The sequence below is a fragment of the Hyla sarda genome, chromosome 9 (assembly GCF_029499605.1).
Source record: "Hyla sarda isolate aHylSar1 chromosome 9, aHylSar1.hap1, whole genome shotgun sequence".
NCBI lineage: Eukaryota > Metazoa > Chordata > Amphibia > Anura > Hylidae > Hyla > Hyla sarda.
The window spans coordinates 92,182,300-92,254,388 of NC_079197.1; the positions used below are offsets into that span (position 1 = coordinate 92,182,300).

Genomic DNA, 72,089 nt, shown 5'->3' on the forward strand with positions numbered 1-72,089 from the left:
TTTTTTTTTTTTTTTTTAACTAGGGCCATATGCAGCATGAGGCCCCAAAAGTTCCTCATTTTGGCTGCATTGATGGTGTACCATCCATTAGGTCTAGCTAAAAATGAGCTCGGGTTTGCAGCGACAAACTGTTGGGCTTCGTCTAGTCAGCTGAAAAAAATAAAAAATAGTCCATTTCAGTGAACCCGATGATGTCAATCTTGATTCCTGAGACGCCAACAAACTCAGGGCTTGTGGTCCGCTGGCTGAGTCCAGACAAGTTCACCGGTACAGGGCACCAGTAAACTTGGCTGGGGGGCTTGACTAATATGAACGCCAGGGGGACTCATACTAGCATGGGGCACAGGGTCAGGAGCAGAGGAGGTTGGCGACCTCACATGGCGGTGTCTCCGCCACCTTGGTGGCTCATCATCAGAAGATGATGAGGAGGAAGAGGAAATAAGGAAGGTGGGGTCTTCCTCGTCCTCTATGGTGCTTTCAGTGTCGGAGGCAAGTAAGGCATAAGCCTCCTCCGCTTAAAACACCCTGTGGGCCATTTCACTACTCTAATGGGGGGGTGAAGTGTACGTGTGGGGGGAAAACTTTATTGGTGTATGTGCTGCGTGTGGTGTGTGCTTTTACTTCCTGCCCTACCCTAACACGCTCTAACCCTCCCTAACCCACCACCTAACAGAAAAAATATAAGAGACAAAACTAAACTAAAAAAAGAAACCTTTTTATTTTTTTAAAGCGCAAAAAGCCATGGACAAAAAAAGTGTTTACCTAATCAGTGGTGTGCGCACTGATTAGCGCTTGATGGCGGCAGGGGGCGCAGAAGTCAGTGGGGGTCCTGCCACTCAGCCTAGAACAGTGGCTGGTGGCACATACACAGACCCCCACACAAGGTCTGCGCCAAAAAAAACAGACCCTGGGGGCAGACAGCAACGACCCTGTAGGGCCGGGTCACACTGCTAAAGGTGCTGCGGACACCTACAGATGGTACAATGGGAAAAAAAAGGGTCTGCACCCAAAAAAAACGCTTGTGGCAGACCGCAGCGAGCATATAGGGCCGAGGTCACGCAGCTAAAGGTGCTACATACCCGAGGACACCTACAGTATGGTACGCAGCAATAAAATAAAAAAAATTTGACCACCTGAAAACTCTCCCTAATCTAAAGTTGTTCCTAATTGCTAAAAGTGCCGAATGGCTCCGCCCTGCTCACCAGCTCACAGATCCTGCCGGGATTGGTGCGGTCATTATGATTGCCCAATCAAAGCTGTCCTGGGGGGGTGGCAATACTGCCACGTCTCAGTACAGTACGGAGAGTGATTGGTGGTGTATATTACACCACAGGTCACTCTCCTCTACCAGGAATCGCTGAAGGTCTCCGCTTTGTATTTACCGGCAATCTGATTTCAGCAGGCATCCCGGTCCAATCCCCATCCGGTGAGCGGCAGGGAACGGAGAAACAGAGGGTGTACCTGTACACCCTAAGTCCTCAAGGACTCAGGAACGGGGGTGTACGGGTATGTCCTGCATCCTTAAGGGGTTAAAGGAGCCGATGGATAGGAAAACTGACATTTTGCTAAAAAGATCTTATTCTAATCTATCAGCTTTAACCCCTTAAGGACCAAGGACGTACCGGTACGTCCTTGGTCCTGCTCTTCTGATATAACGCGGGGTTACACAGTAACCCCGCGTCATATCACGGCGGGCCCGGCGTCATAGTGAAGCCGGGACCCGCCTCTAATAGCGCGCAGCGCCGATCGCGGCACCGCGCGCTATTAACCCTTTAGCCGCGCGCTCAGAGCTGAGCCGCGCGGCTAAAAGTGAAAGTGAAAATTCCCGACTAGCTCAGTCGAGCTGTTCGGGATAGCCGCGGCTAATCGCGGCATCCCGAACAGCTGACAGGACAGCGGGAGGGCCCCTTCCTGCCTCCTCGCTGTCCGATCGCCGAATGACTGCTCAGTGCCTGAGATCCAGGCATGAGCAGTCATGCGGCAGAATCGTTGATCACTGGTTTCTTATGAGAAACCAGTGATCAACATAGAAGATCAGTGTGTGCAGTGTTATAGGTCCCTATGGGACCTATAACACTGCAAAAAAAAAGTTTAAAAAAAAAGTGAATAAAGATCATTTAACTCCTCCCCTATTAAAAGTTTGAATCACCCCCCTTTTCCAATAAAAAAAAAAACACAGTGTAAATAAAAATAAAAATAAACATATGTGGTATCACCGCGTGCGGAAATGTCCGAATTATAAAAATATATCATTAATTAAACCGCTTGGTCAATGGCGTGCGCGCAAAAAAATTCCAAAGTCCAAAATAGTGCATTTTTGGTCACTTTTTATATCATTTAAAAATGAATAAAAATGATCAATAAGTCCTATCAATGCAAAAATGGTACCGTTAAAAACTTCAGATCACGGCGCAAAAAATGAGCCCCCATACCGCCCCATACACTGAAAATTAAAAAAGTTATAGGGGTCAGAAGATGACAATTTTAAACGTATTAATTTTCCTGCATGTAGTTATGATTTTTTCCAGAAGTCCGACAAAATCAAACCTATATAAGTAGGGTATCATTTTAATCGTATGGACCTACAGAATACAAATCAGGTGTCGTTTTTACCGAAAAATGTACTACGTAGAAACGGAAGCCCCCAAAAGTTACAAAACAGCGTTTTTTTTTCAATTTTGTCGCACAATGATTTTTTTTCCCGCTTCACCATAGATTTTTGGGCAAAATGAATGACGTCATTACAAAGTAGAATTGGTGGCGCAAAAAATAAGCCATCATATGGATTTTTAGGTGTAAATTTGAAAGAGTTATGATTTTTTAAAGGCAAGGAGCAAAAAACGAAAATGCAAAAACGGAAAACCCCCCGGTCCTTAAGAGGTTAAACAGGGCAGCCCCATTTACAGTGCCAGTCACCAAGGCATTAAGAGTATGGCTAAGCCAGTTTGGCATAGACATTGAGGAGGGCATATCCAGAGGTTATATGCTAGACCAAGTGTATACCCTTAAGTTAGCTGCAGATTTTACTTGTGATTTCTCTCTGATTGTACTTGGTGTACCCTCAGAGAATGTGGCAGTTTCGAGAGGGAAAGGATGGGCTATGGGTTTAGTTCCCTGGAGCTCCCCTGTATCTGGCTGCCAAGAGCAAAATGAGATGTGTATGCACCCTTAGGGCTCGTTCACACGAGAATATTTAGTTTCAAACTCCCAGCGGGTTTCCCACTGCGAGTTTGAAAGGGGCGGCTCTCCGGTGGCTGTCCGCAGCTGATTTTCAGCTACAGAATCTCTGCTGCAAAAAATCAGCCGTAGACACCATTGACTTCAATTCGGTTTTCGGCGGATTTTCCTCAGCCAAGATTCCGTTGCTGAAAATCAGCTGCGGGCAGCCCACTGCGAGTAAGAAACAAAATATGCTTGTGTGAACGAGCCCTTAGGGTAGGGTCACACATGCTGTATTTTCATACCTCCCAACTTTTGCTAAGAGCAAAGCAGAACAAGCCACACCCCCTAACCACGCTTGTAGCTGCAGAATGGGAATACCTCTTTAAGGTACATTCAGACGAGCGGATTTACAGCGCATTTTACGCTGCGTATCCGCCACTGAAGGACCTCTGTATGCTGCCTTTATATGTGCCTGCTCGGAGTGGCAATACACCACTATGTGCAGACACACTGAAGCGATTTACACCGCGCATGCGCGGTGACTCGTACATCACTTCAGTGTGTCTGCACCTAGTGGCTGTTACGCCGAGCGCTCCGGGTCCCCGCTCCTCCCCGGAGCGCTCGCTTCACTCCCTCCGCTGCAGCGCTCCGGTCACGTCCTCTGACCCGGGGCGCTGCGATCCCGCTGCCAGCCGGGATGCGATTCGCGATGCGGGTAGCGCCCGCTCGCGATGCGCACCCCGGCTCCCCTACCTGACTCGCTCCCCGTCTGTTCTGTCCCGGCGCGCGCGGCCCCGCTCCCTAGGGCGCGCGCGCGCCGGGTCTCTGCGATTTAAAGGGCCACTGCGCCGCTGATTGGCGCAGTGGTTCCAATTAGGGTTTTCACCTGTGCACTTCCCTATATTACCTCACTTCCCTTGCACTCCCTTGCCGGATCTTGTTGCCTTAGTGCCAGTGAAAGCGTTCCTTGTGTGTTCCTTGCCTGTGTTTCCAGACCTTCTGCCGTTGCCCCTGACTACGATCCTTGCTGCCTGCCCCGACCTTCTGCTACGTCCGACCTTGCTTCTGCCTACTCCCTTGTACCGCGCCTATCTTCAGCAGCCAGAGAGGTGAGCCGTTGCTAGTGGATACGACCTGGTCACTACCGCCGCAGCAAGACCATCCCGCTTTGCGGCGGGCTCTGGTGAAAACCAGTAGTGGCTTAGAACCGGTCCACTAGCACGGTCCACGCCAATCCCTCTCTGGCACAGAGGGTCCACTACCTGCCAGCCGGCATCGTGACAGTAGATCCGGCCATGGATCCCGCTGAAGTTCCTCTGCCAGTTGTCGCTGACCTCACCACGGTGGTCGCCCAGCAGTCACAACAGATAGCGCAACAAGGCCAACAGCTGTCTCAACTGACCGTTATGCTACAACAGTTGCTACCACAGCTTCAGCAGTCATCTCCTCCGCCAGCTCCTGCACCTCCTCCGCAGCGAGTGGCTGCTCCTGGGATACGCTTATCCTTGCCGGATAAATTTGATGGGGACTCTAAGTTTTGCCGTGGCTTTCTTTCCCAATGTTCCCTGCATCTGGAGATGATGTCGGACCTGTTTCCCACTGAAAGGTCTAAGGTGGCTTTCGTAGTCAGTCTTCTGTCCGGAAAAGCCCTGTCATGGGCCACACCGCTCTGGGACCGCAATGACCCCGTCACTGCCTCTGTACACTCCTTCTTCTCGGAAATCCGAAGTGTCTTTGAGGAACCTGCCCGAGCCTCTTCTGCTGAGACTGCCCTGTTGAACCTGGTCCAGGGTAATTCTTCCGTTGGCGAGTATGCCGTACAATTCCGTACACTTGCTTCAGAATTGTCCTGGAATAATGAGGCCCTCTGCGCGACCTTCAAAAAAGGCCTATCCAGCAACATTAAAGATGTTCTGGCCGCACGAGAAATTCCTGCTAATCTACATGAACTTATTCACCTAGCCACTCGCATTGACATGCGTTTTTCTGAAAGGCGTCAGGAATTCCGCCAAGATATGGACTCTGTTCGCACGAGGCGTTTCGTCTCCTCGGCTCCTCTCTCCTCTGGTCCCCTGCAATCTGTTCCTGTGCCTCCCGCCGTGGAGGCTATGCAGGTCGACCGGTCTCGCCTGACACCTCAAGAGAGGACACGACGCCGTATGGAGAACCTCTGCCTGTACTGTGCTAGTACCGAACACTTCCTGAGGGATTGTCCTATCCGTCCTCCCCGCCTGGAAAGACGTACGCTGACTCCGCACAAAGGTGAGACAGTCCTTGATGTCTACTCTGCTTCTCCACGTCTTACTGTGCCTGTGCGGATGTCTGCCTCTGCCTTCTCCTTCTCTACAGTGGCCTTCTTGGACTCTGGATCTGCAGGAAATTTTATTTTGGCCTCTCTCGTCAACAGGTTCAACATCCCGGTGACCAGTCTCGCCAGACCCCTCTACATCAATTGTGTAAATAATGAAAGATTGGACTGTACCATACGTTTCCGCACGGAGCCCCTTCTTATGAGCATCGGATCTCATCATGAGAGGATTGAACTTTTGGTCCTCCCCAATTGCACCTCGGAGATTCTCCTTGGACTTCCCTGGCTTCAACTTCATTCCCCAACCCTGGATTGGTCCACTGGGGAGATCAAGAGTTGGGGGTCCTCTTGTTCCAAAAACTGTCTAAAACCGGTTCCCAGTAACCCTTGCCGTAACTCTGTGGTTCCTCCAGTAACCGGTCTCCCTAAGGCCTATATGGACTTCGCGGATGTTTTCTGCAAAAAACAAGCTGAGACTCTACCTCCTCACAGGCCTTATGATTGCCCTATCGACCTCCTCCCGGGTACTACTCCACCCCGGGGCAGAATTTATCCTCTCTCTGCCCCAGAGACTCTTGCCATGTCCGAATACGTCCAGGAGAATCTAAAAAAGGGCTTTATCCGTAAATCCTCCTCTCCTGCCGGAGCCGGATTTTTCTTTGTGTCCAAAAAAGATGGCTCCCTACGTCCTTGCATTGACTACCGCGGTCTTAATAAAATCACGGTTAAGAACCGCTACCCCTTACCCCTCATCTCTGAACTCTTTGATCGCCTCCAAGGTGCCCACATCTTCACTAAATTGGACTTAAGAGGCGCCTATAACCTCATCCGCATCAGAGAGGGGGACGAGTGGAAAACGGCATTTAACACCAGAGATGGACACTTTGAGTATCTGGTCATGCCCTTTGGACTGTGCAATGCCCCTGCCGTCTTCCAAGACTTTGTCAATGAAATTTTTCGTGATCTGTTATACTCCTGTGTTGTTGTATATCTGGACGATATCCTAATTTTTTCTGCCAATCTAGAAGAACACCGCCAGCATGTCCGTATGGTTCTTCAGAGACTTCGTGACAACCAACTCTATGCCAAAATTGAGAAATGTCTGTTTGAATGCCAATCTCTTCCTTTTCTAGGATATTTGGTCTCTGGCCAGGGACTACAGATGGATCCAGACAAACTCTCTGCCGTCTTAGATTGGCCACGCCCCTCCGGACTCCGTGCTATCCAACGCTTTTTGGGGTTCGCCAATTATTACAGGCAATTTATTCCACATTTTTCTACCATTGTGGCTCCTATCGTGGCTTTAACCAAAAAAAATGCTGATCCCAAGTCCTGGCCTCCTCAAGCAGAAGACTCCTTTAAACGACTCAAGTCTGCCTTTTCTTCGGCTCCCGTGCTCTCCAGACCTGACCCTTCCAAACCCTTCCTATTGGAGGTTGATGCCTCCTCAGTGGGAGCTGGAGCTGTTCTTCTACAAAAAAATTCTTCCGGGCATGCTGTCACTTGTGGTTTTTTCTCTAGGACCTTCTCTCCAGCGGAGAGGAACTACTCCATCGGGGATCGAGAGCTTCTAGCCATTAAATTAGCACTTGAGGAATGGAGGCATCTGCTGGAGGGATCAAGATTTCCTGTTATTATCTACACCGACCACAAGAACCTCTCCTACCTCCAGTCTGCCCAACGGCTGAATCCTCGCCAGGCCCGGTGGTCTCTGTTCTTTGCCCGATTTAATTTTGAGATTCACTTTCGTCCTGCCGATAAGAACATTAGGGCCGATGCTCTCTCTCGTTCCTCGGATGCCTCAGAAGTTGATCTCCCTCCGCAACACATCATTCCACCTGACTGCCTGATCTCCACTTCTCCTGCCTCCATCAGGCAGACTCCTCCAGGAAAGACCTTTGTTTCTCCACGCCAACGCCTCGGAATCCTCAAATGGGGTCACTCCTCCCATCTCGCAGGTCATGCGGGCATCAAGAAATCTGTGCAACTCATCTCCCGCTTCTATTGGTGGCCGACTCTGGAGACGGATGTTGGGGACTTTGTGCGAGCCTGCACTATCTGTGCCCGGGATAAGACTCCTCGCCAGAAGCCCGCTGGTTTTCTTCATCCTCTGCCTGTCCCCGAACAGCCTTGGTCTCTGATTGGTATGGATTTTATTACTGATTTACCCCCTTCCCGTGGCAACACCGTTATTTGGGTGGTCGTTGATCGATTCTCCAAAATGGCACATTTCATCCCTCTTCCTGGTCTTCCTTCTGCGCCTCAGTTGGCTAAACAATTTTTTGTACACATTTTTCGTCTTCACGGGTTGCCTACGCAGATTGTCTCGGATAGAGGGGTCCAATTCGTGTCTAAATTCTGGAGGGCTCTCTGTAAACAACTCAAGATTAAATTAAATTTTTCCTCTGCATATCATCCCCAGTCCAATGGACAAGTAGAAAGAATTAACCAGATCCTGGGTGATTATTTGCGACATTTTGTTTCCTCCCGCCAGGATGACTGGGCAGATCTCCTTCCATGGGCCGAATTCTCGTATAACTTCAGGGTCTCTGAATCTTCCTCCAAATCCCCATTTTTCGTGGTGTACGGCCGTCACCCTCTTCCCCCCCTCCCTACCCCCTTGCCCTCTGGTCTGCCCGCTGTGGATGAAATTTCTCGTGACCTTTCCATTATATGGAGAGAGACCCAAAATTCTCTCTTACAGGCTTCTTCACGCATGAAGAGGTTCGCGGATAAGAAAAGAAGAGCTCCCCCCGTTTTTTCCCCTGGAGACAAGGTATGGCTCTCCGCTAAATATGTCCGCTTCCGTGTCCCTAGCTACAAGTTGGGACCACGCTATCTTGGTCCTTTCAAAATTTTGTGTCAAATTAATCCTGTCTCTTATAAACTTCTTCTTCCTCCTTCTCTTCGTATCCCTAATGCCTTTCACGTCTCTCTTCTCAAACCACTCATCCTCAACCGTTTTTCTCCCAAATCTGTTCCTCCCACTCCTGTTTCCGGCTCCTCGGACGTCTTCTCGGTCAAGGAAATTTTGGCTGCCAAAAAGGTCAGAGGGAAAAATTTTTTTTTAGTAGACTGGGAGGGTTGTGGTCCTGAAGAGAGATCCTGGGAACCTGAGGACAACATCCTTGACAAAAGTCTGCTCCTCAGGCTCTCAGGCTCCAAGAAGAGGGGGAGACCCAAGGGGGGGGGTACTGTTACGCCGAGCGCTCCGGGTCCCCGCTCCTCCCCGGAGCGCTCGCTTCACTCCCTCCGCTGCAGCGCTCCGGTCACGTCCTCTGACCCGGGGCGCTGCGATCCCGCTGCCAGCCGGGATGCGATTCGCGATGCGGGTAGCGCCCGCTCGCGATGCGCACCCCGGCTCCCCTACCTGACTCGCTCCCCGTCTGTTCTGTCCCGGCGCGCGCGGCCCCGCTCCCTAGGGCGCGCGCGCGCCGGGTCTCTGCGATTTAAAGGGCCACTGCGCCGCTGATTGGCGCAGTGGTTCCAATTAGGGTTTTCACCTGTGCACTTCCCTATATTACCTCACTTCCCTTGCACTCCCTTGCCGGATCTTGTTGCCTTAGTGCCAGTGAAAGCGTTCCTTGTGTGTTCCTTGCCTGTGTTTCCAGACCTTCTGCCGTTGCCCCTGACTACGATCCTTGCTGCCTGCCCCGACCTTCTGCTACGTCCGACCTTGCTTCTGCCTACTCCCTTGTACCGCGCCTATCTTCAGCAGCCAGAGAGGTGAGCCGTTGCTAGTGGATACGACCTGGTCACTACCGCCGCAGCAAGACCATCCCGCTTTGCGGCGGGCTCTGGTGAAAACCAGTAGTGGCTTAGAACCGGTCCACTAGCACGGTCCACGCCAATCCCTCTCTGGCACAGAGGGTCCACTACCTGCCAGCCGGCATCGTGACAGTGGCGTATTGCTGCTCCAAGCAGGCACATGTAAAGGCAGCATACAGAGGTCCTTCAGCGGAGGATACGCAGCGAAATAAGCGCCGTAAATCCACTCGTCTGAACATAACCGTAGAGTCTATCTACATGTACAGTATTCTGCGCAGGATTTGGAGCTGTATTCAGTCATTTAACTTACATTGAAATCTGTAGCAGAAAATCCTGGGCATCAAATCTGCGCAGAATACTGTATGTGTGAACACACTATTAACGGCAATAATGTTGCCAGTCTGTCACCTACATTAAGAAGGACCCTCCGATACTGATAGACTGACAACAACCCCAATCATCACACTACAGACCATATAAGAGATTACATAGTTATATCAGGTAACTGACAACAACCCCCATCATTACCACTACAGACCATATAAGTGATTACATACAGTTATATCAGGTGACTGACAACAACTCCCATCATTACCCCTACAGACCATGTAAGTGATTATATACAGTTACATCAGTGATTATATACAGTTACATCTGGTGATGTCTTCTCTGATACCTCCCGCGGGTCATCTCTTCTGTCTTTCTCTCTCAGCACGTCCTCTTCCTTTCTCTTCCTCTGCACTGCGGCGTCTGATGATGTCACACGTGCGTCGGAGCCGCCGGAGTGCAGAGGAAGAGCTCGGCCCAATCTCGTGTCTGCTGGCTAAATGTAGCCAGCGGGCACAAGAGTGATTGACAGGATAAGGAGCTAATGGCTCTTAACCTTGTCAATCTATCCAATAATTGCCGCACTAACTGTAGATACCTCATAAGTCAACGGAAAATCAGCTGCAGAAAACATGCAAAATACGGCATGTGTGACCCAATCCTCACCCAAAACATGCAGCAAAATACGACACGTGTGACCCAACCCAGATCCTGGATGCTTTTTTAAACCAATATTTCACTGAAATCACAGTTACCCTGGAGTTCCACTCCTGTATCTGTTCCATGCTGCTTGGAAAGCATTAAGGTAGGTTTATGGTGAAATATCCGAAATTCTGCATAAATTCCGTTCAGCAACGCTTGCTGAATAGAATTGTGCTTGAATTTTGGCAGAATTTCTGTGTTCTTAGAACACAGAATTTAGCCGAAACTCAAGCCCCGTTGATTCCAATTTGATTCCGCTGTGGAATTCCGCAAAATATTAGACTCATCTTACATTTCTGCAGAATGCTGAAAGCGGACTTTCCGCGGCGGATTGGGATACCTTCCGTGTGAACATACCCTTAATCAGTGTACAGGTTCCCTTAAAGGCCATCTGAGCCCGAAAACATCATAGGATAGAGGATATGTGTTTGATCGCAGGGGGCCAACCGCTGGGACCCCGCGATCTCCTGCACGGGGCCACAACTCTGCCGTGGCTCTTGCGTGCCGGAGGCGTCCCGTCCGCAGCATGATGTTGCGGCAGACACGCCTCCTCCATGTACAGTAACCCCCCGACATGCGATGGCCCTGACATATGATAAAATCGACATACGATGGCCTCTCAGAGGCCATCACATGTCGCTGTCAGCATCGACATACGATGCTTTTATATGTCGGGGCCATCGCATTAACTGCTATCCGACAGTGCAAAATGCTTAAGCTGCTGTCGGATAGCAGTTTAAGCATCCCGGACAGGTTCGCTTGCCTATTCCCGCTGCTCCAGGTCCACTTCGCGATCCTCCGGCGTCTTCCACATCTTCTCCAGGGTCCGGGCCTCGCTTTCCGGCATCGTTATTACGTCACTACGCACACCGCGCTGGCGCAGCAGCGTAATAACATCACCAGAAAGCGAGGCCCGGACCCTGGAGAAGATGCGGAAGAAGCCGGAGGATCGTGAAGAAGACACCGGAGCAGTGGGACAGCATCGGGAGCGGTGAGGACCTGGTCCGGAGCGGCGGGGACAGGCGAGTACAGCTTCCTATACTTTACTTGTGCTCAGGGCTTCCATTGTGGTAGCATGCGTTGAATACATCACTAAGCAAACCATACATTGACTTACCAAGCGGACTGAGTTGTTCCGTACTTAAGACTGCACCTACATACAAACCTCTGTACGTATATAAATAAGAATGACTGACAAAGCGGTTGAGTTGTGCCCATAACCGCGTATGAGGGCACGCCTATAGAGGGCAAAAAATCAAGAAGTAGAAATAATAAACAAGATACCTGACCGTAATAACAAACGCCACAACTAGTCATCTATCTTCCCCTAAAATGTTCTTGCTAGACTCAAGAAACCAAGAGAGTTGTACCTGCCGGCTGGCAACAGCATGAGGCAGTACCTGACATTTGAGAAGATACGGTAGTGATGCCTACTGCGTCCGACCCGGCCCTGATTCGTTCATAATTACATGCTCACTGTGGCTCTGAAGACGTGTCAGTAGCAGCGTCAGTGTGTGAAACGAGTAACTGTGGTAAGCAAACAAGAGTTGAGAAAGTAACACGGATCAGTGGGTACATGTTGTGAAGTACATACATCAGAGTGTACATAATCCCTTAATTAATTTATTTATTTTTAAGTGAAAGATCTGATGGAGTCTATAACCACAGTTACTCGGTGTAACCCTCCGTGGGCATGTCACATGAGGGTTACGCCAACCATCCGTGATTCGATGTCGTAGCTCTGAGTGACTGTACAGTATGGATGCTGTGAGTGACTGTACGGTATGGATGCTGTGAGTGACTGCACGGTATGAAAGCTATGAGGGCATGGACGGTATAATGCTGGGTGACTGCCAGGTATGAATGCTGCTTGACTGTACGGAATGAAATTCCGTGGCAACTGTGCAGTATGAATGTTATGAGTGACTGTACGGCACAACGCTGTGAGCGGCTGCGTGGCATGGCCACCCCGTGACCCGTCAGCCACCACTCAACGTGGTCCGTGGTGACCCGGATTCCGGCAGGGAAACCTGGGGCCTACTTACACGTACAGTATCTGCTGCATATTTTCCGCAACCGATCCTGCTGCTCATTGGCTTCAAAAGGGCAGCAAAATTAGCTGCAGGAAAACATGCAGCAGATGTGAACATATCATATATATAAGGCAATATTCTTGTGTACCTCTGTATCTCAGCATATTGTGGCTATGTATAGTAATGCTGTCAGAAATACCTACTAGGAATTTGCTCGAGAAAAGTCTGGGGACCTCTGATCACGTATACCAAGGCTTATATCTGTTACAGAGCGATAAGAAGCACTCGCCAATGACAATTTATCCTTCCCGAATATTTGCAGATGTCAGAGCTGATAGTTCTGAGCTCGGTTTTTGTGTGTCTTACGCTGGTGTAATCCATACTCTACCCACAGTACAGTCACACCACGTGGCCCGGCAGCGCCGCACCCGGGAAGGACGCCGAACCTGCCACCCGGAGCCACGGGGAGCGAAGGACGTGGGCTCAGCCCCGCACCACGGGGCCGGGCAACCGAGGACGACGACGGTCAAGCCGTCCGGAGCCACGGGGATCGAGGAGGAGGAGACCCGGCGCGGGAACCCAGGTGAGGGACCGGCCGGGCACCGACGGCAGTGGGCCCCGCCCCACCCCCGCACACCACGTGGCCCGGCGGCATCGCTCCGATGAGCGGGGAGGAGCTGATCCAGCCACTCGGGCCACGGGGAGCGAGACAAGCGGGCACCCCCGTGAACTCCAGGCAAGGGTCTCGGGCCCACCCGGCAGAGGCCAGAATCTCCTCCGCCGCTTCGGCAGCCCAGACGCCGCCGAGGCCTCCCCCAGGCCACCGCGGAGAGAGAGGCGGAGAGTCTGGAATGGAGGGAACCGGGGACAGAGTGCTACGATCCTCTGCCCGAGCCCCCGTGCGGTGGAGTGTGGTGGGGAGGAAAGGGCAGACCCCGGGGGGCCTGGTGCGTGGGTGGGAATATGCCTAAAAGACTGGAGGCCGGAGACCGGGTTTACCGTGGTGGGACCTCTGTACGCTAGACAACCGCCGTTCCAACACGAGTAGCTGGAAACCACATACGCCCCGCCTGTATGTTGCGGGGGCGTTTTATAGCGGTGCCTCCTGCATGGCCCCGCCTGTAGGTGCCGGGGGGCGTGGGAATTCACGCCCCCTCTCACAAATTCAGCCAAATAGGCTTCCTACATTGCACGGATCCCTCAACATACGATGAATTCGACAAACGATGGGTCGTTTGGAACGAATTACCATCTTATGTTGAGGGACCACTGTAGTTCTATGGGAGAGGTGGGGAGGCAGCGTTCGTGCTGTATGGGGAAGGGGCGTACCGTCGACCTCTCTAGGTTGACGCTTTGCACATTAGCACTCTCACTAAGCGCTAATGCGGGGGTCCCTGCGGTCAGACCCTCCGTGATCAAACACTTATCCCCTTTCCTGTGGATAGGGGGTAAGTGTTAGAATGCTGCAGATGTCCTTTAAATCAAATGCAAACTAATCCTGTCTAAAAAAAAAAAAAAAAAAAAAAAAGATTTTATAAATAACTGGGGAAAAGTAAATACCGTATTTATCGGGGTATACCACGCACCCTCATTTTACCAAGGATATTTGGGTAAAAAAAGTTTTTTACCCAAATATCCATGGTAAAATGAGGGTGCGTGTGTGCGCGTGTATACCCCGATACACCCCCAGGAAAGGCAGGGGGAGAGAGGCCGTCGCTGCCCGCTTCTCTCCCCCTGCCTTTCCTGGGGTCTAGAGCCCTGCTGCCAGCCCTTCTCTCCCCCTGGCTATCGGCGCCGCTGCCCGTTCTGTCCCCCTGACTATCGGCGCCGCTGCCCCGTTGCCTCCCCCCATCCCCGGTGGCATAATTACCTGGGTCGGGTCCGCGCTGCTGTAGGCCTCCGGCGTCCGTCCCCTTCGTCGTTGCTATGCGCTGCACGGCGCGGCGCATGACGTCAGCACGCCTCGCCGTGCATAGCAACGACGCAGGGGACGCACGCCGGAGGCCTGGAGCAGCGCGGACCCGACCCAGGTAATTATGCCACCGGGGATGGGGGGAGGCAACGGGGCAGCGGCGCCGGCAATGGGTGCCGCTGCCCCTTCTCTCCCCCTGGCTGTCGGCGCCGCTTTTCTCCCCCTGGCTATCGGCACCGGCCGGTACCGATAGTCATGGGGACAGAATGGGCAGCGGCGCCGATAGCCAGGGGGAGAGAAGGGCCGGCAGCAGGGCTCTAGACCCCAGGAAAGGCAGGGGGAGAGAAGCGGGCAGCGACGGCCTCTCTCCCCCTGCCTTTCCTGGGGGTGTATCGGCGTATAACACGCACATAGACTTTAGGCTAAAAATGTTAGCCTAAAAAGTGCGTGTTATACGCCGATAAATACGGTAGTTTTCTGTTTCAGTGAAGGGCTTAGGCCAGTGTTTCCCAACCAGGGTGCCTCCAGCTATTGCAAAACTACAACTCCCAGCATGCTCGGACAGCCGGCTGTCCGAGCATGCTGGGAGCTGTAGTTTTGCAACCGCTGGAGGCACACTGGTTGGGAAACACTGGGCAATCTAGGCATAGGCAACCTTCCGAACTGCAGATGTTTTGGACTACATCTCCCATGAAGCTTTGTCAGCATTTTGGCAGTAAGAGCATCATGGGAGATGTAGTCCAAACCATCTGCAGTGTAGAAGCTCGCCTATGCCTGCTCTACGCTCTACTTTGCTCCGTCCAAAACCGACCCTCTGCACGGCCTGTCCTTTCAGCGTGTCGCCATTAGGTGGCAGTGTTCCTCTAGCTGACGTGTGTTGCAGGAAATGCCTGTGTGAGCTCGGCTTCTACTTCCAGGTAAGGAGGAATCGCTTCCCGGTCTCCTGAACAGTGAAGCCGTCCGCCTGCAGCTTGTAAGTTTCCCGCTCGTGTACCTGTGTGACGCACTGTATGTATGGAGGCTTGTTGTGCAGGCAGCCTCTGGGCCGTGTACTTTGCAGGTGCTGCTATCTGGTGAGATGTCCTGAGCCGCAGTAAGTGTACGGTACCGTGCGCTCAGAGGGGACATCCCCGCCCCCTCCCGGTCACTCCTCCTGCACCGTCTGCTCTTATGTAACCACGTGAGCTGGCGGAGTCACATAGCGCTGTGTCAGGGCGCGGCCTAGCTCCACTTGTAGGAGAGAACATGGCTCCCTGGAGGAGGTGAGTGCCCTCACAAGAAGTCATTGGGAATAGGGGCGTGTGCAGAATGGTGTATACCAGCTTGGCATACAGGAGAGAGATGGGAATACCATGTCCTGGATTTATGCCACAGGCATCTCATACATTCTCTTCTGCACAGACAGATTATACATTTGGGAGATGGACTAAACATAATCCCAATTAAGCCGGGTTGACACTACAATTATGCCTCTTCTGCACTTACATGTGAGCATCCTGTCAAAATGCTCCAATTGCTTTTAATGGGCTGAGCTAGTGACTAGGTTTGGGTCATTTTCTGAATGCACATGTCAGAGCTTTTCATATAGTTGATGCATAGTCTGGTGACGCACCGTCGCTTGTATTCCTCTGCACTACTCATACCAGTATTCTGTATCAGCATTACAAATGTGGCTGCAAACACACCCCCCTTCACTACCTCAATTTCTTTTGTTTACTTCATTCCTCCCGTAACATTTTGCACATTTCTTGATCCCCCCCCACCATGCCGTTTAATTTCCCAAATTCAGCAACAAAAGAGTTAGTAGATGCACTCACCCTGTGAAAACGTCACTTTTAACCCCTTAAGGACCGGGGGGTTTCCCGTCTTTGCACTTTCGCTTTTTGCTCCTTGTCTTTAAAAAATCATAACTCTTTAAATTTTGCACCTAAAAATCCATATGATGGCTTATTTTTTGCGCCACCAATTCTACTTTGTAAAGACGTCAGTCGTTTTGCCCAAAAATCTATGGTGAAACGGGGAAAAAAATCATTGTGAGACAAAATTGAAGAAAAAACACAGTTTTGTAACTTTTGGGGGCTTCCATTTCTATGCAGTACATTTTTCGGTAAAAATTACACCTTATCTTCTGTAGGTTCATACGATTAAAATGATACCCTACTTATATAGGTTTGATTTTTTCGTACTTCTGGAAAAAATCATAACTACATGCACGAAAATTAATACGTTTAAAATTGTCATCTTCTGACCCTATAACTTAATTTTTCCGCGAATGGGGCGGTATGAGGGCTCATTTTTTGTGCCGTGATCTGCGGTTTAATTAACAATATATTTTTCTAATACGGACATTTCCGCGCGCGGTGATACCATATATGTTTATTTTTATTTACACTGTGTTTTTGTTTTTTTTTTATGGGAAAAGGGGGGGGGGTGATTCAAACTTTTAATAGGGGAGGGGTTAAATGATCTTTATTCACTTTTTTTTTTCACTTTTTTTAGCAGTGTTATAGCTCCCATAGGGACCTATAACACTGCACACACTGATCTTTTACATTGATCACTGGTTTCTCATAGGAAACCAGTGATCGATGATTCTGCTGCTTGACTGCTCATGCCTGGATCTCAGGCACTGAGCAGTCTTTCGGCGATCGGGACAGTGAGGAGGCAGGAAGGGACCCCTCCGGCTGTCCTGTAAGCTGTTCGGGATGCCGCGATTTCGCCGCGGCTATCTCGAACAGCCCACTGCGCTAACCGGTACTTTTTACTTTCACTTAAAGGGTTAATGGCACGCCGCACCGCGATCAGTGCCGCGCACAATTAGCGGCGGGTCCCGGGTTCACTATGACACTGGGCCCGCCGTGATATGATGCGGGGGTCACCGTGGGACCCCGCGTTATATTACGGGAGCGGGACCAAGGACGTACTCATACGTCCTTGGTCCTTAAGAGGTTAATTACTCCATTTAAAAATGATCCCCCTGGGAGGGAGGAAAAAAAACGTAGGCAGCCGCCTGATCTACTGGTAACAGGCTGTTTCCTCTGGCTGTCAGACGAAGGGAGGATACTGTGAAACAGCCTGTTGCCAGTAGAACCTGCGGCCGCTGGAGTTCTTTCCTGCCTCCCTCCCTGTGGGATAATTTTTAAATGGACTAATTAAAAGTGATGTTTTAACAGGGTGAGTGCATTTACTAACTTGTGTTACTGTATTTTGGATTATGAAGACTTGTACTATTTTCAGTGGATAGCACCCCTTACGTTTTTTCCACTTCACATGTTTAGCGTAATATTGTATAACTGAGGGGGGGGGGGGAGGGGGGAGGGAGGAGGGGAATCCACTTCACTATATCGATGCTGTAGTGCCACGGGCATATTTCTCTGGGCTGATATGTTTTTTCCATTTAATTCCCCATATTCATCACCCCTGTGCCACATCATTGTCCCCTCTTGATCCTCCCCTGTGCTATTTCATACCTATTCCCCCCCCCTCTTGACCACCTTGAGTACCACATCATAATTCCCCTCACCCCTCCTCCTTGTCTTAGCAGGCCTGTGTAGCTCCTCAGCACATCATCAGTCCTGGCAGCCACTGTAGGTCACTGATTTAGTGAGTGGCCACAGCACTGACTGCCTGACCAGCGGCATCCAGTTTAGAAAGCTGTCCTTTAAAGGGGTACTCCGCCCCTAGACGTCTTATCCCCTATTCAAAGGATAGGGGATAAGATGTCAGATCGCTGGGGTCCCACTGCTGGGGACCCCGGGGATCGCTGCTGCAGCACCCCGCTATCATTACTGTGCAGAACGAGATCGCTCTGTGCGTAATGACGGGCGATACAGGGGGCCGGAGCATCGTGACGTCATGGCTCCGCCCCTCGTGACGTCACGGCCCACCCCCGTCAATACAAGTCTATGGGAGGGGGCGTGGCGGTCGTCACGCCCCCTGCCATAGACTTGCATTAAGGGGACGGGCCGTGATGAAATGAGGGGTGGAGCCATGACGTCACGATGCTCCGGCCCCTGTATCGCCCGTCATTACGCACAGAGCGATCTCGTTCTGTGCAGTAATGATAGTGGGGTGCTGCAGCGGCGATCCCGGGGTCCCCAGCAGCAGGACCGCGGCGATCTAACATCTTATCCCCTATCCTTTGGATAGGGGATAAGATGCCAGGGGCGGAGTACCCCTTTAAGGGGTACTCTAGTGACTAAACCTATGTAAAATCTGCTCTGGGAGGGGGACAGTAAAGGAACAAACCTCTCATCTTCATCTATCACAAAACTTTTGTTCCCAGTTTCCAGAACTTTCTGGTTCAATCAGATGACCAGCCGCATGATGTCACATCACGGAACCCAGAAGCACTGGACACCAGGAACAGTTTCTTTACTGTCCTTCCCCAAGAATGGATTTTACATAGGGTTAATTCGCCAGAGTATCCCTGTAAGCAATTTCATATACACCACTTAATGTGTTGTCCCAAGACTTCTGACTTCTGTCCTGAAGACTTCCCCTTCTTAGGGGAAGAACATAAAATCCCCTGCCAAATTGGTGAGCAAGTTGTGTGGCTAAAGGGCCGTGCTTTCCAGCTGGTGTCAAGTCATAAGCGCTGCTAGTTTTACATGACTTTATATGTGAGAAGAAGTGACATAAGTATATTAGGAATATGCTTAGTTGCTAGTTACTAGATGCAATGTTTCCAGGCCACTAGGGTAAGGATCTTATTCCTCGTTGTTGGCTGAAAAGTAGGGCTTCTGGACCAGAATCTTATGGCAGGTGCTAAGCACTACAACCAGGCATTTAGAGTGGGTTCACACTACAAAATTTCCTTGCTGAATTTTTCTCACTGAAAATAATCTTCATCAGGAACTTAAATTGACATCGATGGGGCTTTGATTCCACAAACATTCCTGGCAAAATTTTCACATGGAAATTCTGCTTGGATCAGCTCCAAATTAAGTGTGTTCCATGGTTTTTGCATGGAGAAGTTGGCCATGTATACAGAGCCAAAAATGTGTGAAATATTTACCTAGAAAACACTAATTTCCAAGCGGAATCCTCAGTAATAATATACATGTCTATTTCTGCAGATGATAAAATCGGAATTTCCAAGGCAGAAACATCTAACATAGTTTGTAAGGTTGAAAAAAAATGAGTCCATAAACCATACTGTGTTGATCCAGAGAAAGGCAAAAAATAAATAAAAAAAACTCGAGGCTGATGCCAATTGCCCAATGACAACATGAACTTGTTTATAGAGTCAGACATCACAACATCATGTGGCAGAGAGTTCCATAGTCTCACTGCTCTTACAGTAAAGAATCTCTGTCTGTGATGAGAGTGAAACCTTCTTTCCTCTAGACGTAGAGGATGCCCCCTTGTCATGGTTACCGGCCTAGGTATAAAAACATTGCTAGAAAGATCTCTGTACTGAAATTCCACTGTGTGCACAGTGCAGCAGAGTCCCATAGAAATCCCACTGCTTTGATAGTTTTATTTGGTTGCCTGTTCATAATAACTCGATTATCAGGGATTCATGGGACAAATCATTCTTTTTCTCTTGCTCACTTTTATCCTATTTAATTTAATTCAACAGTGATTGTAATTGATCCACCATTTGCAACCATTCTCAAAATGTATATTACTCAAAGAACTAGTTAAAAGATGTTTTTACGCTTTCAATTGGCTTCTTTTAATTTTTCATACATTTTTATATATTTTTTTTTTTTTGCTGCAGATAAACTGTTCTTTCCAGAGGACATGACATGTAACTGTGGAAAAGTGTCAGATGGTGCTTACGACATGGAACCGGAGAATGATTACTCTGAGGAATCCAGTCGATTGGCGTCATTTACAAATTTTTTTCGAGGTACCTGTCCTGTCTCGGTCCCAGCCCTGGCCCGTGCTGGCTTCTATTACACTGGGATTGAAGACCGAGTTGAGTGCTTCAGCTGTAAAGCTGTAGTGGAAGGTTGGCAGCATGGAGACACAGCCATTGGGAAGCATCGGAAAGTCAGCCCAAACTGTAAATTTATTAACGCATTTAACTCAAGGAGTGAAAGCATACAAACTCAAGCTCCTATAAGTCAAAACTCTGGCCCTCACATAATAAATAATTGTGCAACTCATGATCTTGGCCAGACTTCCAACTCGGATATTCATGATACTGATTTCTTGTTGAGGACGGGAAGAGTAGTTGATGAATCAGAGCCAAAATTTCCTCGATATATAAATATGTGTACTGAAGAGGCCCGGCTTACAACGTTTAAGAACTGGCCGAGCTATGTGCGTGTGACTCCAAAGGAGCTGGCAAACGCTGGTCTGTTTTATACCGGCATAAATGACCAGGTGAAATGTTTCTGTTGTGGAGGAAAGCTGATGAACTGGGAGCCCAGTGATATGGCATGGAATGAGCATCGCAAACATTTCCCAGACTGCTTCTTTGTTTTAGGTCGAGATGTCGGGAATATAGCTCTTGAGTCAAACAGTATATTTAGCGGTACAAGAAGAGGTTCGGAAATTCCAGAAAATCCTGCCATGAGTCAAGTAAAGGCTCGGCTGGAGAGTCTTGCTAACTGGCCTTATGCTGTTAATAAAGAGATGCTTGCCAGAGCAGGATTTTATAGTACAGGTGAGAACATAATAATTAGACTATACATAAAGGGAACCTGTTAATTTGAAATTGCAGTTCATTATGCAGTATCATGTTAAAGAAAAGAAGGAGCTAATTGATTGATACATAGTCTTGTGGGAAAAATTCCCAAATAACTTGTCGTATAGTCATGTAAATTTCTGCTTATTCTGGAATAAGTAGTGGGTGGTCCTACTCAGTAAATGACAACTCTCTATATGAACATTTATACACAGATATCTGTCACTCACTGAGAAGGACCACCTACATGACTACTTATTCCTGAATTTGCAAAAATTTCCAAAATGACTTTATCCATGTAAATTTTCCATAAGTGTACATTCGCATGTACCGTATCTGCTGCAGATTTGATGGTGCTGATTTGTTTCTGTGGATTTAAAGGGGTATTCCAGGAAAAAAACTTTTTTATATATATATCAACTGGCTCCAGAAAGTTAAACAGATTTGCAAATTAAAAACGTATATACTAACAACCTGCTAGTTTTTGTAATTATGCTGAGAAGCAATTAGATCATAATACAAAATTGTGGATGTGCACCATGTCTGTTTTTTCTACCAGGATTCAGATTTGTAAATTCCTTCTATTAAAAAATCTTAATCCTTTCAGTACTTATGAGCTTCTGAAGTTAAGATTGTTCTTTTCTGTCTAAGTGCTCTCTGATGACACGTGTCTCGGGAACCGCCCAGTTTAGAAGAGGTTTGGTATGGGGATTTGCTTCTTAACTGGGTGTTTCCTGAGACAGGTGTCATCAGAGAGGACTTAAACAGAAAAGAACAACCTTAACTTCAGAAGCTCATAAGTACTGAAAGGATTAAGATTTGTTAATAGAAGTAATTTACAAATCTGTTTAACTTTCTGGAGCCAGTTGATATATATAAAAAAGTTTTTTTTCCTGGAATACACTTTTAAAGCTGCAGATTCTATGCCATGTTGAAAAGGGTTATCCAGGAAAAGAAAAATAGAGCTAATTTCTCGTTCGGCTCCATTGGGGGACACAGGAACCGTTTGTATATCTTGCTGACACTAGGCATTAACAAAAAATAAGTCTGTCCCGCCTGGCACGATATATCCCTCCCTCTGACTTTGAGCTAATCAGTTTTAGCTTAGTGTCAGTAGGAGGCTATTGTTTCCTAGTTTTGCTAGAGTACATTTTTTCTCTTCTTTGTTGTTTTATGTAGGTTGGGGCGACAGGAGCATGGCACTGCCTGATCCCCCACTTGCAAACAAGAGGCACGGTCCATAAAGTATGCACCGTTAACCTCTTCTCGCCACCAACCAGCGCTAGGGATGTGCTCTGGGTGCGGGCCTCCTCTTTCCCCTGTTCACCCCCCCCCGTTACAGCCTGGCATGATGCATTGTGGCACCCGGCTGGTTGAAGATTTCAGGGGTGAGTATAAGTAATATCTTCCTTCTAGGTAAGTATCCCTAACCATCTCCCCTTCCTCCATCCCTTCCAGCCTCTATCTCTCTCCCTTTTGGGCTGCTTGGGATCTTTGTTATCAATTACTTTATTTCTCCGTGGGGAGGCAGCCTGATCGGTGGTCCATTTCCCCTTCTAGTACCTCCATTAATCCTTCATTGCTGTGCGGACGAGACCTCCCACTGCCTGAACATGCGGCGCTCCTTTCTTCAGTGGTGCGACAGTCTTTATGACTGTCGCATAGGCCGGCTTTCTGTTAAGGTCGTGGCGGTCTGTATGCGCATGGCCCTGTTTCGGCTCCTGCCGCCGCAATCTCATTACCCCTGGAGTCCGCAGCTGACCTCCGTATTACTTCCAGCAGCACGTGGTGCTTGGGAGCGGGGGCCGCAGCCAGTGGGCGCCTGTAAATTTGGCCCGCGGCTTCGGCCCTGCTCCGGCAGTTAGCTCTGCCCACTATTTTCACGCGGCCCGGCGCTCCACCTCTTTACTGGGCCACTTCCGATCGCCTGCCACAGGTCTCCTCCCTCTTGGCTCGGGTTTGTTCGATATTTTTTTTTTTTTTGTCTAGGTCTTCTTCGGAATATCTGTAGTGATTTTTCAGTTTCCCCCTACTGCTTTGGGACTAAACTGAGTAGCTCAGTCAGTGGGCGGGGTATATCTTGCCAGGAGGGACTGACTTCTTTTTGCTAATGTCTAGTGTCAGCAAGATATACCCACGGTTCCTGTGTCCCCCAACGGATCCTTCAAAAAAGAGCTTTTACAGTTTTTTTTTTTTTTTTTTTTAAATCTACTTTCCTTTCAAAAACAGCTCCTACGTCTGTCCCCAGGTTGTGTGTGGTATTACGACTTGGCTCCATTCATTTCAATGCAAGTGAGCTACAGAACCACACCCAACCTGGAGACAGACAGGCGCTTCTTTAAAGAAATTAGCTTTGTTTTTCTATTCCTGGATAACCCCTTTAACTATTTCTATTAATAATGATTTAACTGCGTCAAATCCGCAACGCATACAGTATGTGTCAATGTACCCTACAAAAGACAGGATCAGGCTAGTCACAATAAGTGATGATCATAGCTCAGTCCCCCTTCCCTTCTGTACAGGTGACAGAAACTTCTATACAAGTGAATAGGCTCAACTCCAGTTTATTGTGTTTATGTACATGGGGCTTGCTGTAAAAAAAAAAAAAGAAAAAAAAAAAATATATAAATAAATTTACTAAAAATCTTATTTAAAGGAAATCTGTCATCAGAATCACCCGCACTAAACCTGTTACACAGGCTTTTAGTGCGGGTGATCCTGATTAAAACGCTTCTTTACCTGGTTAAAAATGGTTCAGCGGTTCCTCAGATATCTTTTTAATTTTCGGTTATTCCCTGGCTTGGGACTTAGTGGGAGGTGTTATCATCTCGGACTCTGCCACACGTCATTCTAGCTGGGCGGAGCTGCCGGCCGGCTCATGAATATTCATGAACTTCTCCTCGCGGCCCTCCCCACCAGACCTAGCAAAAGGAGTTAGATTACGAGGATAAGTTCATGAATATTCATGAGCCGGGCGGCAGCTCCGCCCAGCTAGAATGACGTGTGGCCGAGTCCGAGTTGATAACACCTCCCACTGAGTCCCAAGCCAGGGAATAACAGAAAACTAAAAATAAAGATATCTGAGGAACCGCTGAACCATTTTTAACCAGGTAAGAAGCGTTTTAATCAGGATCACCCGCACTACAAGCCTGTGTAACAGGTTTAGTGCGGGTGATTCTGATGACAGATTTCCTTTAAAACAAGTAGTCAGAAAGTAGTAGCAGATAAAAAATAAAAAAATAAAAAAAAAAATTCTATATCTGTCTAGTCAGTAATATAAAAAAAAAAAAAATCCTAAGTGATGCATTCACTTTAATATAAAAAAGTGATTTACTGGACAATGTACAGTACTTAATATTAAAGAAAATCTGTCATCTTTATATCATGCTCAGAGCTGCATACATGGGCTGATGGGGAGATAAAACAGCTGATGACTGCTTGCAAAGTAATAAATGATGATTTACTTTAAAAGGAGATCTGCTGGCATGGAACACTTATCCCCTATCCGAGGGGTCCAACTGCTGGGACCCCCCGCGATCTCCTTTTCAGGGCTTCAGCTCTCCCTGTGCAGGAGGCGTGTCAGCTGCAGCATGATGCCGCGGCCAACATGCCCCCTTCATGTATCTCTATGGGAGAGGCGGAGAGGCAGCATTTGTGAGGTGCAGAGCCACGACAATGCCCGGTCCCAGCGGTTGGACCCCCCACGATCACACCCTTTTCCCCTATCCTGCGGACAAGGATAAGTATTAAACAAAAAGAAGATGGACTTTCAGCTCCTCCATGTGGTATGGGTAACAAAACGGCTAAAACATAACTTTTACGGTGATCATTAAAATTCCATGGATGTCATAGTCACAGTTCATAACGTTGAAAATAGACCAGAGTCCATCAAGTTCAACCTATATCCCTAATTAGTCCCTACTGAGTTGATCCAGAGGAAGGCAAAAATCCCTCATCCTGGAGGTAAAAATTCCTTCCCGAATCTGTCATGTCAACACAAAAATAAAGATGATAATGCTCAACCAATGCGTTTCGAGCTGTGTCCAGCTCTTAGTTGTGGCAGTAGGTATATGGCATTACGCCCAAATTTATACTTATAGCAACAAGCATACATCCAACCAAACGGAGGTGACGCAATCTGATACCACATGGATCCATCAACCCTCACAAAATGCCAGAATGAGGACTGAATCAGTGTCCAGCAGAAAACATGGACTGGATCAATGTCAAGGATTAAACAACAATATATTATAACAATATACCTGCATCCATAGTTTGCGTATCTATTATAACAGTGTTCAGAAAAATTACATTCATAGATTCAGTATTGCATATTGGGAGGGATCAGAGTGAGTATAAGAAACCATGCACATGAAGAGAGAGCACACTATCATGAGTAATGCAATGAAATAGAACGCATAGTGTGAACATGCTCATATGCACGTGATGGTGTGCTCTCTCTTTATGTGCATGATTTCTTATACTCACTCTGATCCCTCCCAATATGCAATACTGAATCCATGAATGTAATTTTTCTGAACACTGTTATAATAGATACGCAAACTATGGATGCAGGTATATTGTTACAAAGTCCAAAGTGTTAGGCACAGCTCACTTGTACGCCCTTTCTGCGTCTCGGACGAGACTGAACCACAACTCGTATAGTAATATAAAGAATGAAGAGATGTCCAGCGCAGATTCCAAGCAATACAAAATAATTTATTCAGCAGTAACACGACATGATGACAGGTAGGTGACGCGTTTCAGCCACAATCTGCGGCCTTAGTCAGGTATATTGTTATACTATATTGTTGTTTTAATCCTGGACATTGATCCGGTCCACATTTTCTGGCATTTTGGGAGGGTTGATGGATCCAAGTGGTATCAGATTGTGTCACCTCAGTCTGGTTGGATGTATGCTTGTTGCTATAAGTATAAATATGGGTATAATGCCATATACCCACTGCCACGATTAATAGATGGGTACAGCTCGAAACGCGTCTTTATGTAGCGTTTTTATCTTTATTTTTGTGTTGAGATCCATGGAATTTAAATGATCACAGTAAAAGTTATGTTTTAGCCGTGTTGTTCCCCACACCATTTGGAGGAATTGGACGTCCATAGTCTTTTTGTTTTCCATTGTCCGGGAGCTGGCACGCTCTGAACTTTCCGTGCTCTTCAGGAGAAAGCATCCAAAAAATAATCTGCTTCTGGTGCGGTGAGCTGATGTATTCCTATTTTTTCTATTTGTTTGTGTTCTATGGCTGCAATGCTCCTTTAAGCTCAGTGGTCATTGAGGTGGTGCTAAACTGCAGCACACTGTGATTGATGTAAATGCCTTATATGTATTTACCTACTTGGTTATCTCTAGCACCTGCCGCCGGCACAGAAGAAGTCTAGTTTTTTCTTTTTTCCATAATAAGATTTTTATTGAGTTTTCCAATATACAATCAAGAAATAGTGAAACAAGGCAACAATTGCATTAGTCATCAGAAATCAAAGAAGAGTGGCAAGCATTCGCTCAGCCGATACAATCCTTTCCATCGGTGCGAGCAGTATTTAACATTAACTGTATGAAGATTTAAACCACTGATGCGTATTTGAGGACAACAGGTCAACTTACATGACTGGCAATGTGGAATAACTATGAATGCTGGCATGAACATTAAGGATATGATGACTCTGCAAACTATATGTAACTAGTCGGGTAAGAAAAGAAGGGGAATGGGGAGCAAAAAGGTGTAGAGGAGAAGTGATAGGGATGAATAAAAGAGGAACCTAGGGAAAAAGAAGTGAACCAACCTCTTAGCACGAGACGACCTGGAGCCCCCCGTACATCCAGGGCACGTGAGCCAGGTAATCTGTGGACCAGACTGTCAGAACGTCAGTGATATCACGTGAGGGGCAATAAGGGGGAGCAGTGTCGGGTCGGAGGAAGCTAGGTATCTAAATGGAGTGTCGCGTAGTCGGTGGATGACGCAAATGCTAACCAGGGGGACCAGATCATGTGATATTTAGATAATTGTCTACGTGAGTCCGCCAACAGCCCCTCCATCCTATGTAGCCAAGCGGCTTCTTGCAGCCAAGCTGAAATAGACGGAGGATTCGGCGATTTCCAGATCCTCGGAATTACAGTCCTGGCCGCTAAGAGCAGGAATAGGATCGGGGGCGTGTCCTGCAGCGCATGGCGGCGGTCGCATAGTCTCTGTGCTCCGCTATTCTCTGGGCCTGCTAGCGGCTTTACTGCATCTGTACCTAACTACTTAACCCCTCACCGACTGCCACCGGTTGGGGAACTACTGGCCAGTGGGACCATGACCCGTACGAGAGGCCACAAAAAGAAGAGTCCTATGAAACTCACAGCGTTCTTCCCCGCTGCCGAGGGTTCGCAAGATGGCGCTTCGGCGTCCCCGCCTCAGCTCCTTGGAGTGCCTTCTACAAGCGGCTCTGCATCGCCACCTGCGGGGAGAACTTCTTCGGTCTCGGACTCGTCCTCAGCAAACGGCGCACACCTCCATCCTCCGATGCCCGTGGCCCTGTCCATGGCGAGCGAACCAGCACTGCACCAGGTACGATTCTCCCCGGCGCCCCCGGCAAAGCAAGTGTCAGAGAGTCTGCCTGTGAGAGGGACGGAGGAGATCAACCAGGTACCCCTTACAGAGCATGTTATGAGAGGCCTGCTAACGGAACTGCAACTCTCCATACAGGCCGACCTACAGAAAGCAGTTTCCAGTATACAAACTGAACTGACTAATATAGGGAACCGTACCTCCCATATTGAATCTAAAATGGCGGAGCTTACGGCTTCACACAATACTGTGGTGGATGTGGCCAACTCCTTAGAAGATGAAGTACTGGCTCTTAAATTGAAGATTGCGGATGTGGAAGACCGCTCCCGACGTAATAACTTGAGAGTTAGAGGGGTGCCGGAGTCGGTCAAAACCGAGGATCTGAATGATTATTTGACTGATTTTTTCACCTTGCTTCTCCCTCAAGCTAGCCCATTAGATCTGCTCATGGACCGGGTGCATAGACTGCCCAAGCCGAAGTCCCTCTCGGCCTCAGTGCCACGTGACGTTATCTTACGCATGCACTTCTACCATATAAAAGATCAACTAATGCAAGCTGCACGTAATACACCCACTTTGCCTGACAGATTTAAAGACCTGCAACTCTATACAGATCTTTCAGCAGCTACGCTGGCCAGACGACGGGAATTCAGTACCGGAGCCAAACTGTTGCGGGAGCAGGGGATTCCTTACAAATGGGGCTTTCCCGTCAAGATGATTATTACCCGCAATGGCTCGAAAAAGATTGTGACCACACCAGAGGAACTGGAGCATCTTTGCAATGAGTGGAATCTGCGTATTCCTGCCTCTTCAACTCGATCCCCTGGTTCTTCTCCTATACCTGCTGTGGAAGAGGAATGGAACCTGGTCACCAACCGTAAACGGAAATCTAAGTGACACTGGGTTACTGGGATCCCCCACCTTGCCCTGGACATATGATCTTATGGACTATGGTTGCTGCGACTGGATCCGGTACAGTCTTTATGGTTCTACTATGTCCCCTGTTTTTCTTTTTTTCTCTGGAACTGATTAGGTACTCTTCAGTTGTTTTTTTATTCTCAGGCCCAGCTGCGGACATTTTGTGAACTGTTGTCCCCCGCTAAGGCTTACCACATGGCCTTTATTGACATATGTGTTTATGTGTTTCCCCTGTTCTTGTTCCCCTTTTCTTTGTGTTTTCCCTTTGTTTGTTGGTCTGTCCAGTCCGGGTCTCTTGGGTACATGTTTTTGAGTCCAGGGTGCCCTGGTTGTATGCGATGGCGGATGATACCAGAGGCGGTGAATGTGCTTGTTGTTATGAAGTCGATGCGTATAATTCAGGGCTCCCTTTTATATTGTTATGGTACTTAAGCTAGTTTCCCTTAATACTAAGGGATTGAATTCACCATTTAAACGCTCTCTGGTTTGGGGTGAGGCTAGGCGTTTAGATGCCGATGTTCTCTCGCTACAAGAAACACATCTGAATTTAGAAGATGCTGGTCGTCTTAAACATTCTAGATACCCTCACATGTTTCACTCCCATGCCCTGCACAAAAAGAGGGGGGTGTCCATTGCTATACGTGACTCTGTGGCCATTTCTGTGCAACATACCCATATTGATGCTGATGGGAGATATATAATCTTAACATGTATGCTTAATGGGGTACAATATACATTGGTAAACGTGTATGCACCTAATCGCCGACAGTGTGTGTTTCTTAAATCACTCCTGCGCAAGGTGGAGACAGTAGCATTAGGTCACATAGTACTTCTGGGAGACTTTAACATGACGATGTGGCCACAGGTTGATTCTACAGCTGCTTCTTCCAGAATAGGCCCGACAGGTTTTTTCTCTTTCGTATCTACCTTTGGGTTATATGATGCTTGGAGGGTGACACATCCTACTGAAAAGGACTTTACGTTTTACTCTAATGTGCACAAATCCTACTCACGCATAGACTATACTTTAGTGTCTAAGTCTCTGCTCCCCTTGATAGCGCAGACTGAAATTATGCCTCTGGAGTGGTCTGACCACTCTCCCATTAGTATTACTATTAGAGAGACATACACACATCATCCGGTCTCTGTCTGGCGGCTTAATTCTATGATCTTAAATAATCCAGAATATGCAGACGCCACCGCTGCAGTTATTCCTGCTTTTTTTCAGGTTAATGATAATGGGACGGTAACGGACACTACGTTGTGGTGCGCCTTTAAGGCCACCATTAGGGGCCACTTCATTAGTCAGACGGCACATGAGAGAAAGAGAAGAGTGTCTCGCACATTGGAACTTCAACAACAGATAGCGGACTTGCACAGACGTAATAAAGTTTGCTTTTCACCTGAGGCAGCTGCTGCACTTAAGGTACTGCAGGCTGAACTGCACACTTTATCTTTACATTCTTACGAGTTAGCACTTAGGAGTCTCAAAATGAAGTACTATTGGCAAGGCAATAAGACTAGTTCTATTTTAGCGAAACAACTGAAGAAAAAAGTGGTTAGATCTAGAATAGCCTATCTCACTGACTCTCGGGGTGGTAAACTTACTGACCCAAAGGGCATGGCTGATTGCTTCGCTAGCTATTATGAAAAACTGTACAATCTACGCTTGGATCCCTTGACTCACCAGCCGTCTGCTGTGGCTATTTCTTCTTTCCTTTCTTCTGTATCTCTCCCCGCCCTGTCTGCGGACCAGGCAGAAGATCTTAATAGGCCCTTTTCTGAAGAGGAGGTGGCCTCCTGTATACGCTCCCTTAAAAAAGGCAAGTCCCCAGGGCCGGATGGCATTTTGAATGACTTTTATAAAAAATTTGACACCCTGATAGCTTCATACCTGACTAGAGTATTTAATAGTATAAATGACTTGGGTCATCACCCGAAGGAGATGTTAGAGGCCCTGATAGTGACTATCCCCAAGGATGGTAAACCCCCCGATGACCCAGGTAGCTATAGACCCATCTCGCTACTAAACAGCGACATCAAGCTGTACGCTATGGTGTTGGCGTCCCGACTTAATGCATACCTCCCATCTCTGGTCAATAGAGACCAGGTGGGCTTTGTACGGCAGCGTCAGACTCTTGATGGCACTAGACGCCTTCTGAACCTGATTTCTAAGGCCCGCTCTGATCGGACGCCTTCTCTGCTCCTGTCCCTGGATGCGGAGAAGGCGTTTGATCGGGTGCATTGGGGGTACTTGCATGCGGTCCTCCAGAAGTTTGAATTTCCACCTGCGTTTATTCGAGCGATAATGGCCCTCTATGCCTCACCTTCGGCGAGAGTATTCTCGTCTGGTGCCTTATCCGGGAGCTTCCCTCTTAGTAATGGGACAAGACAGGGGTGCCCCCTGTCCCCGGTCATTTTCACATTAGTTATGGAACCGTTTGCGCAGCACATCAGGGACTCGCCCAACATCACCGGCATAACAATAGGCCCTACGGATCACCGAATCGGCCTTTTTGCTGATGACGTTATCCTGTGCCTTTCTCGGCCTCGAACCTCCCTACCAGCTGTGATGGAAGTTTTGGAGAGCTTCAGCAAGATTAGTTACTATAAGCTGAATGCCTCTAAATCCAACATACTGGCTATTGATGTTCCTGGGGATTTGGAGAATGAGCTGAAACTACTGTTTCCCTTTAGCTGGGCAAAAGAACAGATCCCTTACTTGGGCATATCATTAACCCTTCACCCTAACAACTTAGTGTCAATGAATTTTTCTGCTTTAAAGACGCAAATTGGAAAGGTTATGGAACACTATGTTTCCCTACCTATCTCATGGGCCGGACGTATAGCTACTGCTAAAATGATGATACTGCCTAAAGTTCTATACTTTTTTAGGAATCTGCCAGTGATAGTACCGGCCTCATATATAGCGCAGCTTCAGAGGATGATACTCCGCTTTATTTGGGCTGGGAAGCGGCCTAGGACGAGTGCATCCTTGTTGTATCAATCTGTCGAGAGAGGGGGAATGGGAGTACCTAATTTACGGGCTTACTATCAGGCGGTCTTATTGGACCAGTTGAAGAAATGGTGGTGGCGAGTGGACCCACCGCACTGGGGTGATATAGAGGCTAACCTTCTCTCCTGTGACTCACTTTTCTATTTTCTATGGACTCTTCGTTTCAACCCTACGTCTTCGCCCTCCTCTCCCTATTCTACTATAGCAGCAGCAATTCGGTTGTGGTGCAAGTCTAAATTATGCACTAGACTACTTCCCCCCAGACTACAAGATGCTCCCATAGAAGCAATTGGCCAATTCCTTCCTGACATTGACTTCCGACACTGGGTGACTAGGGGAATTAGAATTCTGGCTGATGTGGTAGACGTGGATGGACTGCTGCCGTTTTCTAAAATAGTCGACATATATGGGATCTCCAATAAGGACTTTTTCTTATACCTTAGATTGAGACATTTCATACACTCCCTACAATGGCCGGTGGTTCCCCTTAAAACGACCTATGAATCCCACTTCTCGAATGGGGAGACATTTCAGAAAGGCATTGCGATTGGGTATTCTGAGATACTAAAACTAGATTGCCCGGAGCGTTATCCCTTCCAGACTAAGTGGGAGCAAGACTTAGCTATGACGTTCTCCGACGAACAGTGGGAGCTAGCATTTTCCCTACCGAAAAAACATTCTAGGTGCGCTAACCACTTTGAGGCCTCCCGCAAACTTATGTACAGATGGTACTACACCCCAGCCAGACTTGCTAAAATATTTACCTCGGTGTCACCTCTGTGCTGGAGATGCAATGCTGCAGAGGGGTCACTACTGCATGTTTGGTGGTCTTGCCCTAGGGTGCAACCATTGTGGGGAAAGGTGAAGGACCTTCTTGATCACTTGCTTAAGGTCCCCTTCGCGTGGGGTCCGGAGGTGGCCCTGCTGACCATGAATGTAGACCTGTTACTTCCTAAGCAGATTATGATTTTGTTTCATGTTCTCACAGTGACTAGAACAGCTATTGCTAAACGTTGGAGGTCAACGGATGTTCCGGACCCACAGGCTATTAAAGCAGTGATACGCCATAATCTTACTCTTGAGGGTCTCATAGCTAAACGCCTAGGACTCTCTAAACAACGTATTGACATGTGGTTCGACTGGACCAAAGATCTATAATGCCTTATATTATGTTTCCTGTTCATGTTACCCTTGGAATTTATGTACCCTGCTATATATGATTGCACATGTAATTCTGACCATGATGTTGGATGGACCGTGTTACTTTTCTTGTTCTTGTTATACACAATTAAAACTAAAATAAAGTTTTAAAAAAAAAGGAATAGGATCAAGCGCGCCGTATATTTAGGGATCGATGAAGGCATAATAGAAAGTAGAAGTATTTCTGGGGAACATTGGAGACACACAGAAGTAATACGATTAATTACGTCCAGTACCCTAGTCCAAAAGGTTGTCAGAGAGGGGCACGTGAGCCAGATGAGCAGCATTGTTCCTTTGTCAGAATGGTACCTCCAGCACGCATCTGAGACATTTGGGTACATCATGGCCAACAGACTTGGCACCCTGTACCATCTCGTGAGCAACTTATAATTAATTTCCTGTGCTTTGCAGGAGATAGAGGTGCCATGACATCGGGCAAGGGCTGCAGTCCAATCCGTATCCGAAATCGGGTGGCCTATGTCCCTCTCCCAGCCCATTTTGAAGGGTAAGTGTTTAGACTGGTGGAACTCTAAGAGCAGGGAATATAGTACACTTACCGTGTGTTATATTGCTCATGTTGACACACAAAGCTTTTCAAAAGCAGAGAGTGGCCTATGTATGCGCAAATATTGGCTGGAGGCATTGTAAAAGTGTGTCAACTGAGAATATTGGAACTGAAGGGTCAGAGAGGGAGTGAGTCCACCAATGATGTCAGACAACGGTTTCAAGCCAGAGTGTGATAGAAGAGATAGGAATGTAGTGTATGAGTGTTTACTGAAAGCGAGGAAAGGGCTTTGGTGCATCGCGGGGGGGGGGGGAGGCTCGATTATTGAAAAGAGGGATAAGCGGGCCATCTTGATCGAACAGTGCCATTCGGGACATATAGGAGATTTTAGTGCGGTGGATGGAGTAGAGGGTCGGAGGTAGATCCTGTATTCTTACGATTTTGGAAGAGGCGGTAGGACTCCAAAAGAAGGTCAGTACATCGCAACCCAATGATTGGCCCTCGAGGTTAACCCATTGTTTGTCTTGTGAGTGATGGAAAGAGTCCAGGATGCGAGTCAGGACCGATGCCAGGTAATAGGATTGGTAGTCAGGCAGTGCCAGACCCCCATCCCTTTTCTGCCTTATCAGGGCATGTCTCGCCAACCTGGAGTATTTATGGGCCCATAGGAATTCTGATTGCAGGGACGCCAGTTCCCTAAAAAAGGTACGGGGGAGAAGTATGGGGAGACAGGAGAAGAGGTAGAGAAGACGCAGGAGAATATTCATTTTAAGAATATTAACTCTACCTATCCAGGAAAAATCTTTCCTCTCCCACCTGGACAGGTCGTTTTTTATTAGTTGCAGTATCGGGGGAAAGTTAAGTCTATATAAATCCACCTGGTTGGAAGGTACCACAATCCCTAGGTATTTGATAGAGGTGGATTGCCACTTGAATGGGTATGAGGAGCGAAGAAGACGCGCTATATGTGGGGGAAGGGTTATATTTAGGGCTTCACATTTAGACGTGTTGAGTTTATAATTACTGAGGGCTGAGAAACGTTTGATGGTTGAGAGCAAGGGCGGGAGTGTGGTGAGGGGGGAGGAGAGGTACAGCAGGAGGTCATCCGCGAACGCCACGCATTTACAGTGGCCCGAGGCAGTAATCAGCCCCCTAATATCAGGGTTTTTGCGTATGGAAACAACTGGCCATTCAGTCGTCTTTGTGCTTGCGGGTGGGAGTAAAGTGCCATTATCCTAGAATGCATGACAGTTCCTAGGCCAATTTGTGACAGGGAAGCGGACATGAAATCCCAGTCCACCCGGTCGAAGGCCTTCTCTGCATCCAGGGAAAGCAGGAAGAGGGGAGTTTGTTGCTTGCGGGCCTGATGAATGACAGAGAAGGTGCGGAGGGTGTTATCTCTCGCCTCTCTTCCCAGGATGAAACCCACCTGGTCCTGGAGGACTAGGGATCCCATGTATGGGGCAAGTCTGTTAGCTATCAATTTTGCAAACAATTTAGCGTCCGAATTAAGGAGGGAGATAGGCCTATAGCTGGGACATAGTAGCGGATCTTTACCATCTTTAGGTATGACTGTGAAAAAAATGCTTTCAAGAAAGAGGGTGTGGGGGGGAGAGGAGGCAGAAACGCTATTGAAGGCTGCAAGCAAAGGAGGAGCTATCTCCGTCTGAAGAGTCATGTAAAATTTAGAGGTGTAGGCGTCCGGCCCAGGGCATTTGACCGAAGGCATCCCTTTTATAGCTTCAGACAATTCAATCTGAGAGAAGGGCTCCTCCATAGCCTTAATAGCCTCAGGGGGCAAGACAGGGAGAGCAGTCTCGGAAATGTATTGAGAGAGAACAGGCCTATCTGTGTTCGATGAGGTAGATTTATGCGGTCTGGGCAGATTATACAGTGATGTGTAGTATTGTCTAAACGTGTCCAGTATGGTAGGCGTCAGGTAGGAGACAGTACCTGACTGGGACTTGATGGCCAGGACAAAGAGACTCTTTTTATTCCTCAGAGCCCTAGCTAGGAGTTTACTGAACTTATTGCCCCACTCATAAAAAAGTTTTCCTGTCAATTGTTTGTAGTGTCTAAGGTTCGAATTCATGAGCAAATAGATCCGTGCGTACCTTGATAAGGTCTCTAAAGACCATGTCCTGCTGGGTGCACTTATGCAGTGTTTCAAGAGTCTCAAGTTGCAACTGTAAGGAGAGGAATTTGGCCGATGCCTCCCTCTTCAGCCTAGTCCCATGTTTCATCATAACGCCACGTAGCACACACTTAAGGGCCTCCCATTTAATCAGGGGGGGACGATGTGTCTGAGGCATGATCATTAATGAAGTGGTTCTTAGAGGCATAGAGCATCCATGAGAAGCGACTCATTGAGACGCCAATTGGAATAGGGCCTGGCAAAAGCGGGAGCATGAGTGAACAGAAGACTGGGGCGTGATCAGATAGGGTCATCGTGCCAATATGGGTGTGTGTTATCGAGCTCAACAGGTGGTGCGGGCAGAATAAGTAGTCTAGTCTGCTATATGAGCGGCGTGCGTGAGAGTAAAATGAGTAATCCTTATCTGGCGGTCACACCATCCGCAAGATATCACTAAGTTGTAGAGCATGTAATTTCTTCCTCAGAGCCCGTTGAAGAATCCAGTTGAGGGAAGAGCAGTAGGTTAAGGTCCCCCCCCTAGTATTATAGTACCAGTGGCGAATGATGACAAAGTGTCCAGTGTCTTCAGGATAAAAGGGACTTGATCCCTGTTGGGGGAATATACATTGGCTAATGTGAATTTATTACCTAGGATTTCGCAATTTGTGAACACATATCGGGAAAGAGGATCAATCTCTGTAGATGAGATTGTAACAGGTAGGGATCTGTGAAATGGGATTGACGTACCTTTTGAGCGGGATTCGGGGTTGACACCATGTAACCAGGTCGAGTAATACTGATTTTGTAATTTGGGGACATGACCCTCTTTAAAGTGGGTTTCCTGCAAGAATAATATGTGGACCTTCTGTCTGTGAAAGGAGTATAGGGTCTTGGCACGTTTCTCCGGGGTATTGAACCCCTTCACGTTGAGGGAAACAATTTTAAGGTCAGTCCTCATGTTCAGTCCAGGTCAATGAACACCCCTTACCCCAGATGCAAGGGGGCCCCAGATCGTCCACACCAAGAGGTCGAAGTTGAAGTGCTGATGAGGTTCCATATAAGTTTGTAAATAGGAAAGAGAACTTAGAAGATAGTACAGGGAAGGAAAAAAGGAGTGCCCATAAGAGAATGGGTACACGGGTACTAAGAGACGAGGCCATAAGGGTCTAGTGTAAGACGGATACCAGCTCAATCCTACTTCTAGTGGGGGGAAACGTGAAAGGCTGCCAGGGTGGAGCACAGGTGTTGCTTGGGAGCAGAAGAGCCAGCGTGAGCCCTGACCGCCAAAATTCGTAATGTAATGTAAAGAAGAAGTCTAGTTTTATGTTTTTGTTTTTTTTTTGTTTTCGCTACTTGAATGATTAGTTATGACCAGATCAGTGTTAAACTTTTGATCTGTTTTTAAAGAACCTTGAAAGTTTAGGAGGTAGAAAAGAGAGGGGTTGAATACAAAGGGAAGAACTCTATTAATTATTGTGTTCTACCCCGCCTGCATCTGCTGTGCTGGATCTAAAAAGAAGTGCATAGAGCTGGATTAGATAATAACTATTCACACCTGGATGAAGGGAGTTTGCACAAGATTTTGTGTGGCTTCCCGTCCAAAGTCTGTCAGAAGCAGCTTGACAGATTTAAAGGAGATCTGTAGTGCAATATAACTTATCCCCTATGGGCCCCTGGGATCTCCTGGACGGGGCCGCGGCAGTATTCTGGAAAGGGGGCGTTCCGTCCCCGCATGACGCGGCGGCCAACGTACCCCATAGAGATACATGGAGGGGGCGTGTCTTCCGTGGCTTTCTGCTGTGGACGAAACTTCACTTCCTGCAGACTGCCACGGCCCAGTCCAGGAGATCCCGGGGGGCCCCAGCGCTCGGACCCCCCGCGATCTATAACTTAACCCTATCCTTTGGATAGGGATAAGTTATTTTGCGCTGGAGTACTCCTTTAACTGTGAACATAATAGGGCAGGAGGCTGTAGAAGAGAAACTAAACAAAACAAGAAATTAAAACGTGGAGAAATTTTTGTTTGCAACATTATTAGTACAAAACACAAAAAAAAATATAAAAAAAATTTGAAAGTGCACTCAAAGTCATCCATTGCCCTTTAGTCTAAAACAAATTCTAGAATTTAGAAATGGCAACATAAAGTTTAAAGTAGCTTCCTTCTTGTAACTATAAACTCCAATTTAGTGCTTGTAAATAACTTGCTATTGGCTGTGTATTATAGGTGAACGTGACTCTGCAAGATGCTTTTACTGTGGCGGGGAACTAAGTGATTGGAAAGGAAAAGATGACCCGTGGGAATTACATGCAAGATGGTATCCTGGGTAAGAGGTGTCTCATGTAAGGGTGCGTTCACATGGAGTAATTCAAGAGGAATTTACTCGAGTAATTCCTCCTGAATTCTCCGCTCCTAATTAATGCACATCTCCTCTGCCCATTGACTTTAATGTTATTTCTACTGTCCTGTTCACACTGCGGAAATTCTGCTAGCAGAATTCCGACGCTGAATTCCGTTCCGCTTGAAGAAAGAACATGTTCATTCTTCAAGCGGAATCCGCTAGCAGAAATCAATTGAAGTCAATGGTAAAAAATTCTGCCCGACATCGTTTTCGCGGGCAATTTGAGCGCAATTTGCATGCAATTTGCGCGGAAATGGCTAAAAAGCCCTTCTCTTCTTTCTACCCCATGTCCACGCGCAATTTTTTTTTCTTTTTTCCGCCCGTAAATTTTTCAGCGTGAATTACTCTTCATTTACTCCGTGTGAACGCACGGGACAATGCTGCATTACTTTTGCACCAGCAATATGAAAAGTATTGTTTGTAAAGTACAGACCAGGCTCAAACAAATATAGAAATATTAAGGAGGCTGCGGCGCTCACCCCGGGGTGACAGGGGTGCTGGAAGACTGACCCCCATCCAACAAATATTTTAGATGGCTAGATAACCCCTTTAGAATGTAGGGCGGCCTGGTACTTAAAGGGGTAGTCCAGTGGTGAAAAACGTATCCCCTATCCTAAGGATAGGGGATAAGTTTGAGATTGCGGGGGTCCGACAGCTGGGGCCCCCTGCGATCTCTCTGTATGGGGGCCAGGCTCTCCGGCCAGATAGCGGGTGTCGACCCCCGCACGAAGCGGCGGCCGACACCCCCCCTCAATACATCTCTATGGCAGAGCCGGAGATTGCCGAAGGCAGTGCTTCGGCTCTGCCTTAGAGTTGTATTGAGGGGGCGTGTCGGCCGCCGCCTCGTGCGGAGGTCGACACGCCCCCTTCTCGCGGGCTGTCGGCGCTCCGTACAGGAGATCACAGGGGGCCTCAGCGGTCGGACCCCGCGATCTCAAACTTATCCCCTATCCTTAGGATAGGGGATAAGTTGTTCACCACTTGGTCACCACTGGACTACTTCTTTAAGGACCGAGGGTGTACCTGAATGCCCTGCTGCGGTTACCGGGTTTGAAGCGTGCTCACAAGCTGAGGACTCTTCATACCCGGTGGGTCCCACAGTTAATGCCTGGCATCGCCAATCGGACCAGTGCTGCAAAATCCAGGACTAGGACATCGGCGGCAAAATCTAGAGTGGAGTCCCAATCAGCTGAGCGAATGGTCGGAGGTAGGGATTGACCGATTATCGGTTTGGCCGATATTATCGGCCGATAATTGCGATTTTGGACATTATCGGTAATGTCCCGCCCCCCGGCCAGAGAGAACAATCGCCCCTGCCCCATTGCCTCCCCCCCCCGCGGGCGGCGGTCTCTGGCACTGCAAAAGCCACTGCATTTCATTGATTTAAAGCGCCCGCTTTAAATCATTGATCTGCAAAGGCTTCTGCCCTGCCGGGGGGGGGGGGGGGTTGAAATAGCCGATAATTTATACCGGAATATCGGTATATGTTATCGGCTATCGGCCTGAAAGGTGACAGATTATCAGTATCTGTATCGGCCCTAAAAAATCGATATCGGTCGATCCCTAGCGGGAGGGCCCTTACCTGCCTCCTTTTTGTCCGATCTGTGCTCTGAAGCTCTGGCCAAGCTCTGCAGAACACAGATCAATGCTGAGCCAAAGCTCAGCACTAAACAGTGAATTCATGCAATCGTAAAATTGTATGTGATAGCCCCCTATGGGGACTAATATAAAATAAAAAATTTAATAAAAAAGTTAATAAGTGAATTAACCCTTTCCTAATAAAACTTTTAACCCCTCCCCCCCCCTTTTCCAATTTTTTTAAATTAAAATTTCATAAAGAATAAACATAATATGTGGTAGCACCACGTTTAAATCTCCAAACTATTAAAATAAAAGGTTAGTTAAACCACACGGTCAATTGCGCACACGTAAAAAAAAAGTCCAAAACTGCTAATTTTTGCTCACTTGAAGCGATTAAAAAGTCCCATCAAAATAAAAATGATACCGATAAAACTACAGCACATAGCACAACAAATGAGCCCTCATATAGCCCCATATGCAGAAAAATATAAAGTTATAGGGGTCCGCATGTAGTTTATAATTTTTTTTAAAGTAGTAAAATAAAACCTACATAAATAAAGATGTCATTTTTATCAAACAGTGCTTTGCGTAGAAAGGGAAGCCCCTAAAAGTTACAAAATGGCAGGGTTTTTTTTCAGTTTCACCACATAAATATTTTTTTGGTTTCGCTGTAGATTTTGTAATGAAATGATTGATGTTATTACAAAGTACATGACAAAAGTTAGATTTAATGACAATAACTGTCATTACTGTCATATCTAACTTTTGACATGTCGCAAAGATACGTAAACAGTTAAGATCAGCCTGGGGTCTCTGCTAGTTATAGCTTGGTGAAGCACTTCACTCCCTGGCTGGCTGCCTGATCCAACTGATGCTCTTCATAGACCAGTGTTTCCCAACCAGGGTGCCTCCAGATGTTGCAAAACTACAACTCCTAGGAGGCATGGTTAGCCTGTGGCAGCTGTTTTAAAATTGTCCTCTTTTGACCACTGTAACACTAAGATATACATCCTGTACCCTTAAGGTGTTAAATAGCCTATTACAAGGCTTCACCAATTACAAGCCATAACGGAATGATCAGTTGAAGGAATGATCAGCTGATAATGGTTTGTTCAGCTGATAATCCCTATGTTTAAAGATCTATTTTATTTTTTTATTTTTATTATTATTTTTTTTTTTTAAGAATGTAACCATTTCTTTCTGTTTTTTGTCTTTCTTTTTTTTTTTTGTTACTGTAGATGCAAATTTCTAATTGATGAAAAAGGACAACATTTTATCAATCATGTGCAGTTAACTAGGCCTCTGCCAAGCAAACTGGTAAGTTCCATTTTGCTCCTGGCTCAGCTGGATGCATGACACTGTAGTGACTAACAAAATGCATCATGTGATTGTTGTTTTCATGTTGAAAGAACATTCCAAATCTTTAGGAGTGTCTACTTTGTGGATACATTAGTGTTTAAATGTTTACTTGTTTCACAATACAGGCGCATCTTTTGATATCTTTTTTCCTTTTTGCTATTGAATTAGCAAATGTTACAGGTGCTAATATAGACACACACACACACACAGGAATTCATATTTTTTTGACCATAAAGCCCATACACTTTAGAACTCAAAAGAGCCATCTAATATGTATATGAACAACATTAGGATTGTGGGTATCTGACCTGTGGAATCCCCATCGCAGAAAAGGGGGGGAGGGGGGGGAGTGAATGGGGCCACTCTGTATAGTTGTGTGTGCATCCAGGCTGGGAAAAGCCTATTTGGCTACACAGTGCTACATCCCCTTCATTCTCACAGCCCAGAGTGATGGCATATCCTAGCAATAAGCCTTCCTTTTTTGAGTTTGGAAAACATATTTAAGTGATTTACATATGTATAAATATAATGTTTATAGCTGCCTTACAATGTTTCATAACATGTTCTTTACACTGACTTGTTAATATGTTTATTTTAGGAAAGGGACACCCTGACTGCTTTACCTGAAGGTAACAAAACACTTCTTGCAAATGGTCACTATTTGGTCCTTAAGCCATGTGCACATTGTCTGTCTTAGCCAACATCCGTGGATAAAAAAAAATCCACTTCTCCCACTCCTTATCACTCAAACTGCCCTGTGTGAAACTGGACTTGAAGGCTTTATTACCTTTGCACTGTTTGTTTTAATTAGATTTGTTTTCTGAATGCAAAATGAAGCAACTTTCTTAATAGTTTGCATTATAAATATCTATACTATTTAGCTGAAACACAGAGACAGAGAAGTCCTTCAAATTTGACTTTTTGCTCTCTTAGTGTTAAAGAAAACAGTGTTGGGGGTGAAGGAAGTTACACACTTGAAAGAGTGGACAGGGGGGCTGTAAAATCAAAGCTGCAGCAGAAATCAGTATATAAAGGCAATACTTTATTCAGAAAGAGGTTGTGGAAATCAGCAACTAACAAAAAGCACCCAGGTGAAGAATAATTACAAGTATACAGTAATACAACTTTACATGTCAAATACACCATTATTAACAAGTAAAGTACTAAATAAATGATAGATAAATGTGGCATCAATATTGTCGATCAACATGTCCCTATTTATTTTCTCATGAATAATTTAAAAAGTGTAAGTACAGAGAGTGCAGGTGCATCTGTCCCTGATTCTCACTGACTTTATCCCTATCTAAATACCTTTTTTACATCCAGTGAGGCAGCTCAGTCTCCTGCCGTGTGCGAGGGGAGGAAGGGGGCGTAGCCCAGCAGGCGCAACGTCCTCTAATGGCTGTCGGGGCTCACGTCCGCCCTTCTTCCTTGCTTACTTTCAGAGTTTTTAGCAGAGTTTTTTTGGCAATAGAAGACCTTGATCAAGGCTCTTGAAAGGCAGACCCGATCCTCTCTTCATGCAGGGCAGATCTGCACTGACATTTGGCCAGCGCACGTCTGCTCTCTTGCTCAGGGGGCGGAGCCTGATGACGCGGCCGGCCATGTCAGGAGCGCGCCCAGCTGTGCTGCGGGCACAGCAGTTGCTCCTGCCTGTCTAATTGACAGGCAGGGAGCAGCGCTGAACTCATCATGTGTGCCTGCTGCAGTCTTGGGTTTCGGACTCATGCCAGGCCAGCATGAGTCTGAAATCTATCCGAGACAAGCGGCCAGCTTAAGTTGGGTGACTCCTAGTGGTGGGTTTTCTTACTGAAATTACACATGAAAGTATGCATTTTTTTATTTTTTTTTAAACATATATTTAGAGACTTGTTAAAGCCTTAATGTACAACATATTAAAACTTAATTTCCTGATAGGTTCTCTTTAACCACTTAAGGACCCAGGGCGTACCTGTACATCCTGAGTCCTCTCCCTTTCTATAACATGGGGCCACCGTTGAAGTGAAATCGCGGCATCCCGAACAGCTGGAGGACACGAGGGTCCCTACGTTCCTCCTGCGTGTCCGATCGCCGAATGACTGCTCAGTGCCTGAGATCCAGGCAGAAACACTGATCAATGTTATCCTATGGGATAACAATGATCAGTGTGTGCAGTGTTACTCCCCTATGGGGGCTATAACTTTGCAAAAAAAAGAAAAAATATTAAGATCATTTGACCGCTTCCCTAATAAGTTTGAATCACCCCCCTTTTCCCATTTAAAAAAAAAAAAACTGTGTAAATAAAAATAAACATATTGGTATCGCCGTATGTGGAAATATCCGAATTATAAAAATATATTTAATTAAATGACAAGGTCAATGGTGTACGAGCAAAAAAATAGCGTATTTTTAGTGACTTTTTATATAATGAAAAAATGAATAAAAAGCTATCAAAAAGTCCGATCAATACAAAAATGGTACTGCTAAAAACTTCAGATTACGGTGCAAAAAATTAGCCCTCATACTGCCCCGTATGCGGAAAAATAAAAAAAGTTATAGGGGTCAGAATATGACAATTTTAAACGTATAAATTTTCTTTATTATTTTTTCCAGAAGTACAACAAAATCAAACCTATATAAGTAGGGTATCATTTTAATTGTATGGACCTGCAGAGTAAAGATAAGGTGTAATTTTTACGGAAAAATGCACTGCGTAGAAACGGAAGCCCCCAAAACTACAAAATAGCATTTTTTTCTCTTCAATTTTGTCGCGCAATGATTTTTTTTTCCGTTTTGTTGTAGATTTTTGCCACAATTGGTGGCACAAAAAATAAGCAATCATATGGATTTTTAGGTGCAAAATTGAAAGAATTATGGTTTTTTTAAAGGTAAGGAGGAAAAAATGAAAGTGCAAAACTGGTAAAACCCTGGGGTTTAACACACTGGAGAGCCACGAGTACACCCGCCCCTATGTAAATTTCGAGATCTCGGCTCGCCGCGGTCAGACATCTTATCCCCTATCCTTTGGATGGGGATAAAATGTTAGATCTTGGAATACCCCTTTAAGGCCAACTATTAGTTAGCTCACTTCAAACCAGTGTTGTGTGCCAAAATATTGGCATTTTTATTCCATGCCCCTTTATACTGAGGCCAAACCCCTTTATAGATGCCATGTCCCTTTTGTCAGACCTATTTAAAAAAGTGTCTAAAAAGCATAGTGCAAATTGCATAGTAAATCTGGGACAATGTGTCCATTGTGCATTAATAAAAGTATATTGGGCACTTCTATCTAAAGTCCAAAAACCCATACAATTGATGGTTGGTTAGTGCAGGTTTTAATTTTCATTATTATGTGCATCCCTGCATCATACACTTAATTATGTACATGGCTCTTGTCTAGCTCCGACTGACTTTTATTAAGGACCCGGGGCGTACCTGTACACCCGTGGGAATTCCGGTCCCCGTCGCGCATCGGGCGGGGACCGGACCGGGATGCCTGCTGAAATCAGTCAGCAGGCACACCCGATGAACCGGAAAATAAGGGGGATCGGGGGTGTCCAATATCTCTCTGAAGGGATAGGAGTGAGGTGGCAGGGGTGCCACCCCTCCTATCCCTGCTATTGGTCGATCAGAAGCAACCAACCAATAGCAAATTGGGGGCGAGGGGGTTTAAGTTCGGTTCCCCCGTTCTGCACACCGAGGTCACTTACCATCGGCGTCAGGCGGCGATGAGATGCGGCTCCCTGGTGCACGATCCTACGGAAGCCAGTGAGTTTTTGCCTAGCAACATCTGGAGGGCTACAGTTTGACAGTGGTCTCTAAACTGTAGCCCTCCAGAGGTTGCAAATTTTCAACTCCCAGCATGCCCACACAGCTGTATGCTGTTTGGGCATGCTGGGATTTGCAGTTATGCAACAGCTGGAGGGCCACAGTTTGGAGATCACTGTGAAGTGGTCTCTAAACTGTGGCCCTCTAGATCTTGCAAAACTACAACTCCCAGCATGCACTAACAGCAAAAGGCTGCCTCACCATGCTGGGAGTTGTAGTTGCGTACCTCCAGCTGTTGCATAACTATATCTCCCAGCATGCCCTTCAGCGATCAGTACATGCTGGGAGTTGAAGTTTTGCAACAGCTGGAGGCACACTGGTTGGAAAATACTGAAAATACTTTATTTTCTGTTATTAAGTAACAGAACCTAACTGAAGGTTTTCCAAGCAGTGTGCCTTCAGCTGTTGCAAAAGTACAACTCCCAGCATGCACGGTCTGTCTGTCCCCCCCAGGGTACATTCACACTAGCGGGATTACAGTGAGTTTCCTGCTTCAAGTTTGAGCTGAGGCAAATTTTCCACTGAAGCGGAAACTCACCGTAAAATCCCGCCACTGCAAATGTACTCTAAAAACACTACACTAACACAAAATAAAGGGTAAAACACTACATATACACCCCCTTACACTGCATGTACAATTTTTACACTAACATGCTGGTGTTTCCCCATACTTCTTATTTTCACAAGAGGTAAAAGGAAAAATAGACCATGTGGGCGTAAAATGCTCTTCGGGCGCACAACAAGGCTCAGGAGTGAGAGCGCACTATGTACGTTTGAGGCCTAAATTGGTGATTTGCTCGGGTAGATGATTTTACAGCGGTTTTGACATAAACGCAAAAAAATAAATACCTACGTGTGACCCCATTTTGGAAACTACATCCCTTCCGTAATGTAACAAGGGGTATGGTGAGCCTTAACACCCCACAGGTGTTTGACGAATTTTCGTTAAAATTGGATGGGAAAATGAAAAAAAAAAAAAAAAACTAAAATGCTGGTGTTAACCTAAATTTTGTATTTTCACAAGGGAAAATAGGAAAAAAGCTCCCAAAATTTGTAACCCAATTTCTTCTGAGTAAGAACATACCCCATATGTGGATGTAAAGTGCTCTGCGGGCGAACTACAATGCTCAGAAGAGAAGGAGCGCCATTGGGCTTTTGGAGAGAAGATTTGTCCGGAATTGAAGGCCACGTGTGTTTACAAAGCCTCCATAGTGCAAGAACAATAGACCCCCCCCCCCCCACCACCACCACATGTGACCCCATTTTGGAAACTACACCCCTCACGGAATGTAACAAGGGGTGCAGTGAGCATTTACTCCCCACAGGTGTCTGACAGATTTTTGGAACAGTGTTCCGTGAAAATGAAAAATGTAATTTTTTATTTGCACAACCCACTACCCCTTGTAAAAATGTAACATTTGGGAGAAAAAAAAAAAATTTACACATCCAACTTTAACACAAAGTTGTCAGACACCTGTGGGATGTTAAGGCTCACTGTACCTTATGTTCCTTGAGGGGTGTAGTTTCCAAAATAGTATGCCATGTGGGTGTTTTTTTTTTTTGGGGGGGGAGGCTGTTCTAGCACCACAGGGGCTTCCTAAATAGGACATGTCCCCCAAAAACCATTTCAGAAAAATTCACTCTCCAAAATCATATGTCCCTCCTTCCCTTCTGAGCTCTCTAGTGCACCCACAGTGCACTTGACATACACATATGAGATATTTCCTTACTCAAGAGAAATTGGGTTACAAATTTTAGGGTGATTTCTCTCCTTATACCCTTATAAAAATTAAAAAACTTTACAAGAACATGCGAGTGTAAAAAATATTTAGAATTTTCTGCTTCATTTTGCTGCTATTCCTGTGACACACCTAAAGGGTTAACAAACTTACTGAATGTCATTTTGAATACTTTGAGGGGTGCAGTTTTTATAATGGGGTCATTTATTGGATATTTCTAATATGAAGGCCCCTCAAATCCACTTCAAACTGAACTGGTCCCTGAAAAATTACGATTTAGAAAAATTGGAAAATTGCTGAACTTTGAAGCCCATTGAGGTCTCCTAAAAGTAAAAACATGTCAACTTTATGATGCAAATATAAAGTAGACATATTGTATATGTGATTCAATATATAATTTGAATTTTAGTTTTACATTTTAAATTTTTCTTCAAATTTTTGAATTTTTCACAAAGAAATGTAAGTATTGACAAAAATTTACCACTAACATAAAGTAGAATATGTCATGAAAAAACTTACTCAGAATCAAAATGAAAAGTAAAAGCATCCCAGAGTTATAAATCCTTAGTGTGACAGTGGTCAGATGTGCAAAAAATGACCGGGACCGGGTGAAAATGGGCTGGGCTCTTAAAGTGGTACTCCACCCCTAGCATCTTATCCCCTATCCAAAGGATAGGGGATAAGATGTCAGATCGCCGGGGTCCCACTGCTGGGGACCCCCGGGATCTCCGCTGCAGCACCCCGCTATCATTACTGCACAGAGCAAACTCGCTCTGTGCGTAATGACTGGCAATACAGGGGCCGGAGCATCGTTACGTCACGGCTCCGCCCCTCGTGACGTCATGGCCCGCCCCCTGAATACAAGTCTACGGGAGGGGGCGTGGCGGCCATCATGCCCCCTCCCCAAAGACTTGCATTAAGGGGGCGGGCCATGACATCATGAGGGGGTGGAGCCGTGACGTCTATCGCCCTGTATCGCCGGTCATTACTCAGAGAGCGAGTTTGCTCTGTGCAGTAATGATAGCGGGGTGCTGCAGCGGAGATCCCAGGGGTCCCCAGCAGCGGGCCCCTGGCAATCTGACATCTTATCCCCTATCCTTTGGTTAGGGGATAAGATGTCTAGGGGCGGAGTACCCCTTTAAGGGGTTCATGGTAATGGCCTGTGTGATCATAAACAGTGATTGGGGGGGGGGTCTGCTGTGCTTATGAGGTCTCTGCCAGACATAATGAAGTGTCTTATGACAATGTCTCTTCAGCTTGTAGCAGTTAAAGGGTTTAAATTTTACCTTTACTTAAGCATATTTCCTAGTTGAACCTTTATGTAATTGCATCTGGTTACTGATTCCTTTTAAAGAGACTGGAAACAGTAAAGTCTTCGGTGCCATGAGGTCACAGTACAATAAGGGCAGCTAAAGGGCATGAAGTCCTGGGCAGTATTGACATTCTCTCTTGTCCTTTACAGAATCCTTATATTTGAGTTGAAACTTTTACATATCCCAAAATACACTAAAGATGCATTGCCTGGTTAACTCTAAGGCTAGGTTCACACTGCGGAATCTCCAGATGGAAAAATTCTGTCTAGAGATTCCAAGAGCGGCCAGTGCCAACTGAATCAGTTGGCACTAGGACCGCACAGACATTGCCGTCCCGTATAGACTGCAAGGTCTTCCGGGAGTAGATCCCCCTGAAGAATGAGAACCACCATTCTTCAGGCGGAGATTTGAAAGCGAATTTTCCAGTCACAAATTCCACTTCAAAAATTCCAAAGTGTGAATGGGTGCACAGAAAACCCATTGACCCATATGTACATTTTAGTAAGCAGAATTTCTGTCTGCAAATTCAAAGCGGAATTGCGGGCAGAAATTCCGTAGTGTGAACCTAGCCTAAAATATTATGATCTGATCTAAAACCATCCACTTTATAGTTTTTCTGCATTTTGATATAACTCTATCTCCCTCTAGACCCTGAACTAGTTAAGGACCCTTTGGTGATTCATGCACAGCAAATGGGATTTGGTTTAGAAGAAATCAAGAAACTTATGTTGAAAAGAATAAAAAACACTGGACAAAACTACACATCTGTGGAAGTTCTGGTGTCAGACTTATTAAATTCTCAGTCTGCAATGAGAAGTGTTAAGCCCTCAGAGAATGGTAAGATATATGGGGAATTGGCAAGTCATTATTTACACCTTTCTCTAAGACCACATGCGGCAGAAACCATGCCCTGTGCATTCACCTATAGTCGTGCAATGTTGCCGATAATCCCGGCAACATATTGTGGCCACTTGTGAAAGCACAGGGCATGGTTTTGGCCGCAATCATTCACTTGCATTTGGGAACATGGCCTACAGGTGCTCTTACACAGTGCAGCTTTGAAGCCAGAACAAGGTGTGAATCATAAGAGATATTTCACAACTGGCTTTAGCTTGAAAACTGCAGCAAAAATGTACTGTATAAGAGCACCTCAAAGATGCACAGTTACTGCACTCCCTGAAGATTCCAAGCAGCAGACTTAGCTGCTTGAAACCCACCGTGGATTTACTCATTTAAATTCTACATTCCATAGGTTAAAAAGCAAACAGTGTACGATATAAAATAGCGATGCATAGCAATACCACTTACCTCCACCGGCCATACAATAAAAAAAAAATTTAAAAAAATTAAAAAAACGTGCACAGTGTTTTCTGTACAGGAGCTGGACTCTCACCTGTTTGCACCAGATCTGATAAAATGCATCCAACACCACCTCCACAGGGCTACTCCAGCTATTGGGCAGTAGCAGGCTAGGAAGGGCCCAAATAAATGGCTCTTCTCACCTTTTCATTATTGGGCTGCTGCTGCTTGGTTTGTTACCTGACTGGCTATGGAAAAGAAGGGGGACCCCACACTTGGGATCCTCCCCTTTTTCCATAGTGCTTAACCCAGTGAGTAAGGTGGGGGGGGGGGGGAGAGGCGGCACTAAGCAGCGATCTACAGTATATGCGTCCTGCTCAGCCCAAGCTGAGCATTTGGCTGTAGAGCCACGGGGCCCAGCATAAGAACAGAAGGCATGCCAAATATGCTATACATTGCCACCTAACTCTTTACACTCCAGGAGCCAGGCACTCTACACCCGACCCATGGAGTTTATAACCCCCACAAGTTTAGTGGCGTTTTTGCTACCCATTGAAGAGAATGGTTAACAAAACTGCTGTGGATTTCATGCAGTTAAATCCGCTGTGTGGAATCTGCAGTGGATGCAGTATGTGGTATGTGATAAATGCATACATTGATCAACGTAAGAAAGAAGATCATATTGATGAAGTCTTAGTGCTGGTGGCATACCGGTTCATACTGAATACCAAAATTTTTGTCCTGCACAATATGAATTTTTCCCATACCGAAATACCGGTTGGGCCCCTTACACCCCCCCCCCCCCCCCCCCGGAATGAATTATCAACCCAGCACTGCGCTGTCCCCATCGAGGAACTAATCACCGGTCACCCGCAAGCGCTGCCTTCCTCTTCCTCCTGTTTTTTGCGGGCTACTGGAACTGGTACTGTACACTGTATCCCTATGCCCGGGCTGTAAAAGATAAACCAAATAAACTTTAACTCCCCTTCCCCTGTTGGAGAGCAGTCAGCCTATCAGCGGCCGCAGCGATGTTCCACCTCAGCCGGTGATAGGTTGAGCGCACTGTCATGTAAGAAGCCGGCTTCTTACATGACAGTCCGCTCAACCTATCACTGGCCGAGGCGGAACATCGCTGCGGCCGCTGATAGGCTGACGGCTCTCTGACGTTCCCGTCCCCAGGAAGCAGGTGAGGCCGATACCGGACCAATGGGAGGTGAGTTAGTTTATCTTTTGCAGCCGGGGCATAGGGATACAGCATACAGTATAGAGTTCCAGCGCCGGCGGCCCGCAACAAAAAGGAGAACCAGGAGGGCAGCGCATGCGGGTGACGTGATTAGTTTCCCGATGGGGACAGCACAGCACTGGGCTGATGATTAATTGGGGGGGGGTAGAAGCAGAACAGCACTCGCGGGTCACATGATTTGGGGGTGGGAGGAATACCTTTTATATACCGTGGAACCACCATAAGTTACAAAAATTCCGTGATACACATTTTTGGTCATACCGCCCAGCTCTATGAAGTCTATAATCTCTGACCGCCAGTGATTTCCAGATGGACGAGCTTAGAGCATGTTCGAAACCCTATTGACACTGTTCTTGGTTCTTGTTAATTAATATGATTCATAAAAATGAAATGAGTGAGTCTGGCACTATAAATCAGCATGAATAAACAAGTGCCACTCATCTGAAGTCTCGTCGTGCAAGCTCCCAGATTGGACAAAGGGCTCAGCTTCTACAAAATGTGCTCAGCGTTTGTAGCAATAATGTTCAAAGAGATAAGCGGCACTCCCTTGGGCTGCAGACAATTTACATAGCTTGACGTGTGAAAAGTTTTTCCAAATGACAGGTACTATTTAAACATTTATATAACAATAAAAAATAACAACACTGTTCCAAGAATAAGACATAAGCAGTGTCAGGCCAATTCATGTATATTATATAGTAGGATAAATTTAAGCACCATTCAGAACACTTTAATTATCAAAAACCAGTGGTAACTGATCTTATAAGCATGACTTGATGACCTTTCTTTGGGACACTTTTTATTTTCAGAGGGTCGAGAAGTCAAAAATTGTCCATGCATGCTGGGCTGAACAATGTTTGCAGTTAGAACCGTGGGAGAAGTGCTCGCTAACCAGGTGTCTTAAAGGGGAACTCAGGTACATAAGTACTTATCCCCTTGGACCACCTGTGATCAGACACTTATCCACTATCCATGGTATCCTGTGTATAGGGGATAAGTACTTATGTACCGGAATTTCCCTTTAAGGACCACGTGCACATTAAATCTGCTCTCATTGCCTAGAATGAATAACTAATGAATGTGTATAAGGGTCTTCCGACAATCGATATTAGAGGAAAGAAGGATCGGGCATGTTAAAATTTCAACCCTTAATCCTATTCTCCCCAGAGTTAAGCCACTGCCAGGAGTGTCTGGCGGCTAACTGCAGCTTATAAATGCCATTTACCTTGCTAGATGCTGTGGTGAATAGTGACTTTGATATCTAGGGAGCTATTTGATAGGTGCCAGTCATGTCTGGGTTCCACTCGGCAAACCTGCAACACAGTTGCAAGGTGCCGATTAAATTTTATGGCAGGCAGACCTAGCAGAGCACTGATAAGTGTTTAAAATAAAAACTTTCTGGGGTAAGAAAGGTTGGACATGTCGGAATTCAGAAGATCTGATCCCTTTGTTCTTAAAGAGAAACGGGCAGCTAGTTAACCCGCGCTAAACCCAAAATATTAGGTTATAGTGCTGGTGAACAGCTTTACTATCCTGTCGGTGAGCACTCTGCTCTCTGGACGGGAGCAGCACCAGCGCTCTGCTCAGAGAGTATAGCACTCACCCCCACTGGCAGGATAGTAAATGAGCAATTAGCATATTTATGAGAGGGGCGGTCTGGGCAGTAAATATGAAGGAGGCAGGGGAGCTTAGCGACCATGCTCCCTGCCTCCATTGTACACAGGAGCGCTGCATACATTTAAATGGCCTGAACTATACAAATACTTCACCTATAAAATGGGAGTAACCCCTTTTTTTTTTTTTTCTCTCTAAAGCTGTTCTCCCGCACTATAACCCAATAGGAAAAAAGTCTAGATTTTATAAATATGTATAGATTGATGGCTTCTTCTTAGCTCATCACCGAATATGAATAGACCGTTTGCAAAATGCACAATTTCACATCACTCTCTACTTTTTGTAATAAAATTATGTTTTACATTTTACAGAGAACACCATCAAAGAAAAGTTGAGACAACTGGAAGAGGAAAAAATATGCAAAGTGTGTATGGATAAATCTGTCTGCATTGTCTTCATCCCTTGTGGTCATCTAGTAACCTGTGCAGACTGTGGAGAGGCTCTTGATAAATGTCCTATATGTTGTACTATTATCGAAAGACGTCAGAAGATTTTCATGTCGTAAAGGGCAACTGTCTTTTATAATTAAATTATATTCCAAATTTCAAGTAATTTTCTGTGGTTTTATTTTATTATTTTGTTGTAATTAAATTTCAATGCATAAAGGATCATACGCATGTTCTTTGCAATGCAGCACGTATGGAGTAACCATGGACCATACAGGGCTCGAGATTAAAGGAGTACTCTGGTGCAGACTACTCCTGCTCCGTCCTGCCCGGGCTGCAAAAAAATGAAAATAAACCATCTCTCACCTTCCTGGGTTCCCGCGGAGCGCAACTAAAGCTGATCGGTCCTCCGGTCCTTCTTCTTCATACTTCCGTGTGAACGAAGCCTCACATGGCGCTCAGCCTATTATGGGCCGAGGCAGAACATAGCGGCGGCCGGTGATAGGTTGAGTGCCATGTGACGCTTCGTTCACACGGAAGTATGAAGAAGATCGACCGGAGGACCGATCAGCTGTAGTGGCGCTCCGCGGGAACCCAGGAAGGTGAGGGATGGCTTATTTTCCTTTTTTGCAGCCCGGGCAGGACGGAGCAGGAGTAGTCTGCACCAGAGTACTCCTTTAAGAGAACCCAAAAAAAAAAAAAACTATTTAGGGTACCTTCAGGTTCACTGCTGCATATTTTCTGCTGCTGATTTTGTGACCCTTGGACTTCAATAGGTAGCAAAATCAGCTGCAAAATATATGCAACAGAACTTGAATACGTCTTTAGATCAGACTACTGTATTTTTTGTATTATTTTGATCTTTTTATTTGTATAATTTAAGTAATAACATTTTAACATCTCACTTGAGATAATACCTTTAGTGCAGTGGTCTTAAACCTGCGGACCTCCAGATGTTGAAAAACTACAACTCCCAGCCAAGGGCTGTCCAGGCATGCAGGGAGTTGTAGCATTGCAACATCTGGAGGCCCGCAGGTTGAAGACCACTGCCTTAGTGGATCCATTGAGGAATGCTTCACATTACTGTGTATATATGAGATAAACAATAAATATTTATACAACAGCTTTTGATTACCTTTTTTTTTGCAGTTTGTTTTACTATGTACATGTAGGTATTAAAAATGTTTTGCTGTTTTGGTTTGTAAAATATCTTTTTGTTAATACACATACTTGCCTTAATTGTTACACATAAGGCTGTGTTCACACGTTGTGGCTAATTAGCGGTACTGCAACTTATTACTGCATGAATTTTTGCCATGTTTTATAGCAAGTTACCAAAATTGCTGTAAAAAGTGTCATTTTTACAGCTATTTGGTCATTTGCAGCAAGAAATGCATGCAGTAGTTAGTTGCAGTACTGATAATAAGCTGCAACGTGTAAACACAGCCACAAGAATAAACCATAGTAATTGATTGCATTATGCACTTTCCAATTCTGTTTGTATTTTAGCTTTAGTAATGTCCAGTCAAGCCTATCATACTTCATGGGTCCTTAGACAACAGACTAATAATAACAATGTTGTTTTACTGTGACCAGTCCCCAATAGGGACTGAAAAATGTGGGTGATTTGCAATTGTAGTGCAACTTTATTTCTTAGCTATGAGGAAAAAGTCTCTAGAAATCTTGTCATTCTGGAGACAGTTCCAGCAGTGTCTAGACTTTTGGGATCGCTGTGCGTAGAGAGCAGTGTTTTCTAATATTGAATCCCTGGTAGAAATTTAATTTGGTGGTTTGATTTCTTTCAAGGATGCATAGAATGGGATGAATAAAACATTCTAGAATTGTGAGCCATTTAATGATTGATCTGCCCTGATATTGGAAATTACAGCAGGTAAATGTCAAACTCGAGCAGCTTTGTTATATATTGTCTGTTCTCCATATGGATATTGGTCACGACTGGGCATGTGGTGCAAAGTCAAACTTTGTGCATTTAGGCCCTTTTCATCCCTATTCACATTGTGGTGTTTTATTACCACTGCCGAGCTCATGATCCAGCAGAGTACTTTGTATACATACTCCCTAACAGCACATGCGCATTGTGTCTTGGAGCCTTGTGCCAAATACAGCCTGGCAGGTAGAGATTGGAGAGGGCACTTACTGTGAGTAAGCAATCCACAAGGAAAATTATAGACAGGCTAGCTTTAAACAGGGGCATCTTGTAGATATTAGTAGAATAAAGTAGATACCCCTGTTTATTTAAAGTGCGCCTGTCTATTACGGGTCCACTAAGAGCAAGATGGCATTTGTCTTGGCTAACACTGAATCACTTGCTTGCTCAATGACTTTTGTAATCTTATTTTTCTTGATCTATAATTTCATGTACATTTTATAATCTATTTTTATTACATTTCTGTATATTTTATTGAAATAATGCAATATCTGTAAATTTAGTAATTGTATACACTTGTGATTATTGTAATGTAAATTGTTCTTATGCTGGTAATGCTGCTAATATACTTCTAATTCTTGTATATGCATTAAGATGTCTGCAGTAGAATTGTTTAACTGAATGAATCTGATACAGTGGTTTTTGCTTTATAAAACATCAAAGCAGTTACATAAACTTTACAATATATACCTTGTTTCTGTTGTATCCCTTTTTTTTTATTCTTTAGCTTTTTGCTCAATCACATTTTTTTTTCAATTCACTCTGGTTGCCATATCTTTGTCCTTTTGTGTAGAAATATAACTAACAACATTACTGAGATGCTGTGAAATCTTTCTGTCAACCACTTAAAATGTTATTAAAGGTGTCAGTTTTTTATTTTTTTTAATATGGAAAGATGCTAATGCTGATTACTATATGAAAAAAAAAAAACACTACCTACTCTCCTACACTTCCCCGATGGCTCTGGTATCGCTGATCCGGTCTCTTCCTGATGGCGGGTTTAAAGAGGCACTCCGCCCCTAGACATCTTATCCTCTATCCAAAGGATCTCAAGGCCAGCACCTCGGCATTCTGAACATTTTATGTTCAGAACACCAGATTCGTGTGGCCGTGGTGCCCCCCTCAATTCATGTGTATAGGAGGGGGCGTGACAGCTGTGGTCGCTTGTCGCCTCCCCTCCCATAGACATGAATGTGTAGGGGGAGTGGTGTGACGTCATGGCTGCCGAACCTGGCGTTCTGAACATAAATGTTAAGAACGCAAGGGTTCTGGCCTGGAGATTGTGGTGGTCAGCATTACTCACTGCCTTTAAATATTGATTCACCTGTGGTAATTAGCTGGAGCCAGGTTTAGATACGTGCTGGTTCTATATGGGGGTGAGTTTAACCCCTTAAGGACCCGGAGTTGTTCCATTTTAGAATTTTTTCGTTTTTTCCTCACCTTTAAGAAATCATTCATTCAACTCTTTCAATTTTGCACCTAAAAATCCATATGATGGCTTATTTTTTGCACCACCAATTCTACTTTGTAATGATGTCAGTCATTTTACCCAAAAATCTATGGTGAAATGGAAAAAAAAATCATTGTGAGACAAAATTGAAGAAAAAACGCCATTTTGTAACTTTTGGGGGCTTCCGTTTTTACACAGTACATTTTTCGGTAAAAATTACACCTTCTCTTTATTCTGTAGGTTCATACAATTAAAATATACCCTACTTATGTAGGTTTGATCTTGTCGTACTTCTGGAAAAAATCATAACTAATTGCAGGAAAATTTATATGTTTAAAATTGTCATATTCTGACCCTTAAAACTTTTTTATTTTTCCGCGTATGGGGCGGTATGAGGACTCATTTTATAGGACTTATTGATTGCTTTTTATTAATTTTTTCATGATATAAAAAGTGACCAAAGATGCACTATTTTGGACATTTCCGCACGCGGCGATACCACATGTTTATTTTTATTTTCATTTACACTTTTTTATTTATTTATTTTTTAATGGGAAAAGGGGTGATTCAAACTTTTAATAGAGGTGTTAAATGATCTTTTATTCACTTTTTTTTTCACTTTTTTTGCAGTGTTATAGCTCCCATAGGGACCTATAACACTTCACACACTGATCTTTTACATTGATCAGTGGTTTCTAATAAGAAACCACTGATCGATGATTCTGCCGCTTGACTGCTCATGCCTGGATCTCAGGCACTGAGCAGTCATTCGGCGATCAGAGAGAGAGGAGGCAGGTAGGGATCCTCCAGCTGTCTTGTAAGCTGTTCAGGATGCCACGATTTCGCCACGGCGATCCCGAACAGCTCCCTGAGCTAACCAGCATGGTTTCACTTTAGACGCGGCGTTCAACTTTGAACGCCGCGTCTAAAGGGTTAAAAGCGCGCGGCACCGCGATCAATGCTGCGCGCTATTAGCCACGGGTCCCCGCTGTTGTTAGAGGCCGGGCCTGACCCGCTATGACGCGGGGCCACGGCGTGGCTCAGCGTTATAGATCGGGAGCAGACTCATGACGTCATGGGTCCTTAAGAGGTTAAGGCTATGTCCGCAAGAAAATGCTATACAGCCAGCTTGCCATGGCTTTCCAGCACCAAACACCTGCACAATGGGGGGTACACTTCCTTTTTCTCACTAAGTTAATGCTCCACTCCCTCAACCAGCAGTAGACTAATATATCTAATTTATTAGCAGTAGACCCAATTAATCATGACATGAATTGTCACCAAATAGATGTACACCACCTCCTGAACAACCTGGTTGATCCATACCTAAGCTGTGTCCTTTCTCTGACAGACATCATGAGCCCGGAACCCATAAACTTGTGGGTCACCCGATTAGATCATTGGCCAGAACTATTCCAGTTTGTCATGGATATTCTGTCTTGTCCACCTACCAGTTTAGCGTCAGAGAAAGTGTTCTAAGCAAACAAAATTGTCTGCCAGCAATGTAGAAAAACTCATGTTTGTTAAAATGAATCGGGATCAGTGAGGAATTTAAACCTCATATGCCACTGACCAGAGTACCACCGCCCCTGCTGTCCGCTGGCTTCTACAACTCCCACCAGTCCACCACTGCCTGCTTTCCTGTGTGCTGGCTGTTACAACTCCCACCAGTTAACTGCCTGCTGTCCACTGGCTACTACAACTTTCACCAGTCTACCACTGCCTACTGTAGCATGTGAAAGATTCCATTGCTTGTTAACTTGCCAGACTCAGAACCTGTTGCTAGTTCCAAAAGGGAGAATTTATGGAACGCTTGGAAATATCCATTGTGACTTCACTTGCCAGACTCCAAACCATTTACTACTACCAAAAAGGGATAATTTTTGGAACTCTTGGGAAAAACAAACACTGCATCTCCTCATACAGGCATTGGCAGGCATCTACAACAAAGAGTTTATGCTCTCACCTTTATTTATGATGTATCGTGTCCCTGCTCAAAGATATATGTAGATTTCACTAAACATGAACTTAAAGTGATGCACGTGCCGTACATTGGGGCAAAAAAAGTATTTAGTCAGCCGCCAATTGTGCAAGTTCTCTCACTTAAAAAGATGAGAGGCCTGTATTTTTCATTATAGGTATATCTCAACTATGAGAGATATAATAAAAAAAAAATCATAAAATCACTCTCTGATTTATAAAAATCACTGATTTTTAAAGAATTTATTTGCAAATTATGGTGGAAAATAAGTATTTGATCAATAACAAAAGTTCATCTCAATACTTTGTTATATACCCTTTGTTGGCAATGACAAAGGTCAAACATTTTCTGTAAGTCTTCACAAGGTTCTCATACACTGTTGCTGGTATTTTGGCCCATTCCTCCATGCAGATCTCCTCTAGAGCAGTGATGTTTTGTGGCTGTAGCTGGGCAACACGGACTTTCAACTCCCTCCAAAGGTTTTCTATGGGGTTGAGATCTGGAGTCTAGCTAGGCCACTCCAGGACCTTGAAATGCTTCTTACAAAGCCACGCCTTCGTATCCTGGGTGGTGCGTTTGGGATTATTGTCATGCTGAAAGACCCAGCCACGTTTCATCTTTAATGCCCTTGCTGATGGAATGAGGTTTTCACTCAAAATCTCACGATACATGGCACCATTCATTCTTTTCTTTACACGGATCAGTCGTCTGATCCCTCTGCTGAAAAACAGCCCAAAAGCATGATGTTTCCACCCCATGCTTCACAGTAGGTATGGTGTTCTTTGGATGCAACTCAGCATTCTTTCTCCTCCAAACACTACAAGTTGAGTTTTTACCCAAAATTTCTACTTTGGTTTCATCTGACCATATGACAATACTCTTCTGGATCATCGAAATGCTCAGACGGGTCCGGACATGTACTGGCTTAGCCCCTTAAGGACGCAGCCCTTTTTCACCTTAAGGAGTGAGCCCATTTTCGCAATTCTGACCACCGTCACTTTACGCATTAATAACTCTAAAATGCTTTTACCGGATATTCTGATTCTGAGATAGTTTTTTTGTGACATATTCTACTTTATTTTGGTGGTAAATTTTCGTCGCTATTTGCATCCTTTTTTGGTGAAAAATCCCAAAATGTTATGAAAATGTTGCATTTTTCTAACTTTGAAGCTCTCTGCTTGTAAGGAAAATGGATATTGCAAATACATTTTATTTTTATTCATAAATACAATATGTTGGCATCATAAAATGGACATATTTTTAGTTATTGAAAAAATTTGAGGGCTTCAAAGTAGAGCAGCAATTAACATTTCATAAAAATTGCAAAATCTGAAGGGACAGATGTTACAGAACTACAACTCCCAGCATGCCTGGGCAGTCTAGGCATGCTGAAAGTTGTAGTTTGGCAACATCTGGAGGGCTACCGTTTGGGCACCACTGTAACAGTTATCTCCAAACTGTGACCCTCCAGATGTTGCAAAAGTACAACTCCCAGCACATGCTGCGAGTTGTAGTTTGGCACCCACTAGAAGGGCAGCAGTAAAGATCACTTTACTGCCCCCTTCCTTTGCCCCCCCCACCGTCGTTTCCCTACCTGCGCTGTGATCTCTGCAGTCTCCAGCGACGATCGGAGGTCCCCATGCATCTTCTCCAGGTACTGGCCTCCATCTTCTCCCCACGTTCTGCCCCACATCCAGGAGTGGGCAGAACAGGGGGTTGCCATGGCAACCCACTGTCCTGCGCTGCCATTGGTCAGAACTCATTTCTGACTAATGGCAGTGGATAGGAGGAGATCGCAGCACTGCGACCTCGCTCCTATCCCTCAAGATGATCGGGGCTGTCACTGACAGCTCCAATCATCCCTATTTTCCAGGTGATCGGGTCACCAGAGACCCGATCAGACCGGAACAGCAGAAAATCGCATTTCTGAATTGACAAGCAATTTTCTGCGATCGCCAACATGTGGGGGGTCTCAGGACCCCCCTCGGCAATGTGCCGGGATGCCTAATGAATGATTTCAGCAGGCATCCCAGTCCGGCGGGGACAGGAATTCCCACGGGCGTATGCATATGCCCCACGTCCTTAAGGACTTGGGATGCAGGGCGTATGCATACGCCCGGCGTCCTGAAGATGTTAAGCAGGGGGAAATGTCTGGCACTGCATGATTTGAGTCCCTGGCAGCGTAGTGTGTTACTGATGGTAGCCTTTGTTACTTTGGTCCCAGCTCTCTGCAGATCATTTACTAGGTCCCCCTGTGTGGTTCTGGGATTTTTGCTCACCATTCTTGTGATCATTTTGACACCACAGGGTGAGATCTTGCATGGAGCCCAAGGTCGAGGGAGATTATCAGTGGTCTTGTCTGTCTTCCATTTTCTAATAATTGCTTTAACAGTTGATTTCTTCACACCAAGCTGCTTGCCTATTGCAGATTCAATCTTCCCAGCCTGGTGCAGGTCTACAAATTTTTTTTGGTGTCCTTCGACAGCTCTTTGGTATTGGCCATAGTGGAGCTTGAAGTGAGACTGAGGTTGTGGACAGGTGTGTTTTATACTAATAACAAGTTCAAACAGGTGCCAATTAACCTTTTAAGGACGTGCCATTAACCTTTTAAGCTCTGTGCCCAGTTCCGGTATATAACGTGGGATCACCACGTGACCCCGCGCCATAGCGGGTCAGTCCCGGTGGCTAATGAAATCCGTGACCCTGGGCTAATAGCGTGCGGCACCAATCGTTGTGGTGCGCGCTATTAACCTTTTAGACGAGGCGTTCAAAGTTGATCACCGCGTCTGAAATGAAAGTAAAAGCTTCCCAGCAGCTCAGTGGGGCTGATCGGGACCATCGTGGTTAAATCGCGGTGTCCTGATCAGCTAGAATGCGAGCAGAGGGTGCCTTACCTGCCTCTGTTGTGCCCGATCGGCGATTGATTGCTCCAAGCCTGAGATCCAGGCTTGATCAATCGACCGCCGATAACACTGATCATTAAAATGCAAAAAAACTGAAAAACCCTGTGTCCTTAAGGGGTTAATACAGGTAAGGAATGGAGGACAGAGGAGACTCTTAAAGAAGTTGTCACAGGTCTGTGAGAGCCAGAAATCTTGCTTGTTTGTAGGTGACCAAATACTTATTTTCCACCATAATTTGCAAATAAATTCTTTAAAAATCAGACAATGTGATTTTATGGATTTTTTTTTCTCATTATGTCTCTCATAGTTTAGGCATACCTATGATGAAAATTACAGGCTCTCTCATCTTTTTAAGTGGAAGAACTTGCACAATTGGTGGCTGACTAAATACTTTTTTGTCCCATCTCCAGACATTTCAGAAGATTTCATAGTTGTGATCCTAGATTACTCAAACTCTGTGGTATTGATCAGATACATACTGGGCTTTGTGAAAGTGATGTGGCAAAGCGACTCGCATGATGGATCTGGCATTTGAACACACTATTTCCCCATGGACTAAATGAGTCACTGAGTTTTGCAATGAGCCACTGAGTTAAGTATCTTTTCTTAAATCACTGTTCCTTCAGTTGTTCGAAGTTTTATTTTATTTTGTCATTGGCTCTGCTAGCCGATTGAACAGCATCCATTGCTGGTAGCAGGAAAGCCTCTGTGCATTTATACAGTAAATGCAGTCTAATGATTGCATATAAAAGTCCTCCATAGGTACTTACAAAGTGTTTCAAAAAAATCCCCTTTTTTTTCCCATTTTACAAATAAAAAAAGATAAAAAATAAATTAAAGAAATTAACATATTTGGTATCACCGCATTCATACATTACCATATTATTAAAATATAATTTTATGATCCTGCACGGTAAACGGTGTAAATGTTAAAAAATAACAAACACCAAAAATACTGATTTATAATTGCATCATATATCAGAAAAAATTATAAAAAGCGATAAAAAGTCCCATCAAAATTTTTTTTTATAAGAAAATAAAAGAAAAACTATATAAATTGAGTATCTTTTTATATGCATCAAAAATATAATGACAATGTATCATTTTTGCCATAAAGTAGACTGCGTATAAAACAACCCCCCCCCCCCCAAAAAAAAGTTGCAAAAATTTCCATTCATAAATAAAAAAAATTTGTTTCACAGCACATTTTATGGTAAAAGGAAAGGTGTCAGTGCAAAGTAAAATTGGTCACCCAGAAAACAAGTCATCATACATATGGGTCTGTAGGTGGAAAAATAAAAAAAATAATTCTCAGAAGGAGAAAAGGAAAAAAACAAAAACACAAAAATGAAAATTGTGTACTTAAGGTCAAAATGGGCTGAGTCCTTAAGGGGTTAATTTTTTTTTTAGTTCACATAGGGGACTATTAATAGCAATCACTCTGTTACTATCTCTGTTAATTGTTATGCATCGTTCAATACGGGTGGCCTGATGTCCCAACGCCCCGCAACTGTTTTAGATGCCATGATTAATTATGGGATCTAAAGGGTTAAAGGTGGAAATCAGAGTGATGTTTGCCATTAGCAGCGAGGTCCCAGCTGCTATGAATGTATGAATCCTGTGCAGTTCCTGCATTCGCTTAATACACTGCTCAAAAAAATTAAGGGAACACTAAGATAACACATCCAAGATCTGAATAAATTAATCGTATGAAATAGGTATTGCCACATCCGTAATGACGAGTACTATAAAACTATAATGTAAATTATCCCGCACGATGAAAGCCGTAAACAAAAACATCAAAAAAAGCGCAAAATGCGCCAATTTTGGTACAAATAGCGGAATAAAAAAGATCAAAAGGTAGAAGATAGCACAAAAATTATACCATTAAAAAGTACAGTTCATCCTGCAAAAAATAAGCCCTTACTCAATGGTGTCGGATGAAAAATAAAAAAGTTACGGCTGTTGGAAAATGAATGGCAGAAAAAGAATATTGCTCAGAAAAGGAAAAAGAACATAGAAAGCTATATAAAATGAGTATTGCCATAATCGTACTGACCCACAGAATAAATATAACATCACTTTTACCTCACAGTGTACACCATAAAAAAAAAATTTTTTAACGCCAGAAATTTTCCTGTTTTTCACAATATTTTGATGTTTTTCACAAAAAATTTTGCATGTGTCAACAAAAATGCACCTCTTAAATAAATAAATGTCACGAAAAAACAATCTCAGAATCGCTATGCTCAGAAAAAGTGTTCTAAAGTTATTACCATTTAAAAAGATACATGTCAAGTTTCAAAAAAATTGCCTGGTCATTGAGGTAAAAAATGGTAAGGGGTTAAGGACCCAGCTAATTTTCACTGTAGGACTCGGCCATTTTTTGCACATCTGACCACTGTCATTTTAAGCATTAATAACTCTGGGATGCTTTTACTTTTCATTCTGATTCCGAGATTGTTTTTTCGTGACTTATTCTACTTTATGTTAGTGGTAAAATTTTGTTGATACTTGCATCATTTCTTGGTGAAAAATTCCAAAATTTGATGAAAATATGGAAAATTTTGCATTTTTTTTTTTAACTTTGAAGCTCTCTGCTTATAAGGAAAATTTTTCACAAAATTTTTCAAATCGAAATTTTTCAGGGACCAGTAAAGTTTGGAAGTGGATTTGAAGGGCCTTATTATTAGAAATACCCAATAATTGACCCATTATAAAAACTGCACCCCTCAAAGTATTCAAAATGACATTCAAAAGGTTTGTTAACCCTTTAGGCTAGTTTCAGACAATGGAATTTCCGATAGAAATTCTGTTTTAAAATTTCCGTTTGAAATTCCGCTTGCCAAAAAGTGCATGCGAGTCAATGGGATTTCTGTGCACCTGTTCAAACTTCGGATTTTTCACTCGGAATTTGTGTGCCTAATTTCCGCTAGAAAAATTATGCATGAAGAAAGGAGGTGCTCTTTCTTCAAACGGATTTCCGCCGCAGAATCCCATTGACTTCAATGGGACTCTCATTTCCCTTTTTTTTTCGAACGCAAAACGTAGGCGGATTACATGCGGAAAATCCGTACGGATTTGAGTCAGAAATTGAAATATGATCAGCCCACTGGTTCTTGGACTAGCCCACATTCTTTCTTTTAAATATGCCCCTTATCCAGTTTGCAATCTCCATTTTCCTTTTTGGTCAAGGAGTTGTGCTTTTTCTTGTGGCTTGGTGTTTGGCTTCCTTTCAGCTTTTTCTCCACACTAATTTAATATAATGTTGGATCTGACTTCTCCTGCAATCATTCCTGCCGAGGAACCACCAATTATGCACTTGTAACCCCCTGAGATGCGTGCTTTGATGAGCATTTTGGTGAATGTACTGCGTCGTCGCAGGCTGTGTCAGGTAATTTATTGTCAAACTTCTTTGTAAATTTAAAGGATGTTTTAATCAACTTTACATGTGTTGTACCAATGTGAAATAGCTTTCATCTTGTATGTTGTTTTTAGTTGGAAGCTAGGAGGCTTCACCGTTATTGGGTTCACCCCATAAATCTGCTGCGTGACGACCGTGGTCATATTGGTCATCTTTATGCTGAGCTCTGACGGTATGTGTGCATATGTATCCTGTAAAATTTTTATGTGTTTGTTACATATTTATTTTTTAATTTCTATTGTAGTTTTCCGGATAAATTCTATAACTTTGTCCGTATGCCAATGGAGGCATTTGATAATCTTTTGCCCATTGTTGGACCACATCTTCAGCGTTCCCACACACATTTGCGCAAAGCAATCTCACCACATTGATCACATTGAGGTAAATCTAATATATTATTTGGATTCCTATGTGGAGTTTAATTATCAAACATTGTATTTTGTCTTCTTTAATTTAATGTTTTTTTTTTATTATTAACTCATTAGAATGTAATCTAAATCTTCAAAGAATTTTGTAGTATTTTCAAATATATATGTTATGATTTAATAATGTTGACATAGATTTATATGTGACCTATGTTCATACAGCTGTTTTATTTATTTTTATTTTTTTTAGATTTCTTGCGACTGGGGAGAGTTATGCCTCGTTACATTTGCAATTCCGTGTTGGCAAACCTGATGCGCCCATACCCACAAAGGGAATTGATGACCGTAAGCGAGTGTTCAACCAGAGGCTTACCGGGGCACGGAGCTTCGTGGAGTGCACATTTGGGATCATGGCTGGGAAGTGGAGGATCTTGAGCACTGCTATTCAGTTGGATGTTGACACAGTAGACTCATTAAAGCGAAATGTGTTCTCCACTACTATATTCTGGACTATGCTAGCCCCGATATAGAAGAGGAGGAACATGTGTCATGGGGTGTGTCTGCTGGGTCATGGGGTTCTGGACGCACAGCTCAACAAGCGATAGTGGTTAGAGAAGCATTCACTTCCTATTTCCTGTCTACTGAAGGTGCCATTCCCTGGACAAATTGACAGCCTTTTGTTGATAAACAGGTTGTCCATTTGAAGATGTCTTCTACACACAAGAAGATGCTCATTGTTGTTCCTTTTTATGTATTTTTTGTTATATATGAAGAACATCACCCTTTGTAAATGTTGGATCATGCCTAATTTTGTGTGTTATTATTTTTTGACAAAAGGATGAGTAGTAAACTCAAATTATAATTTGCCTCAATGTCTTCAAAAATATTTCTTTACCATATCCTGTATTCAACATTCTGTATTGTGTTTAAAATTGATTTGGAGATGTATTTTACTTGTCATACTCTCTTCAAACCAAATTATACAGAAATGTATTCACAATTTTGTGTGTGTTAACCATGGCATCCTGAGGTCCTGTGTGGAAAATAGTTCAAAGTAGTAGATTTTGCCATATACATGCCACAAAATATCAATGGTCAATGTGATTAGATTATAGTGTAAGGAATTTTCAAACTGATTAGAATGACAATGTCATTGAATCTAAAATCTGCCACCTACATTAAATTCCCATGTTGAATCAACTATACTTGACCATGGATATGTTGTAAGCTCAATATCCCAATATAAAGACCAGAGCAAGTTTATAGACCCCCTAACTCCTTGAGGATCTCATTATATTTGTATAATAAATTAACAGACACAACATTTTGATTTTTAGTGTAATTGTAAATTTGGCTAACTAGCCATAAAATTACACTTTATAAAAAATGTTTAACATTTTAAATCAACAATGCCTTCAAAATATAAATATCTGGAGCTAAAATGTACAAACAATGCAACAAGAAAATATGTGGACCAACTTCAATGATGCTCATGAGAAAAATCACAGATTGTGATATGTGGGTTCTGAAGAAAAAGACAGATGATGCAGAGGGGTTGTGGTGGCTAATTACATTGCTAGGGTATTGTGTTTGAAAGGGAGGATGGTAGGGGTAAACCCCAGAAGAGGACCAAGAAGGCGGGGGGTTGTAAGTACCCACATAAAAATCCTCGTTTTGTGTGGAAATATTGTGTGCAGGTGGTGGAGGGCTGGGGGCCCTGTGTCCAGCTGTGATGTGCACATTTTTTATCATATCCTCTAATGGAGGCAGGGCCTGGGGGGGGAAAGAAAGACTTGCGCAACAGTGTGACAATATGCTTTAAAATGGTTTTGGCGGTCAAGAGGCACTTTATGACAGCAAGATGCCATTTCATAACCAAATTAAGAACTGTCATCACTGCTGTCAACCCTCCGAATAAATGATAGAGCTTGACTTTCAACCTGAAGCTGACTATCAGTTATTCGGAGGGATCTACGGGTCCTTCGAGCAGTGGGTGGTCTGGTCGTTGTTTGTGAAGAAGGTATGTTTGTGGCTTCTTCCATCTCTTCAATCTCACCAGCAGCTGGTGTAGGTGTGCTGCTGGGGGGCTGATCAGTGCTAAGGTTAGACACATCCTCCTCTACATCCAGATGTTGGTCAAGATATTCCAACTAATTGGATGGGCCTGGTGCTTCAGATTCCAAAGGTGTGTCTGAACGTACTGGCTCAGACCCTGGCTCTTCATCTGCATCTTGTTGTGTATTGGATGGTGCCTGAAAGTTGTCTGAAGTTCTAGAATAAAAAGAATTTTTTATTAGGTTAGATATTTTTTTAAGGGGGAGTATGGGTGATGAACCTGCATGCATAAATTCAACATGTACTTACGGTCTGAGAACTATGTTAGTTCGTAAAAATTGAAGTTGGTCCTCATAGGGTATATTTTTTCCTTTTGCCACCAGCTGACCCACTTTTTTCTGCTTTCTTGATACCCTTCACAAAATAGTTGCTTGCAGATTTCTATTGGTTTCTGATGTCCTTTACTATATAGTATTTTAAAATGTAACAAAAAATTAAAAACAATTTTTATCCTGTAAAAATATAAACCAAGATACAGGTACAAAAATTCAAGTAAACTCATCCGTTAACAAAATTAGTGATGATTTTCTTGCAATATATAAGGCTATGATTAATGTACATGTGTACACCAAGGGAATATAAACACAAATGTTACGCCGAGCGCTCCGGGTCCCTGCTCCTCCCCGGAGCGCTCGCGGCGTTCTCCTTTCTGCAGCGCCCCGATCAGACCAGCTGACCGTGAGCGCTGCACTGTCATTCACGATGGGGATGCGATTCACATAGTGGGACGCGCCCGCTCGCGAATCGCATCCCAAGCCACTTACCCGTCCCGGTCCCCGGCTGTCATGTTCTGGCACGCGCGGCTCCGCTCTCTAGGGCGCGCGCGCGCCAGCTCTCTAAGATTTAAAGGGCCAGTGCACCAGTGATTAGTGCCTGGCCCAATCAGTCTGATTAGCTTCCACCTGCTCCCTGTCCATATTACCTCACTTTCCCTGCACTTCCTTGCCGGATCTTGTTGCCTTGTGCCAGAGAAAGTGTTTAGTGTTGTCCAAAGCCTGTGTTCCAGATCTTCTGCTATCCTCATTGACTACGAACCTTGCCGCCTGCCCCGACCTTCTGCTACGTCTGACCTTGCCTCTGCCTAGTCCTTCTGTCCCACGCCTTCTCAGCAGTCAGCGAGGTTGAGCCTTGCCGGTGGATACGACCTGGTTGCTACCGCCGCAGCAAGACCATCCCGCTTTGCGGCGGGCTCTGGTGAAAACCAGTAGCAACCCTAGAACCGGTCCACGCCAATCCCTTGCTGACACAGTGGATCCACATCCAGCTAGCCGAATCATAACAGATCCGGCCATGGATCCCGCTGAGGTGCCGCTGCCAAGTCTCGCTGACCTATCCACGGTGGTCGCCCAGCAATCGCAGCAAATTGCCCAACAAGGACAGCAGCTGTCGCAGTTGACCGCCACGTTACAGCAACTTCTGCCACTGCTACAGCAGCAACCATCTCCTCCACCAGCTCCTGCACCTCCTCCGCAGCGAGTGGCCGCTCCTAGCCTCCGCTTGTCCCTGCCGGACAAATTTGATGGGGACTCTAGACTCTGCCGTGGCTTCTTGTCTAAATGTTGCCTACATATGGAGATGTTGTCGGACCAATTTCCTACAGAACGGTCTAAGGTGGCGTTCGTAGTGAGTCTTCTGTCTGAAAAGGCCTTGTCTTGGGCCACACCGCTCTGGGACCGCAAGGATCCTGTCACAGCCACAGTCCAGTCCTTCTTCACTGAAGTCCGTAGTGTCTTCGAGGAACCAGCCCGAGCTTCTTCTGCCGAGACTGCCCTGCTGAACCTGGTCCAGGGTAATTCTTCAGTAGGCGAGTACGCCATCCAATTTCGTACTCTCGCCTCCGAATTATCTTGGAATAACGAGGCTCTCTGCGCGACCTTTAAAAAAGGCCTATCCAGTAACATCAAGGATGTGCTGGCCGCACGAGAGATTCCTGCCAACCTGCAAGAACTTATCCATTTGGCCACCCGCATTGACATGCGTTTTTCTGAAAGACACCAGGAGCTCCGCCAGGAAAAAGACCTTGATCTCTGGGCACCTCTCTCACAGTATCCTTTGCAATCTACCCCCTGTGCCTCCCGCCGAGGAGGCTATGCAAGTGGATCGGTCTCGCCTGACACATGAAGAGAGGACTCGCCGTAGGGATAAAAATTTATGTCTGTACTGCGCCAGTACCGAACATTTCTTGGTGGATTGTCCTATTCGTCCTCCACGTCTGGGAAACGCACGCATGCACCCAGCTCACGTGGGTGTGGTGTCTCTTGGTACAAAGTCTGCTTCTCCACGTCTCACTGTGCCCGTGCGGATGTCTCCTTCTGCCAACTCCTCCTTCTCAGCCGTGGCCTGCTTGGACTCTGGTGCTTTTGGAAATTTTATTCTGGCCTCTTTAGTGAATAGGTTCTGCATCCCGGTGACCTGTCTCGTCAAGCCGCTCTACATTTCTTCGGTCAACGGAGTGAAGCTGGATTGCACTGTGCGTTACCGCACAGAGCCCTTGCTTATGAGCATTGGACTGCATCACGAGAAAATTGAATTTTTCGTCCTTCCCAACTGCACCTCTGAAGTCCTCTTCGGTCTGCCATGGCTCCAGCATCATTCTCCCACCCTTGACTGGACCACCGGGGAGATCAAGAATTGGGGTCCTGCTTGCCGCAAGAAATGCCTCACGTCTGCTCCCAGTCCCATCTGTCGGACCTTAGTGTCTCCTCCTGTGCCTGGTCTCCCCAAGGCCTATCAGGACTGTGCAGTGCCTCCTCATAGCCCCCGTCCTGGTGACACTCTGCCCCGTGACAAGCTTCACCCTCTGCCCCCCCTCCCCATTCCCATTCCTTCTGAACTACCAGCCACCGGTGTAGCTACCCAGGACTTTTTTTTGTTCCAGAAGGAAACTCAAGAGGCATCCCCTATGTTCTCTTCTCAGTTAAAGGGACAAGGAGACAAAGAGAGCGGGAGACCTAAGGAGGGGGTACTGTTACGCCGAGCGCTCCGGGTCCCTGCTCCTTCCCGGAGCGCTCGCGGCGTTCTCCTTTCTGCAGCGCCCTGGTCAGACCCGCTGACCGGGAGCGCTGCACTGTCATTCACGATGGGGATGCGATTCGCATAGCGGGACGCGCCCGCTCGCGAATCGCATCCCAAGCCACTTACCCGTCCCGGTCCCCGGCTGTCATGTTCTTGCGCGCGCGGCACCGCTCTCTAGCTCTCTAAGATTTAAAGGGCCAGTGCACCAGTGATTGGTGCCTGGCCCAATCAGTCTGATTAGCTTCCACCTGCTCCCTGTCCATATTACCTCACTTCCCCTGCACTTCCTTGCCGGATCTTGTCGCCTTGTGCCAGAGAAAGCGTTTAGTGTTGTCCAAAGCCTGTGTTCTGCTATCCTCATTGACTACGAACCTTGCCGCCTGCCCCGACCTTCTGCTACGTCTGACCTTGCCTCTGCCTAGTCCTTCTGTCCCACGCCTTCTCAGCAGTTAGCGAGGTTGAGCCTTGCCGATGGATACGACCTGGTTGCTACCGCCGCAGCAAGACCATCCTGCTTTGCGCCGGGCTCTGGTGAAAACCAGTAGCAACCCTAGAATCGGTCCACCGACACGGTCCACGCCAATCCCTCGCTGACACAGTGGATCCACATCCAGCTAGCCGAATCATAACAAAGATAAATAGGGATAAAAATAGTTTGAGCAACTTCAACTATCTTTAGAATTTTTCATAAGATAAAAGTGTACACGAGGAATTAAAAGTACAAAGATGTATGTTACTTAGAAAAATTAGATTGGCATCCTTTTCATTATTTGATGTTGACAAATTGTACAAGTTATAAATAAAAAATTGTCACGATTCGGCTGGCTGGAGGTGGATCCTCTGTGCCAGAGAGGGATTGGCGTGGACCGTGTCGGTGGACCGGTTCTAAGTTGCTACTGGTATTCACCAGAGCCCGCCGCAAAGCGGGATGGTCTTGCAGCGCGGTAGCAACCAGGTCGTATCCACCGGCAACGGCTCAACCTCTCTGACTGCTGAGATAAGCGCGGTACAAGGGAGTAGACAAGAGCAAGGTCGGACATAGCAGAAGGTCAGGGCAGGCAGCAAGGATCGTAGTCAGGGGCAACGGCAGGAGGTCTGGAACACAGGCTAGGAACACACAAGGAAACGCTTTCACTGGCACAATGGCAACAAGATCCGGCAAGGGAGTGCAGGGGAAGTGAGGTATAAGTAGGGAAGTGCACAGGTGACGGTATTGATTAAAACCTCATGCGCCAATCAGTGGCGCACCGGCCCTTTAAATCGCAAAGACCCGGCGCGCGTGCGCCCTAGGGAGCGGGGCCACGCGCGCCGGGACAGCACAGACGGGGAACGGGTCTGGTAAGCGAGTCAGGATGCGCATCGCGAGCGGGCGCGTCCCGCATCGCGAATCGCATCCCAGCTGGGAACATTATCGCAGCACACCCGGTCGGCAGGTCTGACCAGGGCGCTGCAAATAGGAGAACGCTGTGAGCGCTCCGGGGAGGAGCGGGGACCCAGAGCGCTCGGCGTAACAGTACCCCCCCCCCCCCTTGGGTCTCCCCCTCTTTTTGGAACCTGAGAATTTGAGGATAAGGTTCTTGTCCAGGATGTTGTCCTCATGTTCCCATGACCTCTCCTCTGGGCCGCAATTCTCCCAATCAACCCAAAACATTTTTTTTACCTCTGACCGTCTTGGATGCCAGAATTTCCTTCACTGAAAAGATGTCAGAGGAACCGGAAACTGGAGTGGGAGCAACAACCTTGGGAGAGAAGCGGTTAAGGAAGAGTGGATTAAGGAGAGAGACATGGAAAGCATTGGGAATACGGAGAGAAGGAGGAAGAAGGAGTTTGTAAGAGACAGGGTTGATTTGGCACTTGATTTTGAAAGGACCAAGATAACGTGGTCCCAGTTTATAACTGGGGACACGAAAGTGGACATACTTTGTCTCCGGGAGAAAAAATGGGGGGAATTCTTCTTTTCTTATCGGCATGTTTTTTCATCCGGGATGAGGCCTGTAAGAGAGAATTTTGAGTCTCTTTCCAAATGGTGGAGAAGTCCCGAGTCACCTCATCAACAGCGGGCAAACCAGAAGGCATGGGAGTGGGAAGGGGGGGAAGAGGGTGATGGCCGTACACCACAAAAAATGGGGATTTAGCGGAAGACTCAGAGACTCTGAAATTGTATGAGAATTCGGCCCATGGTAGAAGATCTGCCCAGTCATCCTGGCGGGAGGAAACAAAATGTCGCAAATAGTCACCCAGGACCTGATTAATTCTTTCCACTTGCCCATTGGATTGGGGATGATAAGAAGACGAGAAGTTTAATTTGATTTTGAGTTGATTACAGAGGGCCCTCCAGAATTTTGGCACAAATTGAATGCCTCTATCCGAGACGATATGCGTAGGAAGCCCATGAAGGTGAAAAATGTGTATAAAAAATTGTTTCACCAACTGAGGCGCAGAAGGAAGACCTGGAAGATGGATAAAATGTGCCATCTTGGAGAATCGATCAACGACCACCCAAACAACTGTGTTGCCATGGGATAAAGGTAAGTCAGTAATAAAGTCCATACCAATCTGAGACCATGGTCGTTCAGGAACAGGCAGAGGATGGAGGAGACCAGCAGGCTTCTAGCGAGGGGTCTTGTCCCGGGCACAGACTGTACAAGCCTGCACGAAATCAACAACATCAGGTTCCAGGGTAGGCCACCAATAAAATCGAGAGATGAGCTGGATGGATTTTTTGATGTCAGCATGGCCTGCGAGGTGTGAGGAGTGTCCCCACTTGAGAATCCTGAGGCGCTGGCGTGGAGAGACGAAGGTCTTCCCTGGAGGAGTTTGTCTGATGGAGGCAGGAGAAGTGGAGATCAGACAGTCCGGAGGAATAATGTGTTGCGGGGAAGCTTCCACTTCAG

General features: G+C 45.6%; 1 protein-coding gene across 5 annotated transcripts; it reads left to right on the plus strand.

Moving 5' to 3' along the window:
* The first annotated feature begins 15,031 nt into the window (after positions 1-15,031).
* On the plus strand, positions 15,032-52,156 carry XIAP (X-linked inhibitor of apoptosis). Of its 5 annotated transcripts, none has more exons than XM_056537944.1 (7): positions 15,032-15,185; positions 19,938-20,831; positions 37,419-37,518; positions 40,413-40,491; positions 41,132-41,162; positions 48,041-48,229; positions 51,920-52,156. In XM_056537944.1, the coding sequence occupies exons 2-7, from the start codon at positions 19,961-19,963 to the stop codon at positions 52,111-52,113; spliced, it is 1,464 nt and encodes a 487-aa protein (XP_056393919.1). In that variant the 5' UTR covers positions 15,032-15,185; positions 19,938-19,960; the 3' UTR covers positions 52,114-52,156. The 5 variants fall into 5 exon arrangements, with proteins under 5 accessions (XP_056393919.1, XP_056393923.1, XP_056393922.1 ...); XM_056537947.1 differs by having other exon boundaries at positions 15,063-15,129; XM_056537945.1 differs by lacking the exon at positions 15,032-15,185 and adding an exon at positions 15,244-15,474.
* The last annotated feature ends 19,933 nt before the right edge of the window (positions 52,157-72,089 follow it).

What these genes read in the sequence shown, in the direction of transcription:
- XIAP (XM_056537944.1), top strand. Translation starts at nt 19,961, where the DNA reads ATGACATGTAACTGTGGAAAAGTGTCAGATGGTGCTTACGACATGGAA. An exon ending in CATGCAAGATGGTATCCTGG is followed by an intron (nt 37,519 to 40,412) that starts GTAAGAGGTGTC and finishes TTGTTACTGTAG; the next exon opens with ATGCAAATTTCTAATTGATG. An exon ending in GGCCTCTGCCAAGCAAACTG is followed by an intron (nt 40,492 to 41,131) that starts GTAAGTTCCATT and finishes TGTTTATTTTAG; the next exon opens with GAAAGGGACACCCTGACTGC.